Here is a 72,089-nt window from a genome sequence, read left to right as displayed (position 1 = left end):
CGTGTTACGAAATGAAACAATCAGGTGAAACAACAAAAAGCCGGAGAGACAGTTTTCTCGGGAGAAATACAAAACAATGAGCGTGAAGCTCAGAAAAGCGACGGTGACACAGAGCCGGTCTGTAAGCTCAGGGCATACTCGTAGATACTACGTTGGTGGTATAGGGAAAGAGTCCAACCGGGCCGGGCTGATAAAATTTCTTACAGATAGAAACATAAACTTTGAAACTGTCCGAATCATAGAAACCGGGCGAAAATCATTGGCTGCGAAGATAACTACTGTGAAATCATTAATGTTCGTGGGCATGAAATTTCGTGGTTTGCCGAAAAAAAACATTTTCGTGGGTACTTGAATTCGTGGATAATCGAAGATGCGATCATCCTAGGTCGTCTGCATAATATCCACGCGCTGGCCCGTGATTTCCGTCTTCTACGTCATTGGTTTATGACACTCGCTAATGTGGTACGACATGCCAATTAGTGCATATACCCAGGTCACTTATCGATTTAATTGGGAATAAAGGTAATAAAAGAAGATGTACCCTGATCATAAATGCAGCGGAAGCCATTGAATGCCAATTAAGAATTTTGCAAACTGTGAAAACACCGAAAAGGTGCGTATATTGTCACGTTCGGTGCATAGTAACCTTCAATGTACTAGTAATCGATTAATTATTCATTAAATAAAAAAATCGAGTACAGACACTCATCACACACATCTTGTAAACTTTGAGATTTTCATTAACAGCACACGTTTAAACACATGCTTATAACTGTCATTTGCTGCATAAAACACATTTAATTGATTTGGTTCATTATTTGTTAAAGGCAGTTATAATATATTAACAGAATAATAATCGTAAGTTATACAGTGAGACAGGTTTTAACATTGTATACTGCGACCTCTGTAAATCATATACTAGAGTATGTACGTAACAAGGCAATTGAATAAGTGGATAAAGGGTCTATATTTCGTGGGATCTTAAATTCGTGGATCACCCAACCCACGAAAACCACGAACATTAATGCCCCACGAACATTAATGATTTCACAGTATTTACAAAAATGATTGGGAGAAAGTTGAAGAAAAGACGTTCTGGCCGCGAAAGGTATATTGTAGGCGCTGGTACTCAGAGCTGGAGTGGGAAAACATGTTCTATACCACTGCTGACCGTGAACAGAATCAAAGCTATAACATTGATTGAGTTACATGATGAATACATACAAAAGTAAAATCAATTTGACTAACTATGCTATTTTCTTACTCTTATTAATTATGAACACAAATCAACTTGTAGTATACTCACATGGAATGTACGAGGAGTAATGTCATCTGCGGGAAGCTTGAGCTATATGTTAGACCAATATTCAGTAGACGTTGCAGTTATAACTGAACACAAACTACTCCAAAAATCAAATCTTTTCCTGAGGAAAACTTCGACGCTATCACCGTCTGTAACCCGGAACCTGATCCAAACGCGAAATGTGGCAAAGGAGGGACTAGCATACTCTTTAAAAAGTCTCTATCTTTCTTGACTAAACCTATAGTAATTCAAAACTGCTCAAACATAAGTGGCCTAAAACTATATTCAAAACATAATTTGACAGTTTTTATATTCGCTGTATACATGCCATCAGTAAACTATGAAATCGACAATTACATCGAATGTCTGGACTATATGCAAGGCTTGTTTGATGCGTACTCTTCAGAAGGCGTAATCTTGTTCTGTGGAGACCTAAATGCCGACGTCACTTCCGACAACAGTCAACGGGCAAATCTTTTGACACGATTTATGAAAAATAATAGCTTAATGGTCGTACCAACAAAAAGCACCGACTCTTTTACATTTCGACCAACACGAAAAACGCTTGACTACGTCGTCATCGGAACGTGGCAGTCAGATGTTATTCTTAACAACAGGGTGCTAAATGACGATTGCTGCACGGTTTCAGACCACCTTCCGCTCCTTACACAGCTGGACATCCCCTGCTCACACTTCGTCCAAGATGCCGAGAACTATATCACATGGAACAAATGTTCTGTAGCTAACTTCGAGAATTATGTTAACATCTTAGAAGCATATCTAAAAACTTTAAATACATATCGTCTATGTGCAGACGAAGATACCATTGAATTGTTGTATTCTCATATATTAAAAGTAATCTGTGCCGCTTCTCAAGCGTTACCGCAGGCACGGTTCTACGCACACACAAAACCGTATTGGAATAAAGTTGTAAAATCAGCGCACTCAGTACAGCACACGGCCAGAAAACGCTGGGTAGAAAATGGGTCTATAAGGCAAAGTGGACATCATTTATATGACTATTATAAAGCGGCAAAACATGTTTTTATTAACACTCAAAAACAGGCAAAGTCTCAATGTGACAATTACTTTTATGACGAACTTAAGCGTGTTTGCAACTTGTGATATACGTTTGTTTTGGAGACTTGTCCGCTCGAAGCAGAATCAGAATAAGACAAAAGAAACTATTAACGAAATTCAGTGGAATAATAAAACTTTTAGAGACCCCCAGGACATTTCAAATGCCTTTAGCGATTATTATAAAGATGTTTTTTCGCCTAAACAGTTTCCTAATTATGATACTATTTTCCATGCTAAACTAGCTGAGAAAATACAAACGTTTCTTAAATCCAATGACTACTTGTCGGATGACGTACTAACTTGTGACGTCACATGTAATGACGTTAATGGCATATTGAAAGAACTGAAACGAAGAAAAGCGCTAGGTCATGACAAAATTGTGAATGAGCACTTAATACATGGCGGATCAACTCTACAATATTATCTCAAAGTGTTATTTAATATGATGATAAAAGCCTCGTATATACCAAAAGATTGCAAATTGGGAATTATCATACCCATTCACAAACAGAACAAGATAAAAATTGCATGTAAAAGTTACCGTCCTATCACATCACTGCCTGTGATATACAAAGCTTTCGAAAAACTGGTGCATAAACGCCTTCAAACATGGTCAGTTAAACTTAAAAAACAATTTCCAAATGCACAACAGAATGGATATCAAAAAGGACTTGGATCGATAACAGCATCCTTTGCTCTTCAGGAAACTAAATTCACAAACCTAGAGTACGGCTCACCGTCATACGTAGCAACACTAGACACTTCCGGTGCTTTTGACAATGTATTGCACCAAGCCCTATTTGTTAAACTTCATGACTATGGAATTCGTGGTATAATGCTGAGAGTACTCATTAACTGTTATACAGACTTAAAGGGCACGGTATTAGTAAACGGTATACAGTCGACGCCATTTCCGGTCCGTCAAGGCGTCCGTCAGGGAGGGATACTTTCAACATGGCTGTATCTTCTCTTCATTGATGAACTCTTAAACAAGCTACAGGTTTCTCCCCATGGATCTTACATTGGAACCATAAACACTGGTAACCCGACACTTGCTGACGACCTCACATTGATATCATTGAACAAAGCTGCGCTACAAGCCCAAATAAACGTTGTTGTTGCTTACGCAAATTTATGGGGCTATCAGTTAAACGAAAGCATGTGTTCATACTTAATCTTCGGAAATAGTCAAACAGTAAACGATTCGTTGGTGGTAGGCCATACAACGCTTGTCCAATCAGAGTCAGCAACACACGTCGGCATAGAAATCCATAGATCTTGTAAATGTGCCATGGCCGTTGACGCCAGAATAAGAAAAGGACGATCATCTCTCTTTTCCTTGCTAACAATCAGAGAGTCAGTCTACGATGTCAATCCACTAATGCTTGCTGGCTTAGTGCAAAAAATCTCTACACCAACCATTCTATATGGCTCTGAATTATGGTCGTCACTCACTGAATCTGACATTACGAAGCTCGAACGTTACGTTCGTCTCGCGGCTAAGATGTGTCAAAACCTTAACACGAGGACACGAACTGATATGGCTCTCAGTCTGTTGGGATGGCTTTCTATTGTATCACAGATCGACCTACGAAAGCTCATGTTTTTCCACAAACTGTGCACTTTAAATGCATCACTACTTGTGAAGAAGGTGTTCGACTTGGCTTTATCCCAGACATCTTCAAAATCCTTAGCAAATATGGAACAGCACATACACACCTACAGATGTACAGCAAAGCTTCCTACAAAACTTGCTTGGAAACGGTCAATCAAAACAGCTATCACTGGCTTCTATAACGATATATGGAAATCCAGAGTCACCGGCGACCCGGAGTTTCAACTTTTTAGCAGTTTCCATACTCGTGTCTACCCGTCCTTAAGATGGTCAATTGCGAAATCACGAGAAGATATACATCATGCGATATCAACCATCCGTTCCTCACAAACACAAGACATCCCCAGGCCGGGATATGTACTCGATGTCTTGCGTGGTCAGCTGACGTCGACGTCCATCGTGTTTCTTCGTGTCCAAGGCTTTCCGCCGAGAGACAAGTGTTAATGAACAGACTCGAGACCCCATGTAATAGTGCAGAGTTTATCTACTACTGTACCAGCATGATTCGTCATGAACATGTTGCACCGAGTGATCATACAGACACACGTATCCGTGCAGTCTGTAGATATTTTCACAATGCATTGTGCAAACAGACTTAATAGACTTGCACTCACAAAGGACCTCTCACTGCTGATTATTCGCATAAAAAATAGTACTATGTTCGTCTTTCTATGTTTTTTGCTTGTTCATGAGTACTATCTTTAAAACTTATACGACAGCTCTAATATAATTGTAACATTTATTATGCCCCCGAAGGTAGGCATATTAAAATCGCACCGTCCGTCCGGCTCTGTAACTTTCCCTTGTATGGACAGATTTTAAAATAACTTGCCACATGTGTTCCACATACCAAGACGACGTGTCGCGTGCAAGACTCGTGTCCCTACCTCAAAGGTCAAGGTCACACTTAGTGTTTATTCACAATGGAGTGCTGCATATAAGGACATAGAGTATAGGTTGTCGTGTCCGGGCTGTAACTTTCTCTTGTATGGACAGATTTTAAAATCACTTGCCACATGTGTTCCACATACCAAGACGATGTGTCGCGTGCAAGACCCGTGTCCCTACCTCAAAGGTCAAGGTCACACTTAGTGTTTATTCACAATGGAGTGCTGCATATAAGGACATAGAGTATAGGTTGTCGTGTCCGGGCTGTAACTTTCCCTTGTATGGACAGATTTTAAAATCACTTGCCACATGTGTTCCACATACCAAGACGACGTGTCGCGTGCAAGACCCGTGTCCCTACCTCAAAGGTCAAGGTCACACTTAGTGTTTATTCACAATGGAGTGCTGCATAAAAGGACATAGAGTATAGGTTGTCGTGTCCGGGCTGTAACTTTCCCTTGTATGGACAGATTTTAAAATCACTTGCCACATGTGTTCCACATACCAAGACGACGTGTCGCGTGCAAGACCCGTGTCCCTACCTCTAAAGTCAAGGTCACACTTAGTGTTTATTCACAATGGAGTGCTGCATATAAGGACATAGAGTATAGGTTGTCGTGTCCGGGCTGTAACTTTCCCTTGTATGGACAGATTTTAAAATAACTTGCCACATGTGTTCCACATACCAAGACGACATGTCGCGTGCAAGACCCGTGTCCCTACCTCAAAGGTCAAGGTCACACTTAGTGTTTATTCACAATGGAGTGCTGCATATAAGGACATAGAGTATAGGTTGTCGTGTCCGGGCTGTAACTTTCCCTTGTATGGACAGATTTTAAAATAACTTGCCACATGTGTTCCACATACCAAGACGACGTGTCGCGTGCAAGACCCGTGTCCCTACCTCAAAGGTCAAGGTCACACTTAGTGTTTATTCACAATGGAGTGCTGCATAAAAGGACATAGAGTATAGGTTGTCGTGTCCGGGCTGTAACTTTCCCTTGTATGGACAGATTTTAAAATCACTTGCCACATGTGTTCCACATATGAAGACGACGTGTCTTGTGCAAGACCCATGTCCCTTCCTCTAAGGTGAAAGATAGTGTTTATTCACAAGGGAATTCTGAATATAAGGACATAACAGTGTAAGTCAAGTATGGGTGGTATTTTTTTATGTTCAGAGGCAATTTAAAATAATTTGCCATATGTATTTGACACGTGAATGCAAGATCAACTTTTCATGTACTGACCTTGTTCGTAGGTCAATGTCACATTCGGGGGCATTTGTCACATACTGTGACAGCTCTTGTTTTTGGTTATCCTTTTATTTTGCATGTCTCAGTGCGTTTTAAGGCTTTTGAACATTAAAACGGATGCAGTAACATCAAAGGTATTATTATAAAAGCATATTTTCCTGAGCACCTTCAATTACTTGTATTTCAATTTCGGCAAATTTTTTAACTAGGTGCCACGAAATGTTTTTGGATATTGATTCTTTTTTCTATTTCATTTTTTTATTCTTTTCTTAGAATAAAATAAAATGATAGAAATAAGCATTCAGTGTAATGTACATCGCATTAATGATAATAGCCACAAACTCAGAAAATATAAGCTCAGTTCTAAAGTATATGCTTTATCTTACAAAAATTTTACATTAACATCGTCATCCTTGTGTAATTACTTTGTGCCTTGTAACATGTAATATATATTGCTGTACATACTGTATATATGACCGTTTGTTTGTTAAATATGTTTAAATCACTTTCGAGTGGAAATAAAGAGAATAACAGATAGATAGATGGATAGATTAATTTCGGTAAGCCTCACTAAGGAATATATGATTCATGGTTTAACTAAAACAACATCTGTAAAATAATCATCCCCCCCCCCAAAAAAAACAAACTCACATGAACACCAAATACCAAAAATAACAAAAAAAGTGTAAACTCTTATTACCATTGTGGTTCTTAATGTGCTTGTCAGTGCATTCCTGACTCCTGTTACAAGAGTTACCTACATGGACATCTTTCAAAATGGACATTTGTAATATTATAAAAAATCTATTATTAGATGGGTTTATGTTTGTTTGCCATATGCATATTTGAACAGAATTACAATAGTTTAAGCCCGGAATTATAGTTATTCTGGTTTTCCCAGCCTAATCCTCTGGTACAAACAAAATTAAACCGTTGTTATATACACTTGTTACTTTTGAGACAATAGTCATTGGACTGTTACATGAATTTCAATAGCTTGATATTCACCTTTTATTTGTACCGGCATGGGAAAACCCAGTTAAGTTAATTCCGGGCTATATATATTGAGTGTTTATTCCATTACAGGGAAACATAAAAAATATCTAAATTACAAAAAAAGTGTCCCTGAATGCCCATTATTGGCTTCACCAATTTGGGCTGTATCGGATCAGCCAAGCATGGCTGCATTGGATCTATCAATCAAGGCTGAAAAGGCTTGGCCATTTTACAGGAATATGACTCATGATTGTATGGTCTGAATTGATGTACTAAAGTTTGTTTTATTTCCAAATGATGAATTAAATGACATATTCATAAAAATACTGACAAAAACAATGAAATTATCAAATGTGTCAGTATCTTGACATAAATTGCCATAAGGCCTGAAAAAAATAGGTTTGCTTAAGGTGGAACCCGACCCTGAGCAAATTCTTGAGTTAATGTCTGAAAATTGGTATACAAATAAAACAGCATATGCATAATTAGGGACTGTTTTTATATTTTCAATATTCATAATAGTTTTGAAACTATGAGTATTCAAAATATGTTGTCAATATTGAGAGGTCTGTCATATTTTTGCATACCAGCTACAATAACGGATATTTTCATCAATTCTTTGTTTACCGCTATGAAATTTCCACCTCAAGAGCGCCGTGTGAACACGTTCAGGGACATATATTGAGTCACATTCCTGTGGGCCATATCGTCTGCCAATCTAGGCCATAACAGCTTTCAAACTTGGCCATATGGTCTTTAATTCTGTGCTGAATGGCTGGCCGATTTTTTCTGTATTGTCTAGGCCATATCAGGGATGTGCTGTATCGTCCATATACTTAGTGATTGAGACACTCATCATGCACATTCTGTATTCAAATATAATGCAAGAAATGCTTTTGTAGGAACACATCTATGGAATATACAGGAATCCTCCTTCATCTATGATCCTGCCAGTGCCTCAGAGAAAGAAGTGAATCATGATGTCTTGTATAGAGAGGGACAGAATCAAAGGAGACAGATCACATTTACACCCAGACTGGTTGCTTCTGACTTAAAGGTATTGTCTCCTTTCTACTCATGAATAGATTTGTTATTATTTCTTGTAGTTGCAACTCTCAAGTCATTTTAGTTTCGCGTAAAATAACATTTCCCATCCACTACCTACATAAACTACTCCATTATAAAAATTCTCATAATTATTCCCGGCCAAATCAAAGATTTCGGGAGGGGCATATCGTATTGGCATTGTCTGTCCATCTCATTTTTTTCTGTCATATCTTGCTACTGATTGGTCAGATGATATTCAAACTTACTCAGAATGCCCAACTTCATAAAATCTTGACCTCTTGTAAATGTGTGTCACATGGGGTCAAAAACAAGGTCACTAGGTTAAATTTAGAAAATCTTTGGCACACACTACAGATATTATATTTGGTCCAATATTCATGAAACTTTATCAGAATGTTTTCCTTGATACACTCTTCGATGAAGTTGATACTAGGTCATGTGGTGTCAAAAAATAGGTCACTTGGTCAAATCTTAGATTTTTTTGTCTGGAATCATATCATAGGAACCATCTTGGTAGGGATTGGATAGATTAATTATGCCCCCCTGCAAAGAAGAGGGAATGTATTGCTTTGCACATGGTGGTCGGTCGGTCTGTCCATCAGTCTGTCAGTAGACCAAAGCTTGTCCGAGTGATAACTCGACAATTCCTGGACATACATGTATGGTCATCAAACTTGACATGAAGGTTGGGCCTGACCAGAAGATGACCCCCATTTATTTTAGGGGTCATCAGGTCAAGTTCACAGTGACCTTTAATGGTAAAAGGTTGTCAAAGCATGTCCTAGTGATAACTCAACAATGCCTGCACCCATGGCCCTCAAACTTAACCTGGAGGTTGGGCCGGACCAGTAGGTTACACCTATTGATTTTTTGGTGGTCATCGAGTCAAAGGTTAAGGTCACTGTGACCATGAAGCCCATAAAGCAGATGATAAACTTGTTAAAACTTTTTGTGTTTTTAACAAATTTCATCCGTTTCTTTTCAGGGTAGCTTGAAGACGTTGAAACAGCAGGGTGAATTGTATGATACTGGAACAGAGGGAGAGGAGATACTGTGGCCTGGCGATGTCACCATGCACACGGAGGAGGCTGCGGGGAAGAACGCGTTCCTGATGGGGCTAGATGGAGGTTGGAGTCAGACAGGCAGTTCTGACCGTCATATAAAAAATGAAAGTGGTAGGTCATTTTTAAGTTTAAGTAGTATTAGAAATTTATTAATGAAAATGTAAAATGGTACTTATCTATACTGAAAGGTTTGTAACTGACTATCAAACTTTATAATCTGTCCTTGTGCACTGGATGCGATTCTAGTGTTTGGCCTGGCTATTGTATCCATATACCGGTAGTTAGGCTTTGGTAAAAGAACATAAAGTATATGATGCCACCTAGAAACTATTTAAACAATTTCATTCATTAATATTTAAGTAATAGTGTGGAAATGACAATGGAAAAGAGATTAATATATATAATTTTATGATACACTCTAAGTATAAATATCTATCGATAGAAGAGTTTTCAAGACATATACAGTCATGTATATGACTAGTTGAAAAATCATGTCCATATTTTTTTATTGGAATACATGTATGTACCGGTATACTACTATTAAATATATTTACATAAAACCTCAATTTTTCAGATGATGATGATGATGATGACAAGGATGATATAGAAGCTCTGAAAGAGAAGAAGAAGTCTGAACACCACACACAAGTGAAACCTAGCCCAGTATTGGGTAAACATCTCAATAGCTTTGATGATCAGGTCACAGTCTGGTCAGATTTCCTTGGCTCCCACTTTCATCCAAAGTCTGTACATGTAGTTGAAGAATACAAGCACCAGGATGAACTTTCCGCATTTGACTTGTTTCCTCTTGGGGAAAGTGTCTTGAAGAACTATGAGACAAACTGTGACTGGGAAGATCGCCTGCACTTTTTCACAGAGGAGTGTGACAACTTGCAAGGCTTTCATGTACTTATGGACACTCATGATGGATTTGGTGGGCTTGGTACTGGACTACTGAAGTACATAGAGGATGAATTTCCGGGGAAGGGTGTTCTAACATTTGGTTTTACTCCCTCAGGACTTCCTGATGACACACCCGCGGCACGAGCAACAAGAATTATTAATTCAGCTCTTTCATACGAGGCGGCGAGCTCTCACAGTTCCCTGTTTGTACCAGCCTCACTTGCGAAAGGTTTGTGGAGAGTCTTGGAAGGACCACATATGTTCCCAAGCTTGAACTATAAGTCAATTCCGTATCACACTAGTGCTATTTTAGCATCAGCTATAGACACGATGTCTCTGCCATACAGGTTGGATACAGGGGCAATAAATCTGAGAGACATTACGCATTCATTCAATCTCCAAGGAAGAAAACTAGGAGCACTTAATACAAGCTTACCCCTCAGTATCTTTCAGGATGAAAGTTTGATCGATTTTCTTGCACAGTACACGGATGATCTGAACTCCTGCCCCTGGCAAACATTGACTCCACACTTAAAAGGAGTTAATCCCCCATTTGCGCAATCTGTGGTTCTGCGGGGAATAAAGCCCTCACAAGTACCCTCAACGTCTGATCTACAAAAGCTTCCCCACTTCCTAGCAGGCCTCACAAACAGAGAAGAAGTCATGAGAAATTTTCTTGGTGAGAAGTTCGCTGGCAGCCCCTTTGCAGTGAACTGTTTGAATTCCCCTATGAAGACATCTATACCATTCCCCCATATATTCAGTGATAAGCTAACAAAGACTGGATATGTTAGCCGAGCAAAACGTCCGGATGACTGTGGTGTAGAGAGTGTTCCAATGATGACATCACTCCAAAGTACACCTGAGCTTGGTACATTAATAGACAGTCTGTACCAGGCGGCCTCCAAGATTAACATGAAGAAACACCACAAGTACTTGGCGTGTGGTATGGAAGAGGACGACTATGCCGAGACACTGAGCTCCCTCATGGCACTCAGACAGTGTTACAGTGCCCATAATGAGGCTATCTGATGTCACCAGAGATCGGAACATTTCTGGACACCCTCTTCGGTGCCACATTCAAGATTAACATTAAGAAGCACTGCAGGGTCTTGGCATGTAGGCGGGAGGAGGATGACTTAACAGAGAAATTGATTTCCCTCATCTCACGTTCACATTGTGACAGTGCATATACTTTGGCTCTTTCATGTCACTAGAAAACTAAGGCCAAACATACATTGTTTATCCAAATATGGAAAAGACAACAGTCATTTTAAAAGTATAAGTTACCATGCTGATGTCTCTCATGTGAGTAGAGAACTATGGTAATGATTGTAATTTTGCAATGGTATTTCATGTAGCAACAGAATAATGATAATTGTGCAGTTTTTTTTTATCATTTTGATATTAATTTATACAACTTGTAAATACATCAAGCTTTAGTGTGTTTCCTGGGAATATAACAGTATGAGTGTCCCATGTTGACAGGCTGCATGAAAAAGTGCCCCTGGTGTCGGGCTGACACAAGACTAGCTTACCCCTTGTTAAATGTTAAAGAGTGTTGATTTTCTGGTAAAATATGTTGTATGGTGTTTTTCAAACACAAATTTGTTAAATGCTTTTTGTAGCAATTTTATTAAACTTAACAAAATACATAATTATTTTCAACATTTTTTAATAGAACAATAAGCAAAACACACACTGAATGCATGTAAAAATGGTAGCAAAAAGGCTCAACTTGAAAAATAGAAATGTGAATAAAATTAAAATGCACCAGATGGAATGAGATTATGACTGGGAAAAAAACACATTGTTTAATATATTTTAATTCAGATCAATGAAAAACTTAAATAAATGAACAATTTAATAAACATATGATATATAATAATGGGCCGATTGTTCAGAACTTTGTTAAAGTTAACAATTTGATTAACATCATGGTTGTTGACTGTGTAAGTCGAACTATTTTATGATGTGTTCAGCTGCTCATATATTTAAATAAACAAGTACAGCTAAAACTGTTGTCTCGAATCTTGTTAGGAATACTGCTGATAATAAGTGTGAAAGCAATTCATATTTGGAAGTTAATAACGATGACTTTAACAACGTTGTTAACTTTAATGAAGTTCTGGAGAATCGGCCCATTTGTCATTTTGTCTCTAATAAATGTACTTGCACATGGTTATGTAAAAATGGCCTTCAATAAAACCCTGATATTTAAGAATAGGTAAACATTTGTCTTTATACATATAGCACAAGTTGTAATATAAGACATAATTATTATTTACAAATAATAGCACTATTCTAATAGCCTGATCTCGTTTTAAAGCACTGTTCTGCAAAACATGACTGTTCATGCTAGTGACAATGGACACGCACAACCTGAGAACTCACTGTATTTCAACAAGAAATAGTGTTGTCGATATAAACCGTCCAGCGGTTTTGCAATAATTTAAATAAGCATAATAACATCAATGTATCATAGTAAGCTTTTAAAATCGACTTTTAGATGGAGGGCGCATTTTTAGCGGGTCCATTTTTGACCATAACATTTGCCAAGCCTTGGACGAAAAAAAACCCCGATTGCTACTGGTATTAATCCCATGATGATTACAGGCAAACCCATGTAATATGGTAAGAGGAGAAGTCCTACCAACACAAACTCGCACCACTACGAAGTCGCGCCATATACTGAGAAGTCACCCCGCATGGATTATATAGGTGGTTTGGGTAGATTCATAAAAGTAGCTTGTCATATGTACCTTGTATTAATTTACCATCATTAATTTTAATAAATAAAATACCTTTGAAAAAGATATCCAATATACATTGTAAAGTTTGACAGAAATAAAATGTACTATCTAATCAGTATGTGCGGCGACCTCTTGTAATATGTTATATTAACAAAAACTAACCAAATGAATTGTTAAAAATGGGTGTATATACTTTAAATTTCGAAGAAGTTAATCAAGTTACGCTCCTTCCACTAAAATCAGTTTCCGAATCTGACGTTGATTATGTACGGTTCACGTGTATAATGTGCAGATTCTGAAACAAAACAGATTCCACCGAAAGCGTAATGTTGGTGCCATGTATTTTTCGCACCATCTCTTGTTGACATCAGGTTTAAAAACAAAATTTAGAATTATACATGTATGGGCACACACTTTATTACATTAAGGCGATGACCGAGACGACTGACAGAGCACCACTCGGTCAGTAGTCGCTGTAGTCGTCCTCTGTCGAAAGTATCACAGCCACAACTATGACAGCTGGCAAGACGAAGATGCAGCATGCAAAACCGACTATCACAGAGATCAGCACACACGGCGTGCAGGTAGTCTGAAAAGAGAATAAAAATTGTATATTTTGAAAAATAATGATAATATTGAAAGTTCAAAACTTAAGAGTTTAAATATATTGCAAGAACAGTATTCACTGACGGGAGGCGGGAAGGGATGGGGGCATCCGGCGCCCTCCCCCCGCCCCCTCCCTACCACCAAAAAAAGGGTTTAAAGTAAACGTCATGGCAATTTCGTAGAAAAAAATATATGCGTAAATTACATAAAAATGCACCATTTCGGAAACAAAATAAGCAAAATTATTCATGAGGGAAGACCAAAAGAACCGAGCTGTATATTTGTATATGAAGTGATGGACCGAATTCGAAAGGGTAAACTTTCAAAGAAAAAAAATTCGTTCTTTTCAGATGCAGTAGAGTGGATCGGTAGAAGTGACAGTGAAATTGTATTCGTTGCTTTGCTCTATCAGGTTATTAAACAGTTTTAAACTTTAAAGGTATACATAAGTTCAAATATTTATATTGGATGTATGCAGAAGAGAATGAAGAAAATGAATCCTATGTTGACTTTGTCAAATTCGATCTATAACCATTACTAGTAATACATTTAAAAACGCTAATATTTACATCGGAGTTTACAGGTTCAACGATGAATTACAACATTTATGCCTTCGACATTATATTTTATATTTGACAGTCATGTCATGTTGGTATTATGTCTGCACAAATTTGATACTAATTAAGCAAAATATTTCGAAAAGGGAAAGAAAATTACAATCAGTCAGCAAGTGTAAAATGCATGAAAAATGCATTGTAAAACTGCTGTATCGTTTATAAGCCTATATATTTTTTTCATAACCTTTTCAGAAAAGTAGATTTTATTACTGTTTTCGAAAATGTTCAGAACTTGTTCATTTAAAAAAAATCAAACAAAACATTGTCGTTGTGAAAGTTTTCCTCTCAATGAAAGACATTTATTTAAAAGAACCATCTGGAACTCACTTACTCCAACTGAACGCTCACGTGACATTCAAAGTAAAAAATATGTAAAGAAAAAAGTGTTGTTTTTTTCCATTTCAGACAACTACTCGTGAGTCCTATTGTACCAACGTATTCACCAAAACATGCATAATGGTCGGCACATTTTGGCAGTCTGTGCAAAAAGAAAGGTATTGCCGGATTCTTCTACTTTATTTTTTAACAAAATATAGTACAGCCTATGACAGAAGTAGAAGGGTCTTAAGATTCGTTGTAGTCTGCTGAATAAGGAAAACTGGGGCAAAATTATGTTTAATTTTGACACAAGCATTATCAGAAAATAAGGTTTCGTATAGACTCAAATCCAAACACACTTAAATGGTAATATGTTTGATATTTCGTGATATGGTAAAGGATACAACTACCTTCAAGTTGGTAGAATGGGGTTTTGTGGTTATTATAAGGAGTTATTGCTTTCTCTTTTTTTCCTTGACACACAATATAAGTTGTTGTTTTAGGTCCCATCACTTTTCCTTAGTCGAACAGTCATATGCACCAAACTTCATCATCATCATTTAATATGTAATGTATAATTTTTCTTTGAACATAGGCAAGTTTGTAACTTGAGCGTCACCTTAATAATGTTTCAATTTCTACTCCTAATGTTATATGCATGATATTAAGCTAAATTTTTATGTGTGTTAGAGTTTTAGCAAACAAAAAATATCATGACGTGTTAAAACTTTAAGCGTTTAAATATTCTGAATATATAAGTACATGTACCCTTCTGGCGGGCTGTCCTATAACTGCCGGTTGTCCTCCGACGCCGTTAACGTAAGTGACGTTTCCGACAGTCTGGCCCGGCGCTCGGTATGGCGCCACTGTCGCTCCGTTGGTAAACATGCCATGCTGGGGCGTGTATGAAACGTTGTTGTACTGACCGGAAATCGCCGCATTATAGGACGGCGGCGGCGGCGGAAAACCACCTCCATCAAGTGTGTTATGCTGTGTGTTAAATGGGCCGCCTCCCACTCCATAATTTGTCGCGTAAGAGTTACCGGAAGAAAATCCACCATGTCCTGTATCAAAACGATAAAAACACTGTCTTTTAATCAGATACCATTGGCCTATGATGGTTTTTAAACTGTTAGAATAATGGAACCTGCGACAAGCATTTACTTACCGACCATAAAACATAAAACTTGTTTTATCAAATTAATGTGAGTTATTTTAATGATACAAGCAGCCAATACAATACAATAGTATTTTTCTTATTTTTCAAGCATTAAAGTTAAAAATTCTTACCTTGATCCATTTTATTATCCGCGTTTTATTTTAAAATACTAAAATGTACACAATAGTTTACCGATGAACATGTATATTCAATATCGGGATAGTTAAAAGTATTTTCTTACATTTTAAGCATTAAGGTTAAAAAATCTTACCTTGATCCATTGTATTAGCCGAGTTTTATTTCAAAATACTCCAATGTACACAATAGTTTACCGACGAACATGTATAGCCATATTCAATATTGGGACAGTTAAACTCTTTACAACGCTGTCTTTGATCGATGAAGAATCAATACTACAAACATCATATTCACCTATTTGAAATGTTTCCAATACTTTAATTCAAGCATTTCTATAAAATATGATCAGATGACGTAGTCGGTGGGATTTGGTGCATCCTAACATACATATAACTAAGACATTAATCGGAATCAAGTTTTTTTTCAAGAGCATATACTGAAGTCCATTTGTGCCATTTCATAACCGTAAACCATTTCATTGCAGCTGGACTATGTCAATGCGAAGGAGGCCGATAAACTATCAAAAACGTTCGCTAAAAGTAGAGATGTTGAGACGACGCATAAACGGTAAGCACGAGCAATCGTGCTGAAACAGCGGCCGGTATGCATTGACATGCGATGGTCTTGATTCTAAAACGATATTTAGATTTTAAAGTATATACATGATGTGTCATTTATTAACCAAAACGGAACAACATGTAGATGGCCACTACTGTGTCGGATCAGTTGGAAAAATGTCATGGTCAACAGCGTTATGAAACAAATGGCCGCACAATCACCTAAAAATTGCTTGACCAAGGACCATGAATCTTCTCTAGTAGCTTTTACTAAGCTAGTAAAGGAACTTATTCGTTCTGTCCTCAAAGGTCAAAGACAATCAGTTGGTTTTCCAAAAAAATAATATGAAAAATACAGTTTTCAAATGGACTTGGCATTTCAAGTGTTTGATGCAATAAATGATCGTGGCTTTTAGTCCGCTCAAATCCATGAATTTCAAATCGCGAATTGGTATAAATCTTGACATATCAACATAAAGCCACTACTGAAGAGGCGGGTTCATACCATTGGGACTCATCTACATTGGTTTTACATCAAAGTAGCTTAAAATTACGCTCAAAAAACGACAGGCAGTCGGCCCGAACATAAGATGACAAAACCAAACCCTTTGAAGTGCCGAAAACTTAAGTTGTTCGAAACCGTTTGGAGCGGTACAAACTGAATTTCTTCTCGTGGTTTATTTAGTCTGACTAGGTGGGTGCCCCTGTGGTTTATGTGTATGACTAGGCGGGTGCTCACATGGTTTATGTAGTCTCACTAGGCGGGTGCTCACATGGTTTATGTAGTCTGACTAGGCGGGTGCTCACGTGGGTTATGTTGTATGACTAGGCGGGTACTCGCGCTGTTTATGTAGTCTCACTAGGCTGGTGCTCACGCTGTTCACGTAGTCTGAGTAGGCGGGTGCTCACGTGGTTTATGTAGTCTGACTAGGCTGGTGCTCACGCTGTTTATGTAGTCTGACTAGGCGGGTGCTCACGTGGTTTATGTAGTCTGACTAGACGGGTGCTCACGTGGTTTATGTAGTCTGACTAGGCGAGTGCTCACGTGGTTTATGCAGTCTGACTAGGCGAGTGCTCACGTGGTTTATGCAGTCTGACTAGGTGGATGCTCACGTGGTTTATGCAGTCTGACTAGGCGAGTGCTCACGTGGTTTATGTAGTCTGACTAGGCGGGTGCTCACGTGGTTTATGTTGTATGACTAGGCGAGTGCTCACGTGGTTTATGTAGTCTGACTAGGCGGGTGCTCACGTGGTTTATGTAGTCTGACTAGGCTGGTGCTCACGTGGTTTATGTAGTCTGACTAGGCGGGTGCTCACGTGGTTTATGTAGTCTGACTAGGTGGGTGCTCACGTAGTTTATGTAGTCTGACTAGGCGTGTGCTCACGTGGTTTATGTAGTCTGACTAGGCGGGTGCGCATGTGGTTTACGTTGTCTGACTTGGCGTGTGCGCACGTAGTTTACGTGGTCTGACTTGCTCACGAAGTTTTACTCAGAGATGCGTTATGTTTTACACACATCTTGTATCTTCTCTCTGAAAAACACAGCATTTTATTAGGTTTTATCTAGTCCAAAGATCTAAACCCAGCAAACCCGTATCAATATTTCGGTTGAACAAAAGTTAACTGTGGGTATTTTGTATGAGATCATTATTGGTTTGCTCCAAGGTGACCGAATCGCTGAAGAAAATATTGGAATTTTCAACCAGGCGGTTAACGGAGAGGACAGTAACAGTGCTGGAGTTCAATTCTTGGAATATCCTAAACTGTGAGTATATACAAAAGTTTGTTTGTTCTAGATGCGATTTTATTAGTATTTTATTAGGAATAAATATCCGTTTGTGGTTGGCATACGTTCTGTTCAAAACTGCATTCTAGCACTTCAGCATGAATTTGATTTTTTTTCATCATCGGCAAAACTAAAATCTTAATTATTTCAGCTATGTATGTGTATTATTTATCAGCTTATCACCAAATTATCGGCTGGGCATCATGAGATTATCCTTTATTCGTGGATCTCAATATATATCAACATCTGCGAATCTTGTTTTTTTTGTCTTTTTTTACACTTCTGTATGCTTCTCATTCGTCAACTGTTTTACAAAAGCTGTCAACTTACCGGTAAAAGCATCGAAGTAAATGTAAATACGTACACACTCGGCAACGTAAGCTTTCAAAGTAAGTATACACATGTTCGCCGCCAACCTAAATTACATGCAAAGTAAAGTTTGATATTAGGAAGGCATTCGACGTTATTGTGTTAGGAACACCGTCAACTTGTAGCAAGGCATTCAAAGTAACTGTAATACATTCACAGTCAAGCTAGGCATTCAACGTAGCTGTAATACATTCGCCGCCAAGCTAGGCATTCAACGTCACTGTAATACATTTGCAGTCAAGCTAGGCATTCAACGTAACTGTAATACATTCGCCGCCAAGGTAGGCATTCAACGTAACTGTAATACATTCACCGTCAAGCTAGGCATTTAAAGTAACTGTAATACGTTCACCGTCAAGCTATGCATTCAAAGTAACTGTAATACATTCACCGTCGAGCTAGGCATTCAAAGTAACTGTAATACATTCACCGTCAAGCTAGGCATTCAAAGTAACTGTAATACATTCACCGTCAAGCTATGCGTTCAAAGTAACTGTAACTGTATTAGATTCGCTGTCAAGCTATGAATTCAAGGTAACAGTTACAGATTTGCTGTCAAGCTATGCATTCAAGGTAACTGTAACAGATTCGCTGTCAAGCTATGAATTCAAGGTAACAGTAACAGATTCGCTGTCAAGCTATGCATTCAAGGTAACAGTAACAGATTCGCTGTCAAGCTATGCATTCAAGGTAACAGAAACAGATTCGCTGTCAAGCTATGCATTCAAGGTAACAGAAACAGATTCGCTGTCAAGCTATGCATTCAAGGTAACAGTAACAGATTCGCTGTCAAGCTATGCATTCAAGGTAACAGTAACAGATTCGCTGTCAAGCTATGCATTCAAGGTAACAGTAACAGATTCGCTGTCAAGCTATGCATTCAAGGTAACAGTAACAGATTCGCTGTCAAGCTATGCATTCAAGGTAACAGTAACAGATTCGCTGTCAAGCTATGCATTCAAGGTAACAGAAACAGATTCGCTGTCAAGCTAGGCATTCAAGGTAACAGTAACAGATTCGCTGTCAAGCTAGGCATTCAAGGTAACAGAAACAGATTCGCTGTCAAGCTATGCATTCAAGGTAACAGAAACAGATTCGCTGTCAAGCTATGCATTCAAGGTAACAGTAACAGATTCGCTGTCAAGCTATGCATTCAAGGTAACAGTAACAGATTCGCTGTCAAGCTATGCATTCAAGGTAACAGTAACAGATTCGCTGTCAAGCTATGCATTCAAGGTAACAGTAACAGATTCGCTGTCAAGCTATGCATTCAAGGTAACAGAAACAGATTCGCTGTCAAGCTATGCATTCAAGGTAACAGTAACAGATTCGCTGTCAAGCTATGCATTCAAGGTAACAGTAACAGATTCGCTGTCAAGCTATGCATTCAAGGTAACAGAAACAGATTCGCTGTCAAGCTATGCATTCAAGGTAACAGAAACAGATTTGCTGTCAAGCTATGCATTCAACGTAACTGTTTCACATTTGCCCAAGAACAAGGCATTCGAAGTAACTGTTTCAGATTCGCCGTCAAGCTAGGCATTTAAAGTAACTGTTTTAGAATCGCTGTCAAGCTAGCTAGGCATTCAACGCATTTTTGTCAGATTCGCCGTCAAACAAATTCAAATTAATGGCAAACTACGTATATTTTAGGCAACTGAATAAGGTATGACGCTCGTCTAAGAATTAAATGCAACCGAATTAGGTACGACGCTCGTCTAAAAGGCAACTAAATTAGGTACGACGCTCGTCTAAAAGGCAACTAAATTAGGTACGACGCTCGTCTAAAAGGCAACTTAATAAGGTACGACGCTCGTCTTAAAGGCAACTAATTAGGTACGACGCCCGTCTAAAAGGCAACTGAATAAGGTACGACGCTCGTCTAAAAGGCAACTTATTTCGGTACGACGCTCGTCTAAAAGGCAACTTAATTCGGTACGACGCTCGTCTAAAAGGCAACTTAATTCGGTACGACGCTCGTCTAAAAGGCAACTTAATTCGGTACGACGCTCGTCTAAAAGGCAACTGAATCAGGTACGACGCTCGTCTTAAAGGCAACTTAATTAGGTACGACGGTCGTCTAAAAGGCAACTGAATCAGGTACGACACCCGTCTAAAAGGCAACTTAATTAGGTACGACGCACGTCTAAGAATTAAAGGCAACTAAATTAGGTACGACGCTCGTCTAAAAGGCAAATAAAGTAGGTACGACACTCGTCTAAAAGGCAAATAAATTAGGTACGACGCACGTCTAAGAATTAAAGGCAACTAAATTAGGTACGACGCTCGTCTAAAAGGCAAATAAAGTAGGTACGACCCTCGTCTAAAAGGCAAATAAATTAGGTACGACGCATGTCTAAGAATTAAAGGTAACTGAATTAGGTACGACCCTAGTCTAAAAGGCAACTGAATCAGGTACGACGCTCGTCTAAAAGGCAACTTAATTAGGTACGACGCTCGTCTAAAAGGCAACTTAATTAGGTACGACGCATGTCTAAGAATTAAAGGTAACTGAATTAGGTACGACCCTAGTCTAAAAGGCAACTAAATTAGGTGCGACGCTCGTCTAAGAATTAAAGATAACTGAATTAGGTACGACGCCCGTCTAAAAGGCAACTGAATCAGGTACGACGCTCGTCTAAAAGGCAACTTAATTAGGTACGACGCTCGTCTAAAAGGCAACTTAATTAGGTACGACGCTCGTCTAAAAGGCAACTTAATAAGGTACGACGCTCGTCTTAAAGGCAACTTAATTAGGTACGACGCTCGTCTAAAAGGCAACTGAATCAGGTACGACACCCGTCTAAAAGGCAACTTAATTAGGTACGACACTCGTCCAAAAGGCAACTAAATTAGGTACGACGCACGTCTAAGAATTAAAGGCAACTAAATTAGGTACGACGCTCGTCTAAAAGGCAAATAAAGTAGGTACGACACTCGTCTAAAAGGCAAATAAATTAGGTACGACGCATGTCTAAGAATTAAAGGTAACTGAATTAGGTACGACGCCCGTCTAAAAGGCAACTGAATCAGGTACGACGCTCGTCTAAAAGGCAACTTAATTAGGTACGACGCTCGTCTAAAAGGCAACTGAATCAGGTACGACACCCGTCTAAAAGGCAACTTAATTAGGTACGACACTCGTCCAAAAGGCAACTAAATTAGGTACGACGCACGTCTAAGAATTAAAGGCAACTAAATTAGGTACGACGCTCGTCTAAAAGGCAAATAAAGTAGGTACGACACTCGTCTAAAAGGCAAATAAATTAGGTACGACGCATGTCTAAGAATTAAAGGTAACTGAATTAGGTACGACGCCCGTCTAAAAGGCAACTGAATCAGGTACGACGCTCGTCTAAAAGGCAACTTAATTAGGTACGACGCTCGTCTAAAAGGCAACTGAATCAGGTACGACACCCGTCTAAAAGGCAACTTAATTAGGTACGACACTCGTCCAAAAGGCAACTAAATTAGGAACGACGCACGTCTAAGAATTAAAGGCAACTAAATTAGGTACGACGCTCGTCTAAAAGGCAAATAAAGTAGGTACGACACTAGTCTAAAAGGCAAATAAATTAGGTACGACGCATGTCTAAGAATTAAAGGTAACTGAATTAGGTACGACGCTCGTCTAAAAGGCAACTAAATTAGGTACGACGCTCGTCTAAAAGGCAAATAAAGTAGGTACGACACTCGTCTAAAAGGCAACTAAATTAGGTACGACGCATGTCTAAGAATTAAAGGTAAATGAATTAGGTACGACCCTAGTCTAAAAGGCAACTAAATTAGATGCGACGCTCGTCTAAGAATTAAAGGCAACTAAATTAGGTACAACGCACGTCTAAGAATTAAATGTAACTAAATTAGGTACGACCCTCGTCTAAAAGGTAACTAAATTAGGTACGACGCACGTCTAAGAATTAAAGGCAACTGAAGTAGGTACGACGCTAGTCTTAAAGGCAACTAAATTAGGTACGACGCTCGTCTAAAAATTAAAGGCAACTAAATTAGGTACGACGCACGTCCAAAAGGAACTAAATTAGGTACGACGCTAGTCTAAAAGGAAACTAAATTAGGTACGACGCTCGTATAAAAGGCGACTAAATTAGGTACTACGCTCGTATAAAAGGCGACTAAATTAGGTACGACGCTCGTATAAAAGGCGACTAAATTAGGTACTACGCTCGTATAAAAGGCGACTAAATTAGGTACGACGCTCGTATAAAAGGCGACTAAATTAGGTACTACGCTCGTCTAAAAGGCGACTAAATTAGGTACGATGTCTAAGGATTAAAGGCAACTACATTTGGTATAATGCACGCCTAATAATTAAAGGCAACCGAATAAGGTATCACGCACGTCTGAGAATTAAAGGCAACCGAATAAGGTAAGACGCACGTCTAAGAATTAAAGGCAACTGAATAAGGATTAAAGGTACTAGTAACTGAATTAGGTACGACGCTCGTCTTAAAGGCAACTGAATTAGGTACGACACACGCCTAAGAATTAAAGGCAACTGAATTGGGATTAAAGGCAACTGAATTAGGTACGACGCACGCCTAAGAATTAAAGGCAACTGAATTAGGATTAAAGGCAACTGAATTAGGTACGACGCACGCCTAAGAATTAAAGGCAACTGAATTGGGATTAATGGCAACTGAATTAGGTACGACGCACGCCTAAGAATTAAAGGCAACTGAATTGGGATTAAAGGCAACTGAATTAGGTACGACACACGCCTAAGAATTAAAGGCAACTGAATTAGGATTAAAGGCAACTGAATTAGGTACGACGCACGCCTAAGAATTAAAGGCAACTGAATTGGGATTAAAGGCAACTGAATTAGGTACGACACACGCCTAAGAATTAAAGGCAACTGAATTAGGATTAAAGGCAACTGAATTAGGTACGACGCACGCCTAAGAATTAAAGGCAACTGAATTAGGATTAAAGGCAACTGAATTAGGTACGACGCACGCCTAAGAATTAAAGGCAACTAAATTGGGATTAAAGGCAACTGAATTAGGTACGACGCACGCCTAAGAATTAAAGGCAACTGAATTGGGATTAAAGGCAACTGAATTAGGTACGACACACGCCTAAGAATTAAAGGCAACTGAATTAGGATTAAAGGCAACTGAATTAGGTACGACGCACGCCTAAGAATTAAAGGCAACTGAATTGGGATTAAAGGCAACTGAATTAGGTACGACACACGCCTAAGAATTAAAGGCAACTGAATTAGGATTAAAGGCAACTGAATTAGGTACGACGCACGCCTAAGAATTAAAGGCAACTGAATTAGGATTAAAGGCAACTGAATTAGGTACGACGCACGTCTAAGCAATAAAAAGTAGTGCTGAGTCTAGTCCTTTCTTTATTATCCACCATGTCATATTCATTGTATTCTTATTAAACGTAAGAAATATGCTTATGCCTGGATATATAACATGATCTCTGAAAAGATAATTGTTATACAGACGTTCTTTTTCTAGAAAGAAATAATACCAGTAGCTCATTGACCAGACGGGGAACAAATTACCAACAATTGGTCGCCCATATGCCCGTTAATTGCCAGACTAATAAACAATTAGTAAGGGAAACTGCCCATCGCAAACAATCACCTGGTCCAGTAAATTTCGATACCCGACTTATCCGGGATGAAACGGACTTTGAAGTTTGAAATCTCTATGGTAAAAACGAATCATAAACTCATTATCCCGATTAATTGATCAGATGAAATCATATAAACAATTTTTATCTCAATTATAAATTATGTGTGAAATACAATTTTAACAACAGAAATCACAAGATTTATAGTATAATAATTTATAATTAAAAAACAAAGCAATGCTGAAATCACTTTCAAACATTGATATTTGTGTATAAATTGTTCATATAACAAATGAAAGGCGAATTCTTTACGTCATTAGTAATGATTGAGCAACAGCTGCACGGCAATTGATGCGCGCTCGTTTTTTGTGTAAGACTCACAAAAAATGAACTAACTGCAGTTTTATTACCGTTGCGTTTAACAAAAATCTCATCATATATATAGGGCTTATTATAGGGTGCTTGATTTCTGCAATTTCGTGTTTTTGCCATTTGTGGCGAAAATGCTTCGCATTATTATACTTTTGCGTATTTTGCCTCGCATTGGCGTATTTCGCATTGTCATACTTCCGCCCTTTCGCCAAGAACTTGTGAAAACACGAAAAAGCATAAATCGGCCACAATCAACACCTGTTTAAGGACGTTACCATTCTACAGAGGTCCGCAAATTAGTTTACAGCCAAGGCCAGGGGCGTTGAAGAATTTAAGTAGGCGAAGTCAAAGTAGTCAAGCCCAATAATAAAAAAATGTTTTACTGCATTCTACTTATTATTGTTATTATTATTTATTTATTTATTATTATTATTATTATTATTATTATTATTATTATTATTATTATTATTATTATATTTTAAAAAATGATATGCTGAAAATCGCCCGGAAACGTAAATTATTGGAATGGAAAAGGTTCCGTAACTGAAAATACTTTATTATATGGTTTGTTAAAGTTGACAATGTAGTGTCGAATGGTTATTATTTTCATGAAATGAATAAATGCATCGCAATATCATTGTTCGAGATCATATTTTGTTTACTGACCCAGCCTCTGTTTAAATCTACCGATTCACCTGCTGAAAATAAATACATGCTGACTGCTGATTTAACAAAATAAAAGTACGGCAGATTTGAAAAAAATACTGTCATCCCATTAAAGAAAATATAACGTCGAACACAAAAAAGATTAGATAATACAGTATGCAATATCCATCCTGACCTTGGGTATTCCACAAACCGATACTGTAAAATATGATGATTGCTGCGTATCATGATTATTTTAACAGTCTCAGAGGAAAAACTGCCAAGTCCCCCATTGTTGCGTGGCCGTAGTTATATTTATAGCTCACTCACTTCACAGAATTGCTACTGCTGCGGAATTCAATCAGTTGGGAAAATATTGTGGGACGTAAATCATGGACCTCTATCACGCTGTTAATTATATTGTAAATTAATGAAATAACCAGATACAAATATCATATCCATACTAACTGGAAACAAAACTGAAGAGGCAATTGCCAGCATATGTCATCCTGTCAATATCAGTTCTGCGGGTAGCAATATTAGTTCTTATTGCAAGTTTTCATACAATATAATAATATGTAACTAGTTCCGTCAAAATTATATCCGGAGTAATTACTAATAACGGATGTGATATTTGAGCCTGCTCCATGAACGTTTTTCCATTTCCAAAAAATACAACCCATTATATACCATTCCGGCAAACAAACCTGTAACAAATGACATTTAAGAGTTCCGCAGTGAATAATCGTGCACTTCATATATTTCAGTGCCAAGATGAGGCAGGGATTATCATGCTGCATTGTGTGGAGAACACGCCTTGGTTAAGGACCAGCTCATTCAACAAGAATTCAACATTCTTAGTATAATTGCAAACTACAGCGGAACTTATTCTCAGACCACAAATAATCCTGTGAAACTAAGTGATCATGGCTAACGAAACGGAATCAATCGGGTTTCTGTCAGCAATATCGCAGGACCAGTTAATTGTGATAAGGTTTTTCACGATTTTTACGTCCATACTCGGCACTATAGGGAACGCGTTGACCATTCTCGCCATTGTTAAGGGCCGCCTATACACTAACGTCTCGTTCGTTTTCATACTGAACCTTAGTGTGACGAACTTGATCCACTGTGTGATATTACACCCCCTGCTGGCCGCTCAGGCGTATAGGGGCATCTGGACGTTCAACAAGGCGGCCTGCGTCGCCTTTGCGTACGGTCTCTTTTCGAACCTCGGCACGGAGCTGTGGGGTTACACGTGGATCACCGTAAACCGCTACTTCTGTGTCGTCCGCCACCATATCTACAAGCGTCTGTACGGGGACACCCGTCTCGTCGCCACGATGCTCGTGTTCTCTTGGCTCTTCTACCCTTTCGTGTTCCTGTTACCCCTCACATACGCATGGGGACACTTCATCTACGCTCCACGGAAACTGATCTGTTACCCATTCGCGGGATACAACTGTAGTGGATTTTGTTTATTTGTGTACACCATCGCCATTGTAAGCACCGTGCCCGTGATTATATATTGCTACGCCGCAATTATCAGAAAATACGTTAAAACGCGGATGAAAGTGGGACAAGGTCGAGGAAAGACGCCATCAAGTAGAACTGCTAACATGGACTTAATGGTCGCTAAGACTGACTCAGAACGCCAGAAAACGCTCAGTGAACTGCGAATGGCGTTCACTATCCTAGCCGTCATCGTCGTGTTCACAACGTGTCGGATGCCTTTCATGGTTTTGTATCTCGTTGATCCATCAATGTCCAAAGTGAACCCTTTCGTTCATACGTTGCTTATTTACATTGGATCATGTTCAAATTGGATAAACCCTATAATTTACGCTTTCAGTAATAAGAAATTATTTAATACTTTGCGCAAGATATTCATGTCTTGGAAGCGGACGTTTGTGCTTGATTCTAACACGTAATAAAGAATAGCTCTGCTGAGTGTGCGTGTTCTTTTTTGTTAATTAAATATGTCCTTTCGTTATTACTTTTTTAAGAGTAAAAATCATCGCTTCCATCTGTTAAGCCAAAAGATCCCGGTGAAGTATTTAAAAACAGATTTCTATGGCATTTTACCAATGAATTACGATTTCTGATTGTACGGGAATATCAACTTCTCAAGGGCTTCTTAAGGTTAAAGATCGTAAATTTCCAGGCGTTACCTCGTGTTTTTTTTGCGTTAACTGCGTTTCAAAATAAAATATCGGAAGGGCATATTTCGCATAGATTTTGTCCATAACTTCTGTAGCTTTGGCCCAAAACGGCTCGGTCAAAAACCAACGACGGGGACGTTATATAATACATTTTGGGTTATTAATGCGTCGTAATCATAAATAAAGAGTTTAACATTATAGTTATGGAAGCCAAAACATAAGCCAATGCTCGTTTGCTTTTCGGACCGTATCGATCAATGGGCAATACTTGAGCACGCAAGTTAATAAAATGAAATGTAATTGAAAGTGTTATTATACATTTTCAGCTATTATTACGAGGATAATTATTGATAATAAATGGATCATAATGAGGAACGGTTCTTATCAACCAGCACATTGCCTACGTCGCTAATTCGTATTTTAATCCTAGTTGTTTACTTTGATGAGCGTTCTGGGATTGTTAATGCATTTTTCCGTTTTGGATTTTTCTTTATTTGTCAATGAACCAGACTCCCCAATATGACTTTTTGATATCTATATCTATTTATTGACCAAACTTAGGCTCTGAACGAAAAAAAACAGTCAAAAGCGAATGCGTATTGATGAAGAGCAAACACATACATGCAGAATGAAAAAAGGTATTTAAACAAAATGCCAAGAAATCTGTTATCAAAACATTATAAACGGGTTATGTACCCGCTGAGCCCTAAAATCAATTGGAGTCATCTACTAGTCAGGAATTGTTGAGTTATCACTCGGACAAGCTTTGGTCTACCAACGGACTGACCGACCGACCGACCGACTGACCTACCGACCAACATGTGCAAAGCAATATACCCCTCTTCTTTGAAGGGGGGCATAATAAATAACTGCTAAACTAGCCTAATTATATGCCAGTATTGCACGGTGCTAATAAAACAATACAGTAAGCCTCCAAGTTGACTATAAGTGAACATAGAACCATTTACCATCTATGGCATTATTAAGGATTCTATGAAAAGATACAAATCGTAATTATATAAGAACAATATTATGACTAAACATTGGCCACAGAAGCTCTGGTCGATTTTAATTGAATGTTTAGACGTATCCTACCATTTTATCGTACTGACGTACCCCACATATATTTTTTTCACTTCTCATTTTTTCGAGAGCCAATTTAATCAACAACCTAAGTACATGTAGACATTTAAATACATCTCTGCATTTTGTATAAAATTTGTACAAGTTGTCCACTGGTTATCTTTCAGTAACCTATTGTATAAAACTGGTTATCGCTTTGGTTCGGTTCAAGTTAAAAATAGAAAAAAAAATCCAGCAAGAAAATGTACACATATTTTCAATCAAATATCAGCTTTTTTGCTGAATAAATATTAAAGAAACAAAGAACTAAAAATTGTTAAACTGTGAGTATATACAAAAGTTTGTTTGTTCTAGATGCGATTTTATTAGTATTTTATTAGGAATAAATATCCGTTTGTGGTTGGCATACGTTCTGTTCAAAACTGCATTCTAGCACTTCAGCATGAATTTGATTTTTTTTCATCATCGGCAAAACTAAAATCTTAATTATTTCAGCTATGTATGTGTATTATTTATCAGCTTATCACCAAATTATCGGCTGGGCATCATGAGATTATCCTTTATTCGTGGATCTCAATATATATCAACATCTGCGAATCTTGTTTTTTTTGTCTTTTTTTACACTTCTGTATGCTTCTCATTCGTCAACTGTTTTACAAAAGCTGTCAACTTACCGGTAAAAGCATCGAAGTAAATGTAAATACGTACACACTCGGCAACGTAAGCTTTCAAAGTAAGTATACACATGTTCGCCGCCAACCTAAATTACATGCAAAGTAAAGTTTGATATTAGGAAGGCATTCGACGTTATTGTGTTAGGAACACCGTCAACTTGTAGCAAGGCATTCAAAGTAACTGTAATACATTCACAGTCAAGCTAGGCATTCAACGTAGCTGTAATACATTCGCCGCCAAGCTAGGCATTCAACGTCACTGTAATACATTTGCAGTCAAGCTAGGCATTCAACGTAACTGTAATACATTCGCCGCCAAGGTAGGCATTCAACGTAACTGTAATACATTCACCGTCAAGCTAGGCATTTAAAGTAACTGTAATACGTTCACCGTCAAGCTATGCATTCAAAGTAACTGTAATACATTCACCGTCGAGCTAGGCATTCAAAGTAACTGTAATACATTCACCGTCAAGCTAGGCATTCAAAGTAACTGTAATACATTCACCGTCAAGCTATGCGTTCAAAGTAACTGTAACTGTATTAGATTCGCTGTCAAGCTATGAATTCAAGGTAACAGTTACAGATTTGCTGTCAAGCTATGCATTCAAGGTAACTGTAACAGATTCGCTGTCAAGCTATGAATTCAAGGTAACAGTAACAGATTCGCTGTCAAGCTATGCATTCAAGGTAACAGTAACAGATTCGCTGTCAAGCTATGCATTCAAGGTAACAGAAACAGATTCGCTGTCAAGCTATGCATTCAAGGTAACAGAAACAGATTCGCTGTCAAGCTATGCATTCAAGGTAACAGTAACAGATTCGCTGTCAAGCTATGCATTCAAGGTAACAGTAACAGATTCGCTGTCAAGCTATGCATTCAAGGTAACAGTAACAGATTCGCTGTCAAGCTATGCATTCAAGGTAACAGTAACAGATTCGCTGTCAAGCTATGCATTCAAGGTAACAGTAACAGATTCGCTGTCAAGCTATGCATTCAAGGTAACAGAAACAGATTCGCTGTCAAGCTAGGCATTCAAGGTAACAGTAACAGATTCGCTGTCAAGCTAGGCATTCAAGGTAACAGTAACAGATTCGCTGTCAAGCTAGGCATTCAAGGTAACAGAAACAGATTCGCTGTCAAGCTATGCATTCAAGGTAACAGAAACAGATTCGCTGTCAAGCTATGCATTCAAGGTAACAGTAACAGATTCGCTGTCAAGCTATGCATTCAAGGTAACAGTAACAGATTCGCTGTCAAGCTATGCATTCAAGGTAACAGTAACAGATTCGCTGTCAAGCTATGCATTCAAGGTAACAGTAACAGATTCGCTGTCAAGCTATGCATTCAAGGTAACAGAAACAGATTCGCTGTCAAGCTATGCATTCAAGGTAACAGTAACAGATTCGCTGTCAAGCTATGCATTCAAGGTAACAGTAACAGATTCGCTGTCAAGCTATGCATTCAAGGTAACAGAAACAGATTCGCTGTCAAGCTATGCATTCAAGGTAACAGAAACAGATTTGCTGTCAAGCTATGCATTCAACGTAACTGTTTCACATTTGCCCAAGAACAAGGCATTCGAAGTAACTGTTTCAGATTCGCCGTCAAGCTAGGCATTTAAAGTAACTGTTTTAGAATCGCTGTCAAGCTAGCTAGGCATTCAACGCATTTTTGTCAGATTCGCCGTCAAACAAATTCAAATTAATGGCAAACTACGTATATTTTAGGCAACTGAATAAGGTATGACGCTCGTCTAAGAATTAAATGCAACCGAATTAGGTACGACGCTCGTCTAAAAGGCAACTAAATTAGGTACGACGCTCGTCTAAAAGGCAACTAAATTAGGTACGACGCTCGTCTAAAAGGCAACTTAATAAGGTACGACGCTCGTCTTAAAGGCAACTAATTAGGTACGACGCCCGTCTAAAAGGCAACTGAATAAGGTACGACGCTCGTCTAAAAGGCAACTTATTTCGGTACGACGCTCGTCTAAAAGGCAACTTAATTCGGTACGACGCTCGTCTAAAAGGCAACTTAATTCGGTACGACGCTCGTCTAAAAGGCAACTTAATTCGGTACGACGCTCGTCTAAAAGGCAACTGAATCAGGTACGACGCTCGTCTTAAAGGCAACTTAATTAGGTACGACGGTCGTCTAAAAGGCAACTGAATCAGGTACGACACCCGTCTAAAAGGCAACTTAATTAGGTACGACGCACGTCTAAGAATTAAAGGCAACTAAATTAGGTACGACGCTCGTCTAAAAGGCAAATAAAGTAGGTACGACACTCGTCTAAAAGGCAAATAAATTAGGTACGACGCACGTCTAAGAATTAAAGGCAAATAAAGTAGGTACGACCCTCGTCTAAAAGGCAAATAAATTAGGTACGACGCATGTCTAAGAATTAAAGGTAACTGAATTAGGTACGACCCTAGTCTAAAAGGCAACTGAATCAGGTACGACGCTCGTCTAAAAGGCAACTTAATTAGGTACGACGCTCGTCTAAAAGGCAACTTAATTAGGTACGACGCATGTCTAAGAATTAAAGGTAACTGAATTAGGTACGACCCTAGTCTAAAAGGCAACTAAATTAGGTGCGACGCTCGTCTAAGAATTAAAGATAACTGAATTAGGTACGACGCCCGTCTAAAAGGCAACTGAATCAGGTACGACGCTCGTCTAAAAGGCAACTTAATTAGGTACGACGCTCGTCTAAAAGGCAACTTAATTAGGTACGACGCTCGTCTAAAAGGCAACTTAATAAGGTACGACGCTCGTCTTAAAGGCAACTTAATTAGGTACGACGCTCGTCTAAAAGGCAACTGAATCAGGTACGACACCCGTCTAAAAGGCAACTTAATTAGGTACGACACTCGTCCAAAAGGCAACTAAATTAGGTACGACGCACGTCTAAGAATTAAAGGCAACTAAATTAGGTACGACGCTCGTCTAAAAGGCAAATAAAGTAGGTACGACACTCGTCTAAAAGGCAAATAAATTAGGTACGACGCATGTCTAAGAATTAAAGGTAACTGAATTAGGTACGACGCCCGTCTAAAAGGCAACTGAATCAGGTACGACGCTCGTCTAAAAGGCAACTTAATTAGGTACGACGCTCGTCTAAAAGGCAACTGAATCAGGTACGACGCTCGTCTAAAAGGCAACTGAATCAGGTACGACGCTCGTCTAAATGGCAACTGAATTAGATACGACGCACGTCTAAGAATTAAAGGCAACTAAATTAGGTACGATGCTCGTCTAAAAGGCAAATAAAGTAGGTACGACACTCGTCTAAAAGGCAAATAAATTAGGTACGACGCATGTCTAAGAATTAAAGGTAACTGAATTAGGTACGACGCCCGTCTAAAAGGCAACTGAATCAGGTACGACGCTCGTCTAAAAGGCAACTTAATTAGGTACGACGCTCGTCTAAAAGGCAACTGAATCAGGTACGACACCCGTCTAAAAGGCAACTTAATTAGGTACGACACTCGTCCAAAAGGCAACTAAATTAGGAACGACGCACGTCTAAGAATTAAAGGCAACTAAATTAGGTACGACGCTCGTCTAAAAGGCAAATAAAGTAGGTACGACACTAGTCTAAAAGGCAAATAAATTAGGTACGACGCATGTCTAAGAATTAAAGGTAACTGAATTAGGTACGACGCTCGTCTAAAAGGCAACTAAATTAGGTACGACGCTCGTCTAAAAGGCAAATAAAGTAGGTACGACACTCGTCTAAAAGGCAACTAAATTAGGTACAATGCACGTCTAAGAATTAAATGTAACTAAATTAGGTACGACCCTAGTCTAAAAGGCAACTAAATTAGGTGCGACGCTCGTCTAAGAATTAAAGGCAACTAAATCAGGTACAACGCACGTCTAAGAATTAAATGTAACTAAATTAGGTACGACCCTCGTCTAAAAGGTAACTAAATTAGGTACGACGCACGTCTAAGAATTAAAGGCAACTGAAGTAGGTACGACGCTAGTCTTAAAGGCAACTAAATTAGGTACGACGCTCGTCTAAAAATTAAAGGCAACTAAATTAGGTACGACGCACGTCCAAAAGGAACTAAATTAGGTACGACGCTAGTCTAAAAGGAAACTAAATTAGGTACGACGCTCGTATAAAAGGCGACTAAATTAGGTACTACGCTCGTATAAAAGGCGACTAAATTAGGTACGACGCTCGTCTAAAAATTAAAGGCAACTAAATTAGGTACGACGCTAGTCTAAAAGGAACTAAATTAGGTACGACGCTCGTATAAAAGGCGACTAAATTAGGTACTACGCTCGTCTAAAAGGCGACTAAATTAGGTACGATGTCTAAGGATTAAAGGCAACTACATTTGGTATAATGCACGCCTAATAATTAAAGGCAACCGAATAAGGTATCACGCACGTCTGAGAATTAAAGGCAACCGAATAAGGTAAGACGCACGTCTAAGAATTAAAGGCAACTGAATAAGGATTAAAGGTACTAGTAACTGAATTAGGTACGACGCTCGTCTTAAAGGCAACTGAATTAGGTACGACACACGCCTAAGAATTAAAGGCAACTGAATTGGGATTAAAGGCAACTGAATTAGGTACGACGCACGCCTAAGAATTAAAGGCAACTGAATTAGGATTAAAGGCAACTGAATTAGGTACGACGCACGCCTAAGAATTAAAGGCAACTGAATTGGGATTAATGGCAACTGAATTAGGTACGACGCACGCCTAAGAATTAAAGGCAACTGAATTGGGATTAAAGGCAACTGAATTAGGTACGACACACGCCTAAGAATTAAAGGCAACTGAATTAGGATTAAAGGCAACTGAATTAGGTACGACGCACGCCTAAGAATTAAAGGCAACTGAATTGGGATTAAAGGCAACTGAATTAGGTACGACACACGCCTAAGAATTAAAGGCAACTGAATTAGGATTAAAGGCAACTGAATTAGGTACGACGCACGCCTAAGAATTAAAGGCAACTGAATTAGGATTAAAGGCAACTGAATTAGGTACGACGCACGCCTAAGAATTAAAGGCAACTAAATTGGGATTAAAGGCAACTGAATTAGGTACGACGCACGCCTAAGAATTAAAGGCAACTGAATTGGGATTAAAGGCAACTGAATTAGGTACGACACACGCCTAAGAATTAAAGGCAACTGAATTAGGATTAAAGGCAACTGAATTAGGTACGACGCACGCCTAAGAATTAAAGGCAACTGAATTGGGATTAAAGGCAACTGAATTAGGTACGACACACGCCTAAGAATTAAAGGCAACTGAATTAGGATTAAAGGCAACTGAATTAGGTACGACGCACGCCTAAGAATTAAAGGCAACTGAATTAGGATTAAAGGCAACTGAATTAGGTACGACGCACGTCTAAGCAATAAAAAGTAGTGCTGAGTCTAGTCCTTTCTTTATTATCCACCATGTCATATTCATTGTATTCTTATTAAACGTAAGAAATATGCTTATGCCTGGATATATAACATGATCTCTGAAAAGATAATTGTTATACAGACGTTCTTTTTCTAGAAAGAAATAATACCAGTAGCTCATTGACCAGACGGGGAACAAATTACCAACAATTGGTCGCCCATATGCCCGTTAATTGCCAGACTAATAAACAATTAGTAAGGGAAACTGCCCATCGCAAACAATCACCTGGTCCAGTAAATTTCGATACCCGACTTATCCGGGATGAAACGGACTTTGAAGTTTGAAATCTCTATGGTAAAAACGAATCATAAACTCATTATCCCGATTAATTGATCAGATGAAATCATATAAACAATTTTTATCTCAATTATAAATTATGTGTGAAATACAATTTTAACAACAGAAATCACAAGATTTATAGTATAATAATTTATAATTAAAAAACAAAGCAATGCTGAAATCACTTTCAAACATTGATATTTGTGTATAAATTGTTCATATAACAAATGAAAGGCGAATTCTTTACGTCATTAGTAATGATTGAGCAACAGCTGCACGGCAATTGATGCGCGCTCGTTTTTTGTGTAAGACTCACAAAAAATGAACTAACTGCAGTTTTATTACCGTTGCGTTTAACAAAAATCTCATCATATATATAGGGCTTATTATAGGGTGCTTGATTTCTGCAATTTCGTGTTTTTGCCATTTGTGGCGAAAATGCTTCGCATTATTATACTTTTGCGTATTTTGCCTCGCATTGGCGTATTTCGCATTGTCATACTTCCGCCCTTTCGCCAAGAACTTGTGAAAACACGAAAAAGCATAAATCGGCCACAATCAACACCTGTTTAAGGACGTTACCATTCTACAGAGGTCCGCAAATTAGTTTACAGCCCAGGCCAGGGGCGTTGAAGAATTTAAGTAGGCAAAGTCAAAGTAGTCAAGCCCAATAATAAAAAAATGTTTTACTGCATTCTACTTATTATTGTTATTATTATTTATTATTATTATTATTATTATTATTATTATTATTATTATTATTATATTTTAAAAAATGATATGCTGAAAATCGCCCGGAAACGTAAATTATTGGAATGGAAAAGGTTCCGTAACTGAAAATACTTTATTATATGGTTTGTTAAAGTTGACAATGTAGTGTCGAATGGTTATTATTTTCATGAAATGAATAAATGCATCGCAATATCATTGTTCGAGATCATATTTTGTTTACTGACCCAGCCTCTGTTTAAATCTACCGATTCACCTGCTGAAAATAAATACATGCTGACTGCTGATTTAACAAAATAAAAGTACGGCAGATTTGAAAAAAATACTGTCATCCCATTAAAGAAAATATAACGTCGAACACAAAAAAGATTAGATAATACAGTATGCAATATCCATCCTGACCTTGGGTATTCCACAAACCGATACTGTAAAATATGATGATTGCTGCGTATCATGATTATTTTAACAGTCTCAGAGGAAAAACTGCCAAGTCCCCCATTGTTGCGTGGCCGTAGTTATATTTATAGCTCACTCACTTCACAGAATTGCTACTGCTGCGGAATTCAATCAGTTGGGAAAATATTGTGGGACGTAAATCATGGACCTCTATCACGCTGTTAATTATATTGTAAATTAATGAAATAACCAGATACAAATATCATATCCATACTAACTGGAAACAAAACTGAAGAGGCAATTGCCAGCATATGTCATCCTGTCAATATCAGTTCTGCGGGTAGCAATATTAGTTCTTATTGCAAGTTTTCATACAATATAATAATATGTAACTAGTTCCGTCAAAATTATATCCGGAGTAATTACTAATAACGGATGTGATATTTGAGCCTGCTCCATGAACGTTTTTCCATTTCCAAAAAATACAACCCATTATATACCATTCCGGCAAACAAACCTGTAACAAATGACATTTAAGAGTTCCGCAGTGAATAATCGTGCACTTCATATATTTCAGTGCCAAGATGAGGCAGGGATTATCATGCTGCATTGTGTGGAGAACACGCCTTGGTTAAGGACCAGCTCATTCAACAAGAATTCAACATTCTTAGTATAATTGCAAACTACAGCGGAACTTATTCTCAGACCACAAATAATCCTGTGAAACTAAGTGATCATGGCTAACGAAACGGAATCAATCGGGTTTCTGTCAGCAATATCGCAGGACCAGTTAATTGTGATAAGGTTTTTCACGATTTTTACGTCCATACTCGGCACTATAGGGAACGCGTTGACCATTCTCGCCATTGTTAAGGGCCGCCTATACACTAACGTCTCGTTCGTTTTCATACTGAACCTTAGTGTGACGAACTTGATCCACTGTGTGATATTACACCCCCTGCTGGCCGCTCAGGCGTATAGGGGCATCTGGACGTTCAACAAGGCGGCCTGCGTCGCCTTTGCGTACGGTCTCTTTTCGAACCTCGGCACGGAGCTGTGGGGTTACACGTGGATCACCGTAAACCGCTACTTCTGTGTCGTCCGCCACCATATCTACAAGCGTCTGTACGGGGACACCCGTCTCGTCGCCACGATGCTCGTGTTCTCTTGGCTCTTCTACCCTTTCGTGTTCCTGTTACCCCTCACATACGCATGGGGACACTTCATCTACGCTCCACGGAAACTGATCTGTTACCCATTCGCGGGATACAACTGTAGTGGATTTTGTTTATTTGTGTACACCATCGCCATTGTAAGCACCGTGCCCGTGATTATATATTGCTACGCCGCAATTATCAGAAAATACGTTAAAACGCGGATGAAAGTGGGACAAGGTCGAGGAAAGACGCCATCAAGTAGAACTGCTAACATGGACTTAATGGTCGCTAAGACTGACTCAGAACGCCAGAAAACGCTCAGTGAACTGCGAATGGCGTTCACTATCCTAGCCGTCATCGTCGTGTTCACAACGTGTCGGATGCCTTTCATGGTTTTGTATCTCGTTGATCCATCAATGTCCAAAGTGAACCCTTTCGTTCATACGTTGCTTATTTACATTGGATCATGTTCAAATTGGATAAACCCTATAATTTACGCTTTCAGTAATAAGAAATTATTTAATACTTTGCGCAAGATATTCATGTCTTGGAAGCGGACGTTTGTGCTTGATTCTAACACGTAATAAAGAATAGCTCTGCTGAGTGTGCGTGTTCTTTTTTGTTAATTAAATATGTCCTTTCGTTATTACTTTTTTAAGAGTAAAAATCATCGCTTCCATCTGTTAAGCCAAAAGATCCCGGTGAAGTATTTAAAAACAGATTTCTATGGCATTTTACCAATGAATTACGATTTCTGATTGTACGGGAATATCAACTTCTCAAGGGCTTCTTAAGGTTAAAGATCGTAAATTTCCAGGCGTTACCTCGTGTTTTTTTTGCGTTAACTGCGTTTCAAAATAAAATATCGGAAGGGCATATTTCGCATAGATTTTGTCCATAACTTCTGTAGCTTTGGCCCAAAACGGCTCGGTCAAAAACCAACGACGGGGACGTTATATAATACATTTTGGGTTATTAATGCGTCGTAATCATAAATAAAGAGTTTAACATTATAGTTATGGAAGCCAAAACATAAGCCAATGCTCGTTTGCTTTTCGGACCGTATCGATCAATGGGCAATACTTGAGCACGCAAGTTAATAAAATGAAATGTAATTGAAAGTGTTATTATACATTTTCAGCTATTATTACGAGGATAATTATTGATAATAAATGGATCATAATGAGGAACGGTTCTTATCAACCAGCACATTGCCTACGTCGCTAATTCGTATTTTAATCCTAGTTGTTTACTTTGATGAGCGTTCTGGGATTGTTAATGCATTTTTCCGTTTTGGATTTTTCTTTATTTGTCAATGAACCAGACTCCCCAATATGACTTTTTGATATCTATATCTATTTATTGACCAAACTTAGGCTCTGAACGAAAAAAAACAGTCAAAAGCGAATGCGTATTGATGAAGAGCAAACACATACATGCAGAATGAAAAAAGGTATTTAAACAAAATGCCAAGAAATCTGTTATCAAAACATTATAAACGGGTTATGTACCCGCTGAGCCCTAAAATCAATTGGAGTCATCTACTAGTCAGGAATTGTTGAGTTATCACTCGGACAAGCTTTGGTCTACCAACGGACTGACCGACCGACCGACCGACTGACCTACCGACCAACATGTGCAAAGCAATATACCCCTCTTCTTTGAAGGGGGGCATAATAAATAACTGCTAAACTAGCCTAATTATATGCCAGTATTGCACGGTGCTAATAAAACAATACAGTAAGCCTCCAAGTTGACTATAAGTGAACATAGAACCATTTACCATCTATGGCATTATTAAGGATTCTATGAAAAGATACAAATCGTAATTATATAAGAACAATATTATGACTAAACATTGGCCACAGAAGCTCTGGTCGATTTTAATTGAATGTTTAGACGTATCCTACCATTTTATCGTACTGACGTACCCCACATATATTTTTTTCACTTCTCATTTTTTCGAGAGCCAATTTAATCAACAACCTAAGTACATGTAGACATTTAACTACATCTCTGCATTTTGTATAAAATTTGTACAAGTTGTCCACTGGTTATCTTTCAGTAACCTATTGTATAAAACTGGTTATCGCTTTGGTTCGGTTCAAGTTAAAAATAGAAAAAAAAATCCAGCAAGAAAATGTACACATATTTTCAATCAAATATCAGCTTTTTTGCTGAATAAATATTAAAGAAACAAAGAACTAAAAATTGTTCTTAAAATATATTTTCACGTTAATAACAACACAATACAAGCAATAAAATAAATTAAAAGAAGTGATCATATAACGTTTCGAAATTTTGCTAAAAGAACTCATTGCATGTCCATTTATCGCTTTAAAGTTAAAGGCATAATTGTAGTTCAATTGTAGTTTTAGTTATGATAAGGGATGGGTGTGACCGTGGGGGATGAATATATTCCTAGGGCATTCACTGCAATGACCCATCTGCACTAACCAGATAAATATTCCACTAGGATATCTTAAGCAAACATTCTTAAGCTTTGCTAAAATTAGAAGTTAATTGACCAGGCTCTAGTAACTAGCTTTTGAATAATTAGCCATATTTTTTAACCTTTTCACCCATGATTGCTAATTTATTCCGTGCCCAAGATACATGTGAAATAACAGATCAATAAGCCTTCACAAATTTGAGTGAGGTTAATTACTAATTAGATGGAGCTACATGTGTACATAAAGACTTTAAAGTAAGTCAATATAAATGAACCATATTTTTTTCAATGCAATACATGTAACAGTATAACTGAAGAAATCTTGATCCACAAATAACCTAGCTCTCTGAAAGCTTAATTAAGGAATGAATTGTGGGGTTGATGTCATTATCGGAGTAGGAACGCAATTGGGCTGGTCAAAGTGTGTGGAGTCCAAAGGACTTCATTACTTATATTTACACCAATAGTTCCTTATTTCATTCAGGAATTGTTAAAAACAATACTTCACTTCATTTAAGAAAACTATTCATTAATCCTTTTATACCCATTCAGTAAATAGAACGACCAGACTGTTACCGGAAACATTTTTTTCAAATGACGTCACAATAACGCGGGAAAAGATCAACCACTTGAAATCACTTTTAAACGTAAAATTTAAACACTTATTGCAACAATACATTTAAAATATAATAAATTTACACTTTCTAAGCTGTAATAATAGCATCATTTGAAAGGTAATGGCTGATTACAAATATGTAAAAGTTAATAAATGAAAGACTTTCTTGACCAAGTAATGACAGTTTGCAATTTGGTTCTTTAATTCAATGGAAATCTGATATGAAATTGCCTATGTTGCAATCTTTAAAGGGAAAAATAGCATGTTTGTAATATATTGTCCTGCACAACCTTTACATAATATTATTCTTTCTCTAAAACTCTTTCAAGGGTTACCAAATATTACCAGGTTACCAGGTATACAAACATGACATAGGTATATATATATCAGAAACTTTGAACATTTTATTTATTTTACAGATTACATGCTTATGAAGCTGCTTATGCCAAGATAACCATCATAGCAATATGACATTTGTCTTTAGAAATTACTGTTTAAGATGTTCAAATCAATTTTATGTTGATTAACATAAGTTCCCAATAATATCATAACATAAATCATGCAAACTACTTGTAGAATATCATTAATTTACATTGTACGCCACTTCATGACAAAGTCAATTGTTTGCCGAACCAACTGTACAAGATTACAGCGGTTCTTGAACCAACTCTAGATGGTAATGTAGGATTGTTTTGACGTTCTCCCACAATAACCTTTAATCCATTGTCTTCATTAGGGACCATTCGTGATTCCAACGCATTTTCCACTTGGCGCAAATTCAGAAGCCTTAATTAGTGACCAATTTTTGAGTCAACAAGGTTGAGTTCAAACACCACTGAGAGGGATTTACTTTAAAGCAAGGCCTGTTCTGTAATATACAGATATTGAGCAAGCCTGGCTACAAGTGTTGGGCTTGCCAGCTCATGCTGATGTTCACCACAGTGGCACTGGATTTTGAACTTTGAAAACCACCATCCTGCACTGAAGATTTCACATTTTTTCTTAAAAATCTATCATTACTTTTCAGTTAGAGATCTTCAAGTTTGGATGTAAGGGTTTCAGTTTCATGTTTCTGGACAGACCAATCCTGAGTCCTGTGTTTGGAGATTTAATGTTCACACCACCGAGGCTGGGTGATTTCAAACAAGCCCCAGATGGTACAGGAGAATTTATCACTGAACTGGTCAAAACTTGTCGACTTTTCACTTTTGAAATTGCTGGGGATTTGGTTCCAATTGCTGAGCCTGAAAAAAATCAACAGATTAAATATTATGCAAATATTATGGTAATAGGAATCAACTAATCTGCTCAAACTGCTGTGTATCAATAAAAAAATGCACCATAGATCAAGTTTATGGAATAGGCAAATAAATAAAGTGCAATTAATTAAGATGCAGACAATGATTCCATAGAAAATAACACTCAGCATTGAGCAGGTGAATGTTAATTGCAAAATATATTTGGTTTTACTTTTAAGTTTCACACAGTTTAAACAATATGTGACTTTGTCAGCGAAAAAGGTCCTTTAAAAAAAACAAAAACATTTTTAGCTGTTGTTTTTTCCTTTTCCAAATTAGGAAGGAGCACGAAATAGGTTAAATAGATAATTGATAGATGCAAAATTCTTCAAAAAGATAAATAAATATTATCAAGTTTTTTGCGTTGTTTTTTTTACTGGAAATTTGTGGAACTGTAGCTATTCCAGTACCCATTTATAAAGGCTAATATATTTTTTTTACTGCAAACAAATCCTATGCTTTTGCTTTTATTGATCATTAAAGTCAAAGAGATAAACATAATAATGCTATTTTTTTTTAATGTTTCTATCAAGAGTAAACCTACATTGTACCCCTTTAAAAACTGAAAAGCTCGTGCAAAGTATATCTTCTATAGTCTTTATCCAACGCATCATTACCTTTAACAATCTACCTACTCCACAATACCCATTTCACTGACATAACATTTTAGCACTACAGACTTTTTTTTTGAAAATAAATAGATGATTTATGAAATATTACCAGGAGGTTTCCAGTTCTGCTGTAGCTTGGCAGGCCGTGCTGGGGTGGGTGTTTTACTCACAGGGTCGGGCTTCCCGGCTATGGGGCTGCTTGTAGCCAGCGGGGCCCCACTAAGTCCAGATTTGCTCTTCAATAGGGCAGCCTTGGGTTTTGCTGAATGTGGTAATTTCAAAATTGTTATGTTTGTTTAAAACAGTACACTATTAATAAAATTTAGGGATGGCAACAAGTAGTAAAATTGGTACTCGAGTACTCTGACAATCTTCCGAGCGAGTACTCGGGTACTCGGATAACAAGAATTGGTTTTCGGGAAAGACAAGTTCGTGTAAACATGTATCGGTCATGTACATGTACATTGTGCGTTGGTCGTAATATTGGCCATTTCATTTTTAAATAAGAATAAGACTGTCATTATGTACCGGTACCTTAACAGAGAAATCAATAAAAAGAAAACAAATATTGTTCCATGCTTTTAATTTGTCGTTTTCATTTCATTTTATAGTATATATGTACTACAATATAATGGAATGTAAAACTAGGATCATATTCGAGGGTCGAGATGATTGCGACTGCACTCAATGATAAATAACATTCAGAATTACAATAAACGAAAATTATCTATAAATTATTCAGTTGTTTCTCTACGAATTACTATTTAAAATGACAGTTTTTCATATTGAAATATAGTTGTTTTCCTCATTAATATTCATTTTTCCATGATTAAGATATCCACCGATCAATTGTGATAATCAATGCAAAAAATACGCCCATTCAGGAATCATTGCACGAAACGGTCGTTACTAATTCGCTCATCAACGTACATTGTTTGGTGAAAACACACTAATTGGTAAACAATACAATTATGTAGGAGATGTTCCGCTATCAAAACTTCGCTGATTGACATCAGTGCTATTTGCTAATTAGGGCCATTTGACAGTTTGCAACTTTCACAACAACTGTCAAATAAATTATTAGGGTCAATTGTGTACACAGCGGGGATTAGAGGGGCCGTAAATTGTCGATCTGATACTTACGTCTGTTAAATGTGAATTTGGTGAAATTTATAAAAATAATAATATTTTTCGAGTAATCAAGTAGTGATTTGATACTCGGGTACTCGGATGATCGATCGAGTACTCGGGTACTCATTGCAATCCCTAATAATATCATATATATGTATTTATAAATAGAGATAGCACCAGACCACATTATAACTTTTAACCAATGAAATGATTGTAGGTACACTCAACACTTAAGGCCAAAGCCCATACCAAATCAATTCTATGTTTTGTGAGAGGTTCCAGTTTCAAAACTACCTTATAAGCAGGAAAAACAAACAAGCACCTTATAAAAAAATATAAACTAAAAAAATACTTATTCACTCTTCAACAAATGAAGAGGAAATCATCCATTTGCTGGTCAATACATTTTAACAAACAAGCTACTCTCCGTATATGATAGATCTCTACTCAGATCATTGTTGTTTTTATTTCTTTGCAAAGATTTTGGTTATCAAGTTGTTTTCTGATTAAAGGCTAAAAACCGACCCGGTGAGAGAACCAATTTGGCATTGCTAAACTACATTTATGATAACAAGAAAATCACTAAAGGTAATGATTGTTCTCCATTTGCCCCTGTTCATCATGGGTCCAAATTCTTCAATTATTTTAATGCCAGTTATGAGACCTGCTACATATACATACTGTGTTTAATCTGTTGACCCTTTCATCACCATTTTTTATTTTCGGATTATGTTTTTCAAACAATTTGTTAATGGGCCATATCTCCATCAAACATTGGGGGGTTGTTACCAAAGTCTAATAGTGTTAATCCTCTGTACCAAAAAATAATTTAATTCATTCAACCCATTATTAAGTTATCATCTTGACACATTTCCTGCAAATTATTAGTTAACAAGAGCACCGCGAAACGGAGCATTATACGCCCGAAGAAGATTCGGCTTCAGGACCTTTTAATGTAGTGATGATTTGTATAAAGTTATTTGAAAATCGCTTTATTAGTTACCAAGTTATGGCCCGGACACGGAATTGCTAACGGACGAGTAACAAAGATGTGGCCCGGACAAAGAATTGCTAAAGCCCCCCATGGTGATTCTAGTCTTTGAGGTATGGACCTGGAAATTGCGCGCGACACATCCTTTTAATGTAGTGATGATTTGTATAAAGTTATTTAAAAATCGCTTTATTAGTTACCAAGTTATGGCCCGGACACGGAATTGCTAACGGACGAGTTACAAAGATGTGGCCTGGACACAGAATTGCTAACGCCCCCCATTGGTGATTCTAGCCTTTGAGTTATGGCCTGGACATGGAATTGCTAACGTCCCCCCCCCCCATGGTGATTCTAGACTTTGAGGTATGGACCTGGAAATTCCATGTGACACATCCTTTTAATGTAGTGATGATTTGTATAAAGTTATTTGAAAATCACTTTATTAGTAACAAAGATGTGGCCCGGACACAGAATTGCTAACGCCCCCCCATGGTGATTCTAGTCTTTGAGGTATGGACCTGGAAATTGCGCGCGACGCATCCTTTTCATGTAATGATGCTTTGAATAAACTTATTTGAAAATGACTTTATTAGTGACCAAGTTATGGCCCGGACACGGAATTGCTAACGCGCATCCCCATGGTGATTCTAGTCTTGGAGGTATGGACCTGGAAATTGCGCCCGACAAATCCTTTTAATGTAGTGATGATTTGTATAAAGTTATTTGAAAATCGCTTTATTAGTTACCAAGTTATGGCCCGGAAACAGAATTGCTAACGCCCCCCCATGGTGATTCTAGTCTATGAGGTATGGACCTGGAAATTGCGCGCGACACATCCTTTTAAGGTAATGATGCTTTGTATAAAGTTATTTGAAAATGACTTTATTAGTGACAAAGTTGTAACGCCCCCCCCCCATGGTGATTCTAGTCTTTGAGGTATGGACCTGGAAATTGCGCGCGACACATCCTTTTAATGTATTGATGCTTTGTATAAAGTTATTTGAAAAGACTAGACTTTGAGGTATGGACCTGGAAATTCCATGTGACACATCCTTTTAATGTAGTGATGATTTGTATAAAGTTATTTGAAAATCACTTTATTAGTAACAAAGATGTGGCCCGGACACAGAATTGCTAACGCCCCCCCATGGTGATTCTAGTCTTTGAGGTATGGACCTGGAAATTGCGCGCGACGCATCCTTTTCATGTAATGATGCTTTGAATAAACTTATTTGAAAATGACTTTATTAGTGACCAAGTTATGGCCCGGACACGGAATTGCTAACGCGCATCCCCATGGTGATTCTAGTCTTGGAGGTATGGACCTGGAAATTGCGCCCGACAAATCCTTTTAATGTAGTGATGATTTGTATAAAGTTATTTGAAAATCGCTTTATTAGTTACCAAGTTATGGCCCGGAAACAGAATTGCTAACGCCCCCCCATGGTGATTCTAGTCTATGAGGTATGGACCTGGAAATTGCGCGCGACACATCCTTTTAAGGTAATGATGCTTTGTATAAAGTTATTTGAAAATGACTTTATTAGTGACAAAGTTGTAACGCCCCCCCCCATGGTGATTCTAGTCTTTGAGGTATGGACCTGGAAATTGCGCGCGACACATCCTTTTAATGTAATGATGCTTTGTATAAAGTTATTTGAAAATGACTTTATTAGTGACAAAGTTGTGGCCCGGACACGGAATTGCTAACGCACCCCCATGGTGATTCTAGTCTTTGAGGTATGGACATGGAAATTGCGCGCGACACATCCTTTTAATGTAGTGATGATTTGTATAAAGTTATTTGAAAATCGCTTTATTAGTTACCAAGTTATGGTCCGGACACGGAATTGCTAACGGACGGACAGACGGACAGACAGACGATGGAGGCCATAACATAATACGACCCTTCGGGCGTATAAAAAGGAGCCATTACTCATTCAAAAATTGGTACCAGAGTTGACCTGTAATTTATAGTTAAGTTTTGAAAATGTGTTTGGTAAATCATTTTAATCTGCCAGAGTTATTATTCCTAACCATACTTTTGGTAAATTCTGTGTTGAAAAGAGACAATAACTGCATGAAAAACTGCTAATTTGTAACCAAGGTAGAGCTTAACTGGTATTTTATTTAAGTCTGTCAACCCTTTCATGAGTTATCATTCTGAAACCATATGAGGAATAAATACAACATGTGTTTCAGCCAATGAAACGGCTCATTGGCACATATTAAGTATAAAGCTTTATAGTAAAGAATTGCATTTATTATCTACCAGGTTTTGTGTTGCATTATTGATGTTATTTGATTTGCATTTAGTCAGAAAATAGCCCTGCGAGGTAGTGTTGTAATTTATGTATATCTGACGTGAAATAAATTTTCTTGTATCTTGTATTGCAACATTCAGCAGACTCTTCAAGCACCGCCTACTAAGAACCAGTATAAGCGTCGCCATATTTAAAGTTCTTTACCTGTCCATTATACTTCCTGCCCTCTCAAAACTCGTTGACTTTGCATATTGTAAATACATTCAGAAGATATTCATTTGGGTGTTCATTTAAGCCCCTGAAATCAAGATATTAAGTGTTTTGTTTAGGTAATACTCTTGACCAACCAACAAGCTCATTCTGATATACCCAACCCCCGTGCCCAAAACCAAACTGTGTTTTGAGGGAGCATAACATCTATGTTCCTGATGACACCCACATGACAATATTGTTACTTTTTCTCTCCTTAAAACAGACATTTTAAGATTGCAAGATGAATGACTTCCATAATGCTTATGCCAAGCTTTGACAAACATCAAGGCAGGACATTGTTGCAATCAATCAGGCATTAGAGAAATGTAAATCATACTCTTGAAATCTATACTGTATTGTTTTAAAGCCATTACAGATGGATGGTATTAGAGGAAGAGCCAATCATTATCTTTTGAAAGCTTTAATGTATTGTTTTAAGGACATTTACAGATAAATGAAGATAGAACACATAAAGACAATATTGAATAGATATAACAGAAGCAGAATCAATCAACAGGTTGCGGATATACAGATCCGGAAGCACATTAAACTTTCCCATCACTATTTGAAGCAGTACTCCAGAGGATAAACCTCATAATGGTTATGCAATCAATTTGGAGTTGATGTAGATTGCCAACATTAATTGCAGCACAAATTAATGAGCCAGCAGGATGAAAAAGTTGATACCTAATCATGCTTCCCACTAATATCATCATAAATATCTGGTAAAACATTGCAACTCAGCAATTCCATTTACTAAAAGCAATCAACAGAAATAAATGACACAGAATGTGTGACAATATGATGGCAGACTCCCAGAAGTGCTTAAACTGGAGGTGGTGCTTGCAACTTGTACTTGAAGCATGCTACAATGATAGTATGTGCGCATTCCTAAGTATGCTGCTATGATAGAGCATGTTGCATTAATGAAACACAGATAGCTGCCGCTTCAAATTTGGAAAACTAAATTGATTTTCAGTAGAATAAGTAGAAGCTGGGCGGTTACTTTACTATTTGAGACGGTTCAACCAAAACTTATTGAGAACCCTGTAATTGCACTACTTAACAATAAAAATATGTATTTTATGATCATGTCTAGCTTTGATCAGTTATAAGCTTTACAATTAAGAAAAAATACTATTAGTAAATAAACATGTTCTTCTTTCCATTTTTAGCTTAAAGCTGCACTCTCACAGATTGACTGTGAAAAGATGTCTTTGAATGATGCAATTTTGCATGAATGTTTGAACACCAGTGATATAAGAAGGCTGACTAAACATAAGATCATAGTTTTTCATATTTATGGCTGAAAATTTATGTTTTGATAATTGATGGCTAACGCTTTAAGAAAATTGAAATTTTCAGCCATTTTTCAAACGATTGAGGTCTGTTCTATTGTAAGTTATCTTATATGACTGAATGGAAGGCATTGATGCCCAAATCAGCTGATTCTGAGACAAAAAAAATAATCCAAAGTGTTGAAACTGTGAGAGTGCAGCTTAAAAAGAACATACAGTAATAATTTATTCCAAATTAATCTTGGATGTAGATGATTGAATTCCTACAATGAACATTCATAATTTCATCCCTATTTAATGGGGTAAAACAATGTTGAAAGTATATTTTGACCATCGAGTCCATTGGCATTTATTTAATTAATTATTTCTTTGAGGTTATTTTTTTTCACAGTTTTTTTAATAGTCACAATGGTTATAAAAAACTTATTGTTTAAATATCTTTAAGTCATTATTTTTACACATAATGTTCTTTTTTGAAAGTCACACAAATCACATTGAAGATCTTATTAATGTATGAGTATATTATGGTCTTAGCTGACAGGGAATTCATGTAAAAAACGAACAACAGAAAAAATAATTGTGTCCATTAAACATCAGAGATTTACTGGTAATACACAGATACACAAAACAGACAAGCTTAATCCGCAAACAAACATTCTCTACTGGATATTAACTTAATATGTTTTTCATCTGTGATCATATTTAATTTGATATCCTAGGATTTAAGTTGTATTTGATTAACATAATCCTACCAGTAGTGGCCTTTGGTTCCTTTTTCTGGTTGGGAGGTTTTGCCGCCGCTTTCTTGCTCTGTGGCTTTGCAGCCTTTTTTTTCTTACTGGAGCCAAAGTCACTATCACTGTCACTGGCGTTGAAATCATCATCACTTCCATTATCATCATCACCTCCATCATCATCATCACTGGATGGCACCTCCTCCCCTACTGCAAAGTCACTGTCTGCAAAACATATACAGGACTCATCTTAACATTCATTTTACAGGGTTCATTAGTTATCTTAATAAGCAAATGTCTGCAAGGGCATATAACACAGAAGCACCACAGAGCAGTTGCCAACACTTGTCTGTTTTTGCTATCAAACAAGAGGCATATTTTAACAATTATTTCAACCAGAGTTATGGGCCTTGCTTTACATGTGCATATTGTCTCTGGCAACACATATGCCAAGTAACTTTTGAATATCTTTTGCATGATTTTTTCATTTGGCCAAGGTTAAAGTTTTTTTAATTCACCTCCCACTAGTTTTTGACATTTTCATTGGATAAGAGAAGTCACATGGTGACCCACTATTTTTCTATAGTGGGTCAGTAACGTCAATAGTCGACAAAAATGGCCGACATTCATCAATTCTTCCTTCAAAATCACTTTTGGGTCAGTAATAGACCATATAACTATTTGTATTGTGCAGCCACCGACAACAACAAGGCTATCACAAAAACTATCACAACGTTTCTTCCACATTCAAAACACAGACGATGTCAAAGGATGAGCTTGTTGTTAAGTCTTTAACATTAGGCATGCAGTTCATAATCTGATGAGACTACAAGCAAAGATATAGCACTTAGGCTTGATCAAGCAAATCTTAATTTCGATGACTGGAACATTAATATCAGAACAGTATAGTATAACATGTGGCTCCACCTTCAGCAATATACCGGTAAAGGGAAGCAGAGAAAGAACAAATATTTTAAATGATAAGGATTATAAGCTTGTTACATAAAACATGTAATATGACCACAGTTTTAGAGATTAACCTGTAATTTTTATTTAAAATTGTAGCACTCTGATGTAGCCTTTCCAATATCACATACAAATTTATGAAACCAAAAGAAGGCATGCACGAGTGTATAAAAGTAACATAAAAGCAGAAGCATGATAAAAATAAATCTTAACTCATCTCATGCATGAAAATACCAACAACTGATCGGTGATTAATGAAATGACAGTTTGCAAAAAAGTTAGCCAGCTCACTAGGAAATGTAACATTCAAGATGACACAATGACATGTTCACTGTATAGCCCAGAGACCGGCCTTCGCCTGCACAGATGCATTAAAGGCAATGCCATATGTCCAAACCTACAGACAGGTTCGCAAGAAAATGTTCATGTGAGTGGCTTAGGCATCCAAACAAGCAAGCTTGAAGAAATGCAGGTGATGGAAGAACCTAAACTCAAACTCAAGGATACAATCAACATAGACTGGCTTGCTATGGAGGATGCTATGACTACTGTACACAGATGCTAGGCTGCATGTTGATGTACCTTCAATCCAATGATGGCAAGAACACTGTGGGGGACTGTATTGCCAATGAACTACTGAAAGACATGCTACATTACAAATTTCCTGTCTTTTCCTGCCTTTACAGCAATGCTCAGCACCATTCTTCAGACAATCAGCAAGCTCTCCAAGAAACTTCAGACAGATGACCTGAACTTGAGACAGCTTGTTTGAGGTAGAAAGTGCTCAAGGGACACATGTAAATGGTTAAAAAAAGATAGAGTTCTCAGACAATGTTGTTATGACGTATTATAAAGGCAAACCTCTGACACATGCAAATGAGTGGATTATATAGACACTGTGACTAAGTGTATGACTGAAAGACTAGGAGAACAGCCTCCTGTGCTTAAGCATTTCAGTTGCATGAGCCACTGAGCAATGCAACCTTGGGTGAAGAGGACACAGACAAACTGATAAAGTGATACTATTATTTAAAATCAATTTAACAAACATGAATTTTGAGTGATAAACCTTTCAAAACTAACTAAATAATGCATTTATGGAAAATATCCATTATTGATTACAAGAACCGTAACCGTGTATTTATTAGCTGAGAATGCACAAATTATAAATGACTGGTGGGTCCTAAAAGATTTACGGAGATCAGGTAGAAATACCATGTTTAATGCAGATTTCTTTCAAATTATACACAGGGCCCTTTATAAGATCCGTTGTTTTCAATTTATTCATCCTTTTTGGTATATTAAAACAATTGTATTAATTGTGTTACTGATTATTTGGGAACAAGAGTGCATCTTTAAGAATTCTGACTGAAAATTACAATGTGAGTAATGACACACTGAAACTTGAGTAATATGGTGTAAAAACAATTGTCTGCATCTAACATCAGTCTGTCCTACAGGGATTTGTGCAAAATGGTGTTTCTGAATTTATCTGATGACTACCCGGGACAAGTAAATTGTTTCGCATCACACTGTGCATTCCTGTGAGCAGTGTGACATGTGAAAGAGGGTTCAGCCTCCAGAACAATATCAAAGTAAAAAGCTGAACAACTCTCACTCCAGACGCCCTATAGATCCTAATGCGACTCACCAAGGGACCCAGTGTTGAGGGATTACCATACGACAAAGCTGTGCAACACTAAAAGGCTGTAAAGAAATATGGGCTTGGAAGCCTATATGCTGCTGCGAAGGCAAACAAGTGTAAAGGCATTACAATGTATCTTGTGTGTTTTTTGCTCATTTAGATTTATTTTAGTGATATAAAATGTGATATAAAATGATTGTATTTTCTTGTCAATTGTGGTAGTTCTGATACCAATGTAACTAATGTGAAATATTATTATGATTTAGAAGTGTATCATTAAATATACGTATACTCTAGTGTTTTTGCATATATATGTTTATTCATGTGACATAAATGACTTTTCTTTGTGTTTGTGCTGATGCCATGTTTCTATGGAATTTCATATATTCAGGTCTTTGTTGTACAATAATGTGAATTTAAGATGCCAGCTGACCTCTTATTTTTAGATACCTGCAGACCCCTTATTTTTAGATGTCTAAATATATATATATATATCTGAAATATGTTTTTTTTGCATTTTTTTAAGATTGCATTACAGGAATTTTCATGTTGGGATTCAGTTCGAATAAAGAACAGAAATACAAACTGCAATACTTTTTCTATGATGTTTTTTTGTCATTTTCTTGACATACCAGTAATCAGTAAGCACATTTCTTTCAAATGATTAAATGGGATCACCAGGCTGCTAAATTTAACACAGCTCAATGGAATGACAATATTGTTTGTACATTAGCTTCCTTAAATGGCAATGAAGAAATATATTTTACTTTTATTTTAACTGGTTCATATTACAGTTTACTGTGTATGAATTATCTAGCTATATAATTATTCTTTAGCACAAACCAACTTCCTTTTCAAAAGAAGTAAACAACCAACTAACCGCCATCATCTTTGCACTTGGTCTTTTTAACTTTTGGAGTTAATGGGCTTTTAAGGAATTTCCTCAAATCCACTTCAAAATCTAAAAGCAACACAATTCACAAATTAGAATTATATATACACATCGTTATTCTGCAAACAATAAATATCGAACAATATGCTTTTCCGTGTTGTAACTAGTGCAATACAGGGGTATTCCACTCTGTTGACATCATGTCATAACAATTTATTGCGTGATGTTAAAGTGACGTCTGAAAATAAAATAAAATGGGCCATTAAAATGTTATATATTGTGTTAAAATGTCCCTTGGAAGTGATTTCAACCAGTTATGTATATAATAAAAGAGTTAACAATTCCAAGATAAAGTGGAAAATGCATTAATGCACATCCCAAGGAAAACAAGAGCTGTCACAGAGACAGCGCGCTCGACTATTCCGCCGCTTTTCAATGAAAGGATTGAAAAGTTTTGGCGAAACATGCATGGATCACTGTTAGATTATATTTCAATGCAATACATGGTGTGCTGAGATATAAACATAAATGTGGTTCCATGCAAAATATTAACGAGAATTTCTAAGTCTAATAATAAAGGGCCATTATTTGCAAAATACAGTTATCTAACTTGGTTATTCAATCAAGTTGGGTGGATGAATACCATTGTATAAAGTCTTGATGCAATACATCATATAGTTGCTGAGATATTATCCTATGTGTGCTTACATGCAAGACCTTAACCAGAATTTCTAAGTTGCATAATAAAGGGGCAAAAATTATATATTATAAAAGATAGAGTTATCTTACTTGATTAAATAAGGTTAAATAGATGGGAGCCTGTGTGTAAATTTTCAATGCAATACATGATGTATTCGCTGAGGTATTGACTTAAAAGTGGTTACATGCAAAACCTTAACGAGAATTTCTATGTTGAATAAAAAAGGGGCCATTATTTTTATTTAATGCAAACTGGAGTTATCTTACTTGGTTATTTAAATAGATGGTTGAGTACCATTGTATAAAGTCTCAATGCAATCCATCAAGTAATTGCTGAGATATTAACCTATGTGTGCTTACATGCAAAACCTTAACCAGAATTTCTAAGTCAAATAATAAAGGCCCATAATTTGCATTATATTCAAAAAAGTGTTATCTGGGAATACATATCTAATGTTTCAATGCAATACATGATATGTTTGCTGGGATATTGACTTAAATGTGGTAACATGCAAAACCTTAACCAGAATTTCTAAGTCGAATAATAAAGGGCAATTATTTTGCATTAAATGCAAACTAGAGTTATCTAACTTGGTTAATTAAGTAGGTTGGATGGTTAATACCATTGTATAAAGTCTCAATACAATACCTCAAGTAGCTGCGGAGATATTAACCTTTGTGTGCTTACATGCAAAACCTTAACCACGCAAAACCTTAACCAGAATTTCTAAGTCAAATAATAAAAGGCAATTATTTGCATTAAATGAAAACTAGAGTTATCTAACTTGGAAAATTTAGTAGGTTGGATGGTTGAGTACCATTGTATCAAGTATCAATACAATACCTCAAGTAGTTGCTGAGATATTAACCTATGTGTGCTTACACGCAAAACCTTAACCAGAATTTCTAAGTCGAATAATAAAGGCCTATTATTTGCATTATATTCAAATAATTGTTATCTAACTTCATTAATTTAGTATGTAAGATAGTTGGAAATACATATCCAAAGTTTCAATGCAATAACTGATGTATTTACTGAGATAATGACTTAAAGGTGCTTACATGCAAAACCTTAACCAAGGTTTGACGCCAACGCCGACGCCACCGCCGACGCCAGGGTGAGTAGTATAGCTCTCCTTATTCTTCAAATAGTCGAGCTAAAAACCCGTATCATGCTGTCAAAGCAGGCCCACAACTCCTAGTCTGTCTATGTCCCATAACAAGAAAGTACATGTATATAAGGTAAAAAACCCCAGTAAAGTCCAGCTTCATATAACATATAAAATAGTTTATTTAAGTATTTAAACTCATTAAGGTAATGCTTTCTACAGATCTAAATTAATTTTTCATCAGAAAAAATCTTTTTTTTTCATTACATTTTTCCTTAACCTACCCTGCCCATGTTCGGATTCTGAATCTGAGTCAACATATTTCTTGGGTTTTGCCATCCTCCTCCTGGCCTGAGTTTTCTCAACAACATCCTCCTCTATCACAACTATGTCCCCATCTTCTGTTTGGTCTCGCAAAACAGGAATGGATCCCACACTCACCGGCTTGCAATCTGTTTTAAATAGGAAGCATGGTTTGAAAAACTATGACATGAATGAGTTCGAAATAAGAACTGATAAATAGGTGTGAAATAACAAATCGGGACTGTATTTTTCACTTCGGAAAAGTGATTATTTCGGACTAGCGATTTTGGATTAAAGATTAAAAATTTAGTTAAACAAAGGAGTGAAATCAAGACCGAAAAATAATTTCAAAATAACCATAATTTCGGATAAAAGGTGTTCGGAATAGCGTTGTTCAACTGTATAACAGTTGTTTTGCTTGACAAAAGAGCTATTACAAATGGAAGAAATTCTATGTACCTGACAGACAAACATGTACATGAAAATTACAAACAGATGATTGACATTGGGGCCTCCTACTCAAGTATTGGAATGGCCTAGCAAGTTGAACCTATAGCAACAGTGTCCACCTGGAACTGGGAGGATTCGGAAAACTATTTATGACAATTTCAATGTTTGTTCTATTAGTGCAGTGGTGAGCGCACTTGCTTCTACAAACCCGGTTCGATTCCTGGCCTTGGGGCAAGTCAGTATGGTTTGTGTTCACCAAGCCAGACAAGTTGGTTTCCTCCAGGTATTCTGGTTTCCCGCACAACACAAGACCACATCCTCATGTAAAATTGTGCAAACTAGAGTGATTAATATAATGTTCTAATAACTTGTTTCACAATTGCTGTAAAATAAATAAGTTTAAACTAATGACAATTTCCTCACCTATGACAGGCAGGACCGGTGATGGGGCCTCCCTCTCAAGTATGGGTGGGGCCTCAGGTGGTGTTCCCATTGTAACAACCTCTTCCTGAGACTGGGAGCCATCAGATTGACTCATGGACAACTGCAGGGCCTCCTGGAGTTCACGTTCAAACACTTTCTCTTGCACAGACTTTCTGTAATGTGAAGGTAAAACAGTAAGATCAGAGAAAATTAAGATAAAGATTCTCATCCCATCAGCACCTGTTCTCAGAAAAAATTATAAAATTTGGATGAAAAGCCAAAAAATATACGCTAGCCAAATCAATTATTATCTTAAAGGGACTAGACACCAGATCATACAATTGCATGAAAAAAAAGAAGAAAATTGTCAAAAAACTTACCGGCACATAAAATTCATACTGTTGAAAATTACTAACAGATGATCACATGGCTTATGACACATGCATCTTTCCCAGTTTTTGTGTATTTTTTTATTCAAAATTTACTGGGGTTTGTCTTTCACGTAAATCCCAGTTAATTTAAAAATAGTGTCAGTATATGTTTCTGAACTAATCACGTGACTTTCACATGCCAAATATACACACTATGGGCTGGGAAACCATTACATGCCTTTTTAAACATGAAACTCAGCTAAGACAGCAAAGAAATATTCTTTAATCATGTGAAATGAAGTATTTTCGGCTATCATACTAGCATGTATTGACAATTTTAGGCTTGTTTTGTGGAAATAATGTATTTGCTGATTTTGGGACCATCTGGTGTCTTCCCCTTTTAAGTGTTTTATATATTGTAGCAAATGAAAACTTGTAAAGTTATATGCAACATATAATGTTATGCAATAATGTATGAAAACCCACTTGCTTTGCTTTGGTACCATGGCATGAACAATTCCAACTGCTTCACATACAAGTTCTACTACCAGGTTAAGAATAAATTCTTGACAAATAGATCTCCCAAACTTTTAACATTTGAAAACTCTTGCCTTATAGCATGAATGCATGTAATATATCAAAATTAATGCATTAAAGTAAGAAAGTTTAATTTCAGGATTTATGACTTTCATAATAATTAACATGTACCTAGATTTAGTCTCTTTCACTTTGGATTGTTTATCAGGTTTCTGCATCTTGTTCTCCTTGTTACTGGACAGTTTGGCTTTCTTTGGTACTGGTGGTGTGCAGTCAGCAAAATCGTCTGCAAATGTGTTTAGCATTAGAATATATATACTGTATATTTCAACATGTAATAAGGAAATTCAGCATATCAGAGGATAGTATCGTTATATTGATAAGTATGATCATTGCTTTACTGTTTACTATAGTTGTATAAAAAATACTAAACAGGACTTTTTCTATAGTACCCACAGGTCCGACTATCGGACCCGTTCCCAAAGCAAAATATAAGATATATTTCCCAATCTTCAGAAAAAAATCCCAATCCATTTTTTTTTTTTTTTTTTTTTTTTTTTTTTTTTTTTTTTTTTTTTAGAAATTCTTTTTACCTGTACTGGTTCATTTACAACATCCTAATAAATTATGTGATGTGAAGTTTTTTTGGTAATTGAACTCCGAAATCATTGATTTTCATCACATTCAGAGATATGAAATATTATCTGTCATGATTTATTGCAATAGATATTTACACCCCAAGGATTGATATTTCAGCCATTGTGGGTCCTTTATAGGGAAAATAAACTAATATTAAATCATTTCCCAATTCACAGGAGACTGGACAGCTTTTTCTTTTCACTGTAAAATTTCCCAATTTCCGCATTTTCACGACGCAAAATTTCCCAAAATGTCTAGGGTCTTTTTCCCAAAATGGGCAGAAAAAGCCCTGCTAAAATAATATGTTCAACTGTTCATATACAGCACAGACCCCCCCCCCCCCCCCCACCCTACTTATCAGATTTGAACTAGAGTACACTTTTTCTTTTTGACTTTTAATAAATTATATGACTTTCTCTAAATATTTAGCACACTAGCTACATTCATACCATCATCATCACTGCAACCTCCACCAAACTTTCCATAATCCACTGCTTTTCTTGCTCTAAAAGAAAAAAACCCCAATTCATTGCATAATAGATAAATTATGTAAATTATCACAACATTAAAAATGTTTAAAACCTTTTGTCTCCTTAGTTTTACATGATCATACTCACTGAAATCCATTTTTAACCAATGGGATGCAAGTATTTTTCAAATTATTTGACTTTAAAATTCTGTTTTATGTTGATCAACATTTTGCGTGCTATCCCTATTGGCGGTTCAAAATAAAGTATAATGTTAAATTGAGTTTTGACATAATGCATGAATCACAAAACAAAACAAAACAAAAAGACATTTTCTTGAAGATGACAACTCTAGTCAAGGAGTACAAGTCACCATCTTTTTTGGCCTCATAACTGATAATTAATTAAACAATAAAGAGGGTGTTGTCAGTCTTTAAGATTTGTATTGTTATTTTTCAGTTATGGCAGTAGTTTTTTCAAACTTTTTTCAGTTTTTGACTGAAATGATTTATTTCAAAGTGGGTCATTTTCATACATGCCATATTTCTGAGAGGCTTCCCAGGGGATTTTGGTCTGAATTCCAGGGGATTTTGATATTACACCAGGGAATTTTTCCGCGGCGAAATTTTGCACAATATATACAATTATGATACATATTATATATAAGAATAAATACAGAAATGCACTCTAATTATATATCCCGGAACAACGGGTTTTCGACCGCCTAAGGATTATTTACAGTTTAATCATAAATAAGTTATAATAAAAAATAAATGTTTGTGTGTACCATTTAAAGCAATCATTCATCTTTCAAAAAACAAAAAAATAAAATCTGTTTCAATCGTCTGTTGTTTACATTTTGGATCCAAAATGGCGGCTGTCACATGTTGTATTTGACCTAGATACAACATGCTTTCGACCATGACCTTTAACTATACTTCGCAACAAAAGTTTGTGCACAATATTTTTTATTTTAATTTGTATAACATGTTTAGACTGTTTAATGTATTTTATTTTAAGAAAAAGTAATTAAATATTTACATATTTGCCATACAGACACTTTTTAGTTACCTATCACCACAAGAGAGGCAAAGGAATGCATAATCCCTTCTAATGGCTTTCACATGGGTACAAAATGATAAATTCACCCATCATGAACCCTGTTATCACTGGTCCAACTCTGAATGAGCCTCATATGACCTGCCTAGGCTGCAATATGTATAAGTTTATGGTAACTGAGCGCCCAAATGCAATTCAATATAGTAACCTGTAGATAAATTTCATTAATTTTAGAATAAGCAACATACCATATTTTGATGCGCTTTTAATGTTGTGCACTATACTAAGAAAACGATAGGGCATAGGTTTTAGGCTTTGGTAGATATGTAAGATCTGGCAAACCAAAACAACACGATTTTAAATAAGTATTTTACATGTGAAATCATTTTAAACAAAGGTTTTAATTTGGCATTAATTAAAAATGACAAATTGGTGTTGTTTCAAGTATAACTGAAGTTTTTTTAACACTTCCATTCTCATTCTTTTTCAAATGAAGTTTTCTGACAGTTCTACTGTTATGGTTAACAATTGGAGCTTATTTTTACCGGAAGTGACGCAAAATAGAAGTGTTTTACACATTTTCAGGAGGCGGTCGAAAATAGGTTGTGGTCGAAAATAGGTTGTTCCGGGATACTATAAATTTTGGACATGTCATCATGGTCTTAAGTGGAATTTCACACTCATAATATTATGGATGCTTTCATATTGCATTATTGGGTCATACACAATAGAATGTTTAGGAAACGGCTAAACGCTAAAACGCTAAAATCAAGATCAATAACTGAATAAGAATGGGAACGGTTTTCTTTACTTAACATGGGCTAGAGTTTAAAGCAGGTGAAAATTTGCGCGTGTAAGAACACTTACCTGATAGATTTCCTTTCTGACATGTTAATTCGTATTAATAGTGGAAACGGTCGAAATAATTAACAAAATATCATCTTATATTTACAAATTTCCCACCATTGCAATAGCTCCGTACATTTAAGAATTTTTAGTTTCGAATTTAGTATGATCTAACCATTTTAACATTATTTCGATTCAAATGACACAAATTATTATGTAATTTACATTGAGTGTGTTTTAAATGGTGATTCGTAAAAAAGTATATAAGTTATCACAAAAAGAAACCATTACCTGTGGTTTCGAATAAAGGGAAGCTACTCATATTAATAAAGTTCGCGGGTAGACGATTTGTTTCTATTTCATGTTAAATTGTAAGTCGAGGTTTCACTTTTATTGAAAGAAGTATGATTTATAAATATATATGACGGTTTCTAAAATAATATTATTTTTATCTTAATCATTATTGTGTTTATGTGATGACGATACTGTTGGTTTTTTTTAAAGCTTTTTATTTGGGTTTGAACCCCAACTTCACTTTTACCATGTTTTTCTCACTTTTTTTAATGCGTCCATGGCCCATATAATTGTTAAAATAGCAACAAAATATCTTAAATTGTGAATATACCAAAGCAGTGGCAAAGGAATTGAGGCGGCACTTGCAGCAACCGCGACTCCTATATTTCTGTATGATTTTTTTATGATTTTTCAGAATAAAGGTTACTACTACTTTTATGGTGTAATACTGTTGTGACTGTGATACAATTAAATGTTCACTTGTTACGGTCATCTGGTGTAAGTCACCTTGGTGACAGAATATTGTAATCTGTTACACCTCCAGACTTCAAAAGTTAATTACCAGCAGTCTTAGATTATTCAGTCTTCCCGAAATTGTAACAATTCTGCCTGTCCATCAGATAGGCACTTTGGAAGTTTTTGCCTGTCTGAAAATATATTTGCCTGTCCGAACAAATATGTCATAGTATACATAAAGAGTAAAAAAAATGTCAGCTGTTTTTAATGCTTTCCTGATTAAGTTCACAAAAAGCAACGACATATACACACTACATTGACCTGTTGTTTAGTAAAAATAAACACACTTGGTCTCGCAAACAAATATTTAAACACCGCCACCATTAAGGTGCTTTCTGTTTTTCGGTCGTCCGGTAATTCCACCAACCGCTGCCATTTTGACTGCAGACAAAGTAAATTGAGTGCCGACGATTTTGATTGTACTTTGTTGCAAACCAAGAACCAATCAATGCCTTTACTGATGAATCGTATTTACTCGTTTATCCCTGGGAATCAACATCATGATAGCATATCGAAAATTCGAAATGGCCGACTTTTGGCGATGGTTTCTGTATCAAATCGAATCGGCAAGTTTAAAACCGATTTTGAAGCATCGGAGTGAATCGTTGCACCTCTATTTAATACCTTTTCTTCGCAAAAGGAAATAAATGATAATGAATAGTAATAGCTTGTGTAAAGAATGAGAGAAATAAGTTTATTTGTTTGATGAAATGTATTTTTTATTAATTTTTCTTGGCAAATTGATATATAAGGTTATAGGAGCGGGATATGATATACATTCAAATGGGTCAACACTGGAGCTTGAAGAAGAAATATGGAGAATCGAACTAGGACCAGGCAATTTGTTTGCCATTTAGCAAAATAGCCGCCATTCATCTATATTTGCAGATGAAACATGGGCCTAGGCGTTAATATGTTCCAAGTTTCATGCTTTTCCCATTTTTTGAAGTTTTAAAATAATTATTTGTCCGGATTATTAGAATTTCATGACATGCTCATGATACACTATCACATTTTGTTTCAATTTTTAGATTCTAATCCAGCAACATGGCATTTAATGGAAAGGGGTTCAATTTTGGCACACCAACAACCTCCACCTCGACATCTGGGGCAGGTATGTACATGTATTATATCTATACAAGCATGTACATTTTATTGCATGTGTGTTCAGTGAGTTTTTTCTGGCCTCCGGAAGTATTATCTAAATGTGTCTACTGTCAGACTGGTAATTTTCATATAAAGTTCAAATAGGAGAAAGATTGACTGTTCAGGAAATTTATGCTGATCTTCTCAAAGTCTTTGGGCTTGAACATTGATGTTCTTAATCCTATGTAGGTATGTTTGGAGGTCAGCCTGCCAGTGCGGGTGGTTTCAGTTTTGGCTCGCCAGCACCTCTTGCATCTACACAACCCACACAAGCGGCAGGATTCTCTCTAGGTAAATGATGCTCATTTCCTTTTAAAGATTCGTGCTGATGAATGCATGTTAGTTGCTATGAAAATCCAATGATATTTTATTAAATCCAAAATGTATTGATCTATAAAACTCATCAATTTGATTATTCAGTACATTCAGAGAAGGGCTTCTAATAGCCAACAATTTGCTGCATTTGACCACACCTGACCAATTTCATAACCAAAAAATAGCTAAAAATCAGTTATAAAAAGCTTCGGTCCAAAATGGTCGATGGGCCCAGACCTATTGAGTTTCAAAATTTTAGCAGCCCAGGTTCAAAGTAATGGTTTTAATTAATTTTTGGTTCATACCTGTAAATTGGATACTGTCTTGGAATCACTTAATTTACAATTTTTATCATTTGATTTATAGTGACAAGTCTTATCATTGACAATCATTATAGTGCTCTAGATAATATTTGCTGGTTTGTTTCAGGCACCCAAGCTGCCTCCAGTGGTTTTGGAGCATCCCTGGGGGGAGGTACAACTGCTACCCAGTCTGCTTCCGCAGGATTCAGTTTTGGGGCTACTTCCACTCCTGCTGCCCCAGCTGGTAACTTGCTTACTCTTGATCTTATTGTATTGGTTTATTACTTTCTTTGTGGTAAGGAATGAAGAAATTAAGTGTGAGGCACAGGTCTGGTGTAGCCTCCTAGATGATGTCTGAGGTTAGTTTCAATATAATGATTCATATTACCGTACCTTGAATTGTGAAGACAGCTATTGGAAGACTTAAATCTCTTTTGCATTAGTCCCTTTTCTTTGTAGAAAACAGTACTGATGTCCTTTTGAGATGCCAAGAGAACTAACCCCTGTTGGATTAGTTTAATTTTGGTGTTACTCCAGAGATGTTGATTAGAACACCTGGTCCAATCAGTCTATTGGCCATTTATTTTTACACTCCAATCAAAATACTTGGATTCCTGTCTTAAACTTTTAAAAGTTAAATCTAAGGTGTTATTGAATACGGCACCTGGTCTCTCTCTTGCAGGGTTAGTTTTAGTATCAATTACATTAGTTGGTCTCCTGCAGGTGGTGGGTTTAGTTTTGGTGCAACTCCAGCTGTGTAATCAACAACACCTGATCCCTTTTGCAGGTGGTGGGTTTAGTTTTGGTACAGCTCCAGCTGTGTAATCAACTACACCTGGTCCCTTTTGCAGGTGGTGGGTTTATTTTTGGTACTAGTCCAGCTGTGTAATCATCGACACCTGGTCACTTTTGCAGGAAGTGGCTTTAGTTGTGGTGCAACTCCAGCTGTGTTACCAACAACACCTGGTCCCTTTTGCAGGTGGTGGGTTTAGTTTTGGTACAACTCCAGTAGTGTCATCTAAAACACCTGATCTCTCTCTCGGAGGTGCAAAAGCAATAGCCCCGACAGGCATTTGGTGGATTCCCCATATGTAAAGTACTGAACAGTTTATGCATTATATTCTTTAGTGAAAAATCACAAAAAGCCCCAGTAGAGGACTACAGGTATTACAAACCAAGTTTGAACAAAAATGTAAGGATATATGAAATTTCAAGCATGTGGATACTTATTTCAGGGTTTGGTTTTGGTGGAGCAGTGAACTCTACACCTGGCACACAGGCCACCACAACTGCACCACCGCCGTTTTCCCTGGGTGGGGCTAAGACCTCAGCACCTACAGGTGAGGGTTTGTTGTGCTTTGTAGTGTTGTGCTTCTTTGGCAAATCATCAGTTTGATTTTACTGTAAATTATTGTAATGTGTGTCTTGTCCATGTGTTTAAACATTTTGATATTTTTTATAGAAAATGTATTAACAGCTTTTCAAGGCTTAAACGAAAATTGGTTTAATGGCTTTTGTATTAAAAATCATAGTCAATGGTAAATGTTGAATAATTACTGAATAGTGTGTGGGTGTGTTTTCTGTAGGATTTAGTCTGGCAGGGCAAGCTGGTACGCCCACTGGAACTGCAGGGTTTGGTTTAGCAGGGCAAGCTACTACTGCTGCTGGGACTGCAGGTTTTGGTCTAGCAGGGCAAGCTAGTACTGCCGCTGGGACGCCTGGTGGATTCAGCTTCGGGGCAGCTCCTACAGGTATTTCAACTCTTACAGCAATAACTTTCTACATATTTAAATAGGCAGCGTTATCTCAGAATTTTCAGGGCCTGTTATTAAGGAAACTTTTAGTTTTTAAAATTTGCAAACATGAAATTTCCATTCTTGTCTGATAAAAGTGACTGTATTCCAAGAAATCTCATAATGCCATATAATTCACAAGTTGTGGGAAGTCATGTATTCAAATATTTGTACATGGTAGACCATTTTGTGTTTATAATGTGTAGTTGGTGTAATAACTTGTTTCTCTCAATACTAAAGTCTTGATTTCCAGTATGAGATGACCATTCAGAGTGCAGGCCTCCTGACTGGCCTGTTAGCTGCTTAAAATTTCCACATTTATCTGATGTTTTCATTGTGTAATCTCTATTCCGTATCAATTTCTAGGGACTCTATCTGCCCCAGGTACAACAACCCAGAGTTCAGGTCTCCTCTCTGGTCTGTTGTCTGCTCCCGCTTCTACTGCCCCTGCCACAACCTCCACGGGATTCCCACTGGGTATGCATAGAACTTGTGTATATTCATAACAATCCCATTTGTTATATAGTACATGTTACACATGTTTATTCAACTTTTGTAGGTCAAGTTAACATTTCCGAGAACAGGACTTTTAAATCATAGTTGTAACTACCTACACGCATTCATTTTTTTATCATTAAAAAAAATCAAAGAATTGAAAAAAGGAATTGCAAATATTTGATGTATAAAAATGAATTTATTGAAAAATAAATTTTGGAAGATTTGGCATGCCATTATTAATTAATGTAAGTAAGTTTAAGTAAATGAAGAATTCTCCTTTTTCTTTTATTAATTTGCTTTTGTACCTTCTTATGTATGTATACAATTTTAACCTCGAATATCCTTGGTCAAATGATGTGACGTCTGTAATCTTGTGTGTTTTCTGCAGGAGGGGGGACCACTCTTGGAGGATTAGGGGGAACCACTCTTGGAGGATTAGGGGGAACTACTGTAGGAGGGACCACTCTTGGAGGTTTAGGGGGGACTTCTCTTGGAGGGTTTGGGGCAAAGACCACAAGCACTGGCCTGACATTGGGAGCACCAGCTACATCCACAAAAATGCCATCCACAGGTATGGGCGGGCAGCTGATCCTTTTTGAAGTTATGAATGAGTAGTTTTTGCAATATTGAAGAGTTTTTCGTCATCTGTTGATACATTGACTCTTGTATCAGAATGGTAACATTAGGGGGAGCTTAACCGTGCTATAACTATCGTGTGGATAAATTGCACTATTCAGTTTAACAAATGCTAGTTATTGAACATTGTCCTTTACAACATGGTATTTAACAGTTACATCACCGCTTCTGATTGTTATTATACGACTGGTGCCCTCATGTATAATTTCAATAACTCTGGTTGTGGGTGCAGTAACTGTTACCAAATTCTTCTTTGAAATATCTTTAGCTAAAAACAAAAAATATTTAGTACAGATAACATTTAACAGTTATAGTCTTATATATAAGAACATTTGAATTAGATCAATAGTTGTGATAAAACATGTAGTTGCAACAATTGTGCCCACAGCCACAACAACATTGAATACGGGGTTTGGTTTGACCGCCCCATCCGCAACAAGTGCCGGGGGATTCGGATTTGGGGCCTCCACCACCAAGGCAACCACAGCTGCACCAGGCTTTGGCTTTGGGCTCTCTAGCACAACAGCTGCAACCAGGTATAATCCTTGTGTTTATGATTATCTGTAATCATGGTTGATTCTTTTCGACTTGTATTCTCTTAAGAAAGAGCGATCAGATCATGTTAAGAAAAATGTTGCTTACTACCTCTTTTCTGGCTAAAATTTAAGATTGAGCTTTGAGTCTGACATGCTTAATACTGGGTTGAGTTGTCTAGGCATAGCTTTATTTGTGAGTACCACATTAAGGCCATCTTTATCTAAGCAATGACCTGAATCAAACTAGCTCCTTTCAGTTTAAAAGAAGAATCAGTTAACCAATAGCAAAAAAGCAGCCATTTGTATAAATCTTGGATAAATTGTCCACAGGTTATCTTTTGGTTGGTTTTCATATTTACATGAATTAATTGGTGAATAGTAATTATTGGATAAATATTAACCATTCAATAAACCTTTTGGCTAACTTTGACGAAACCAAAGAATTAACCAGTTTTATACAATAATCTGCTCCAGCTCCAGAAAGTCGAAAAAATAAGTGCTATCTATAAATCAGCTAAATTCTAGCCACAGGGACCTATGTGGTGCTTTATGCTTACTTTATGTACCCTTGCTTAGGATAAGGTAAAGAGTTTATTAGAAAACAGCTTAAGGGACGCACCCCTGTTAATAGCTACAATTGAACAAACTGTAAACTAATCTGTTCTTGGGACTTAGTTCTGCAGCTGGCGCTACAACAACCAGTGCCGTTCCCAGTCGCCAGATGAATTACAAGCAGCTGGAGGATCAGATAAACAAGTGGATGACAGAGTTAGAAGAGCAGGAACGCATGTTTCTCACTCAGGCCACACAGGTCAATGCCTGGGACAGGCTGCTTGTGGACAACGGGGAAAAGGTGGGTGGGGACATTAAGTGTGTTGTGATAAGAGAATCAACCAGTTTGCTTTTTGACATCATTTTTTTTAGGTTATGTTTTTTCCCCTTAAATTTTACATTTATAGATATTTAATTTAACTTGTTTGAACATTACCAGCTCTTTGAATAAATCTGTGTACTTGCTCATCCAGCTGTCAGAATGAAATTAGAATTCATCAAGCCTCAGTAGCTGGAACAAAGCGAGATGCTAGTTGCCATTGAGCATTGAAATACCATGTTTCGTAAATATTTGGAGAAATGCTTGCTTTAGTACAGATAACACAGCTGAATGAAGTCTTGTACAGTGTTATAGTTAACGTAGCCAAGAATACATCAAGGTTATGCATTGCGAGCTAGGTGAGCTGCTAGCAGTCATGGAAAATGGGAATATTATGCAAATCATTGACGGTACTTGTATTATTCCCACAGATCACGCTGCTCAATGGAGACTTGGAGCGAGTAAAGGTGGACCAGGGTAAGCTGGAACAGGAGCTTGAGTTTATCAAGGCCCAACAGCATGAACTTGAGGAGCTGTTGAATCCGATGGAGAAATCCCTTGAGGCTCTCCCCACATCTAGTTTACACCCACATGCAGACTTGGAGAGGGAAAACACGTAAGACTTGCAACTTAAAATTACAGTCAAACCTGTATTAAGTGGCCACCTTTGGGAAAATTTAAAAGTGGCTGCTTACTACAGGTGGCCATTTAGTCCAGGTTGGACTTTTCTGACACTTTGGCTTTGTTCAAACAGAGGTTGATTCTTAACCACCACCTCACCCCACAATCAGTATCATCAGTACCATTAAAGAAGGTTGAATACAAATGAAAGCTAAAACATAGCATAAACAAAAAAACACCAAAAATTAGTCCACAAAACTACATGTGCATTTTTAAGTTCAATTTTTAAAGTAATCATTCATTTTCGTTTGCTTAACTCCTGTCTCTAATTTAAAGTGCATTTACATTGAGACGACATTATCATGTCAAGCATGTCACTCTGTGAGTAAAAAACCATGAATACACAAGTTCATTTCCTGTAATTTTCCTCTGTCTTTTAGTGTTTGGATTTCAATTGTTTGCATAAGCAAGAAACTGATTTGAGTCCGTCCACATTTTTTTATTGCAATACAGCCGTTTTCTAATAATTTAATACACTCGACACGTTCTTTTAGAGTTCTTCTAGAGTCAAACACTCTAAAAAATTAAAAAGAATATCACGAACAATGCTATGTATCTGTTTGTAGAAGTATAAAGCTGAGCACTTTGAAAATTTATATGGAAATGAATACACATTGTAACTCTTTTCACACCATCAAGTGACAGTGCAAACTGTAAATTCATAATTATCATATCCGGCGTTCTTTGTCTGTATTTGACAGTTATCTTCGTAATTATTAAAATATCTTCATTAAGTGTGTAAATTCTGATCGAAATATTCGCCGACGTGTTGTAAAACATGATCTCTCGATAAGTAAACACGCATGGTAATCATGTTATGTTATAGGCATTTTCATTGGACGACGTAAATATCTGAAGCTGTCGTTCTTTTCCATTAACTTCAGTATCAATTAAAGCTGTGTATTGGCAAAAATTACTTGCGGAAGTGTCAGTGACAAGGGACTAGTGGCCGCTAATTAGTGTTTTTATGGCTTCACGGAGACAAATATTAGTGGCCGCGGCCGTGTTAGACAGTTGGCCGTTTAATGCACATACTTTATATAGTAAAAACGTATGAAGGGAATTCGAAGTGGCCCGATAAGGCAGGTGACCCTTTAAAGCAGGTGACTGTTCAACCAGGTTTGACTGTAATTGCATTCATTCCATATATATTTTGTACAAAATGTTAAAAACCCAGGAACTGCTTTTCAAACAAGTTTTCTCAAACAGTTCATTTCAATACACTGATCCATTTGAGCCATTACAGAAAACAAACCCTTCATATCCTGTGTAGGTACCAGCTAGCTGACAACATTGATGCCCAGCTGAAGCGTATGGTTCAGGACCTGAAGGAAATCATCGACCACCTGAACACCTCTGCCAGTACACAGGATAACAATGACCCGGTAATAATTCTGACATGTATAAAGATGTGTTTTGTTCCTTAAGTTCACTATGGCTCTTATTCCAGTTTTGAAAGGGCTAGACCCATCACCAGATTATAAAATTGCAAGAAAAAATGAAAATTGTCAAAAACTTATATACAATTGATATCGTTGTGTACATTGCATTGTAACTTTCTTACTGATGTATGACATCGCTTATGACACATGTATTTTTCACAGTTTTTGTGTATCTTTCCAATTCAAAATTTACTGGGGTTGTCTACCATGTACATTACAGTTAATTTAAAAATAGTGTCGGTATATGTATCTGTACTAATCATGTGACTTTCATATGCTAAATATAAACAGGGGGACCATTATGTGATTATTTTAAACAGGTTAACTCAGCTGAGACAGCTACAAAATATTATTTTAATTATGAAAAGTGATGTATTATTGGCCTCATACTAGCTCATATTGACAGTTCTTGACTTGTCTTGTATTGGTGCTTCAATTGGAGATGACTAATCAATATCATATTATAATTCATATATGAATGATGCTTTTGTTTTTATTTGTAAATGTATTCTTTTCAATATTAAGTATTAATACAAAGGACCTCATATATGTCTCAAGGCGTTCATGGGGCATCCTCGGTTATAACATACTATCCTTGAGTTACCAACTAAAGTCATTTCGTTTAAATATCCTGGCAATATTATTATTTTTATGCCCCCGAAGGTGGGCATATTAAAATCGCACCGTCCGTCCGTTCGTGTGTCCGGCTCAATAACTCGTGTCCGGGCTGTAACTTTTCCTTGTATGGACAGATTTTAAAATTACTTGCCACATGTGTTCTACATACCAAGGCGACGTGTCACGTGCAAGACCTGTGTCCCTACCTCTAAGGTCTAGGTCACACTTAGTGTTTATTGACAATGGAGTGCTGCATATAAAGACATAGTGTATAGGTTGTCGTGTCCAGGCTGTAACTTTCCCTTGTATGGACAGACTTTAAAATAACTTGCCACATGTGTTCCACATTCCAAGGCGACGTGTCACATACAAGACCCGTGTTCCTACCTCAAAGGTCAAGGTCACACTTAGTGTTTATTCACAATGGAGTGCTGCATATAAGGACATAGAGTATAAGTTGTCGTGTCCAGGCTGTAACTTTCCCTTGTATGGACAGATTTTAAAATAACTTGCCACATGTGTCCCACATACCAAGACGACATGTCACGTGCAAGACCCATGTCCCTACCTCTAAGTTCAAGGTCACACTTAGTGTTTATTCACAATGGAATGCTGCTTATAAGGACATAAAAGTGTAGGTTGTCAAGTGTGGGTGGTATTTTTTTATGTGTTGAGGCAATTTAAAATAACCATATGTATTTGACACGTAAACGCAAGATCAACTTTTCATGTACTGACCTTGTTCATAGGTCGATGTCACATTCGGGGGCATTCGTCACATACTGTGACAGCTCTTGTTTTTTTCTTGTGATATATTTTCAAGAACACTGTAGCTATCGATTTTTTCTTTATTTTAAGTATACATTAAAGTTACTGTATTTTGTGTTTTCAATGTGCATAATGAGTGTTTTAATCTGAATAAACATCAATCAAATGGTTTAAACTGTTCATGAAATTATTTCAGAAAATGGTACATACCAGTTCATAAACATGGAGTATCTTGAGTTACTTTGAAGACAACCTTTGATTTATTTTCAGGTTCTCCAGATTACCAAGATCTTGAATGCCCACATGGACTCACTACAGTGGATTGATACAAACTCAGGTAAAACCAACAAGAACAATTTAAATTATTACTTGTATTGTCAACGTCGTCAGCTAGCAAACCATTTAACTTAAGCCAAGACTTTAAAGATATTTAAATGAAACTTGGTACACATGTTGCTATTGACAATTCCCACATGTACAGCAGGATCTACACCAATGTACGCAATATTTTAAACAACAAAAGAAAGAATTTTAAGTTAATTAAAATATTTTGTCTTGTACATGACATATTCTCTAACTGGTTATCTCTATTTTAAGCTATGTTGAGTCGACGTGTGGAAGAGGTATCACGACAGATGGAGAGCCAAAGGAAGGATCAAGAGAGAAACTTCCGTCTTGTGTACGACTGACAGTCTCCAAAACGAGAATGACCGTGCTTGAATGAGACAAAAAGTGTGTCATAATTGTAATGCTTGTCAGTGAAAAATTTCAGTGACTTACGACTGGCATTATCTGTGTTAGTGCTACTATGATGCATCAAGTACTCATATAAAACTTATATAAGATCTGTGTGTATTTCATCAGTCACTTCTGATAGATAAGACCATTTATGTCGTACCATTCTTCTCATTTGATATAATATAAAATTCTAAATTTAATACAATTGTGTATAAGGTGAAAATTGTTTAACAGTATGTAAGGGAAGTGGGAAATTAAAAGTTGTTTTTGCTAATAATGGGAAATGAAGATTTTGTACGGTGTTGTAAATATTTTGAATATTTGTAATAAACTGTGACACCTGCAGCTTTCCCAACTTTTTTTACCCAAAGTGGCCTCTTAAAGATTGTTTCCTTTCTTTATCTGCAGTGCTGGTTACTCTTCCGTAAATGCAGAACCCTTGTGAGGATGTAGACATTTTGAGTTGTAGACACAAATTAAAAATTATTAGAAATAGTAATGAAAATACTGTACAAATACAGGGTACAGTTGTATGGTAGGTTAAAATTTAAACAAGTAACAGGGTGAGAAAAATGTTAAGCCAGACTTGGGCTTGAACCCGAGACCCCTCGCTATCCGGGCGAGTGTTCTACTGACTGAGCTACCAGACTGCTTACACACATTCTCAACACCTGATAAAATAAAGATACCGTGACATACTCCCCTACCAAAGTGGTATTTGTCCCCGAATTAACAGGATTAAGAACAAGGTTAACATGATCTCAACGAAACCACGGGTAGGATATTTAGTAAATAAACAGCCACGGTCCCTCGTTGGGCGCCCAATGTAACAGGGTGAGAAAAATGTGCAGCCAGACCAGGATTCGAACCCAGGACCCGTAGTCTGATAAGCCTGAATAACTACGAATGATGATGGCATGAGTGACCAAGATCGCTTGATACTGGATTTATTCTCCTGTCAATGCAAATTTGGTCAAGACAACGAAGGTGAAATGAATGAAGCCTTTCAGCCTTACATCAAATGAATCGCCCTTCTATGGACAGCCTCAATTTGTCAATTAGTTTTGGTGTGAGAAGGACAGAATTCAAAGCAATATTCAAATTAGGGGCAAACAAGTGTCTGATAGTCTACAGACCTACGCAACTTAGACTTGACCTTGACGTATACAAAAGTGATGCAATCATTTACTAGAATCACGACAGAGGGGCCAAGAGCACATCTTGGTGTATGGTCTTATAGAAAAGGAAGTACCTTCAACACTGGTAAAGAACATCAGCGAGAAATTGCATGATATATTTAACTAATATTGTCGCTAAATATTTCAACGGGCCTTGCTTCATCCTGTTATCATGGACATAAGATTTTTGAGAAATTTGGGGCATGGAGTGCTATTACATTGTATTAAAATAACTTGTATACTGGAGTACTTTTACTTTTAAATTTAAGGTTTATTGACCAAGGGGTGAAAACCATCTTGGAAACTTTGCAATATATATGAGATTATAAAAATATTTCATGGCCGAGAGTGTAAGATAGGTTCATTCCGACCGAGCGTAGGGTGTTTTGTGGAAACGAGGTTTACCGAGTTTCCGTAAAACACCCTGCGCAAGGGTCGGGATGAACCTATCTTACACAAGCGGCTATGGTAGATGCTTTTTCTCCCACCTCAGTTAAACAAAATTAAGTAAAAATGTATATTTTGCTGGAACTCTTTTGTGCTTAGTGAAAAAAATTGCGTATGGATATGCGATAATTTGCGGTTGTCATGGATATGCGCGCAGTGATTCAGGTTATGTTAATAGTCAAACCGGTCTTTAAAAAGTTCTAAGGAGAGTGAAGCATTATT

The 72,089-nt window shown here is 37.1% G+C and overlaps 6 protein-coding genes across 15 annotated transcripts in view; 4 read left to right on the top strand and 2 right to left on the bottom strand.

The window, feature by feature from the left end:
- The window catches only part of LOC128229976 (protein misato homolog 1-like), a 16,584-nt gene extending 4,187 nt beyond the window's left edge, over positions 1–12,397 (top strand). Inside the window, exons 2-4 of one of the 2 annotated variants that reach the window (XM_052941919.1) lie at positions 8,041–8,195; positions 9,192–9,378; positions 9,845–12,397. In XM_052941919.1, the coding sequence (XP_052797879.1) occupies positions 8,041–8,195; positions 9,192–9,378; positions 9,845–11,205 (1,703 nt within the window). In that variant the 3' untranslated portion in view covers positions 11,206–12,397. Of the gene's footprint in view, positions 1–8,040; positions 8,196–9,191; positions 9,382–9,844 lie in introns of both variants that reach the window. The other variant, XM_052941918.1, reaches the window with a different exon arrangement.
- Positions 12,369–16,034, bottom strand: LOC128229977 (uncharacterized). Of its 2 annotated transcripts, none has more exons than XM_052941920.1 (3): positions 15,898–16,034; positions 15,236–15,531; positions 12,369–13,515 (listed from the first exon to the last, which is right to left on the bottom strand). In XM_052941920.1, the coding sequence occupies exons 1-3, from the start codon at positions 15,905–15,907 to the stop codon at positions 13,390–13,392; spliced, it is 432 nt and encodes a 143-aa protein (XP_052797880.1). In that variant the 5' UTR covers positions 15,908–16,034; the 3' UTR covers positions 12,369–13,389. The 2 variants fall into 2 exon arrangements, with proteins under 2 accessions (XP_052797880.1, XP_052797881.1); XM_052941921.1 differs by lacking the exon at positions 15,898–16,034 and adding an exon at positions 15,758–15,889.
- Positions 16,035–18,041: 2,007 nt separating this feature from the next.
- Positions 18,042–27,050, top strand: LOC128232824 (protein trapped in endoderm-1-like). 2 transcript variants are annotated; one of them, XM_052946576.1, is made up of 2 exons: positions 18,042–18,086; positions 25,874–27,050. In XM_052946576.1, exon 2 carries the CDS (start codon positions 26,033–26,035, stop codon positions 27,035–27,037), a length of 1,005 nt encoding a protein of 334 aa, XP_052802536.1. In that variant the 5' UTR covers positions 18,042–18,086; positions 25,874–26,032; the 3' UTR covers positions 27,038–27,050. The 2 variants fall into 2 exon arrangements, with proteins under 2 accessions (XP_052802536.1, XP_052802537.1); XM_052946577.1 differs by lacking the exon at positions 18,042–18,086 and adding an exon at positions 25,507–25,636.
- A 9,038-nt stretch (positions 27,051–36,088) lies between these two features.
- Positions 36,089–37,632, top strand: LOC128232823 (protein trapped in endoderm-1-like). The gene is made up of 2 exons (XM_052946574.1): positions 36,089–36,218; positions 36,456–37,632. Exon 2 carries the CDS (start codon positions 36,615–36,617, stop codon positions 37,617–37,619), a length of 1,005 nt encoding a protein of 334 aa, XP_052802534.1. The 5' UTR covers positions 36,089–36,218; positions 36,456–36,614; the 3' UTR covers positions 37,620–37,632.
- Positions 37,633–39,246: 1,614 nt separating this feature from the next.
- Positions 39,247–59,218, bottom strand: LOC128231524 (RAD51-associated protein 1-like). Of its 4 annotated transcripts, none has more exons than XM_052944480.1 (9): positions 59,110–59,218; positions 57,166–57,221; positions 56,249–56,363; positions 55,170–55,342; positions 54,278–54,445; positions 52,174–52,254; positions 48,701–48,907; positions 42,122–42,274; positions 39,247–41,347 (listed from the first exon to the last, which is right to left on the bottom strand). In XM_052944480.1, the coding sequence occupies exons 1-9, from the start codon at positions 59,130–59,132 to the stop codon at positions 41,127–41,129; spliced, it is 1,197 nt and encodes a 398-aa protein (XP_052800440.1). In that variant the 5' UTR covers positions 59,133–59,218; the 3' UTR covers positions 39,247–41,126. The 4 variants fall into 4 exon arrangements, with proteins under 4 accessions (XP_052800440.1, XP_052800443.1, XP_052800442.1 ...); XM_052944483.1 differs by lacking the exon at positions 59,110–59,218 and adding an exon at positions 58,491–58,557; XM_052944482.1 differs by lacking the exon at positions 59,110–59,218 and adding an exon at positions 57,971–58,067.
- Positions 58,132–70,587, top strand: LOC128231523 (nuclear pore glycoprotein p62-like). 4 transcript variants are annotated; one of them, XM_052944478.1, is made up of 14 exons: positions 58,132–58,603; positions 60,923–61,012; positions 61,234–61,335; positions 61,789–61,905; positions 62,897–63,001; positions 63,248–63,412; positions 63,821–63,931; positions 64,341–64,523; positions 64,977–65,124; positions 65,800–65,977; positions 66,427–66,611; positions 67,950–68,061; positions 69,775–69,841; positions 70,102–70,587. In XM_052944478.1, the coding sequence occupies exons 2-14, from the start codon at positions 60,946–60,948 to the stop codon at positions 70,191–70,193; spliced, it is 1,632 nt and encodes a 543-aa protein (XP_052800438.1). In that variant the 5' UTR covers positions 58,132–58,603; positions 60,923–60,945; the 3' UTR covers positions 70,194–70,587. The 4 variants fall into 4 exon arrangements, with proteins under 4 accessions (XP_052800438.1, XP_052800437.1, XP_052800439.1 ...); XM_052944477.1 differs by having other exon boundaries at positions 58,132–58,607; positions 60,930–61,012; XM_052944479.1 differs by having other exon boundaries at positions 58,132–58,639; positions 60,930–61,012.
- The last annotated feature ends 1,502 nt before the right edge of the window (positions 70,588–72,089 follow it).

This window comes from Mya arenaria, chromosome 4, assembly GCF_026914265.1.
Source record: "Mya arenaria isolate MELC-2E11 chromosome 4, ASM2691426v1".
Lineage (NCBI taxonomy): Eukaryota > Metazoa > Mollusca > Bivalvia > Myida > Myidae > Mya > Mya arenaria.
This window is presented reverse-complemented; position numbering and strand designations above follow the sequence as displayed.

Coding starts and splice junctions, on each gene's coding strand:
- LOC128229977 (XM_052941920.1), bottom strand. Junction 13,516..15,235: donor TAGGACAGCCCGCCAGAAGG/GTACATGTACTT, acceptor TTCTCTTTTCAG/ACTACCTGCACGCCGTGTGT.
- LOC128232824 (XM_052946576.1), top strand. CDS start 26,033: ATGGCTAACGAAACGGAATCAATCGGGTTTCTGTCAGCAATATCGCAG.
- LOC128232823 (XM_052946574.1), top strand. CDS start 36,615: ATGGCTAACGAAACGGAATCAATCGGGTTTCTGTCAGCAATATCGCAG.
- LOC128231524 (XM_052944480.1), bottom strand. CDS start 59,132: ATGTCAGAAAGGAAATCTATCAG. Junction 55,343..56,248: donor GTGAAAGAGACTAAATCTAG/GTACATGTTAAT, acceptor TTCACATTACAG/AAAGTCTGTGCAAGAGAAAG. Junction 52,255..54,277: donor AGAATCCGAACATGGGCAGG/GTAGGTTAAGGA, acceptor TGTTGCTTTTAG/ATTTTGAAGTGGATTTGAGG.
- LOC128231523 (XM_052944478.1), top strand. CDS start 60,946: ATGGCATTTAATGGAAAGGGGTTCAATTTTGGCACACCAACAACCTCC. Junction 64,524..64,976: donor CACAAAAATGCCATCCACAG/GTATGGGCGGGC, acceptor TTGTGCCCACAG/CCACAACAACATTGAATACG. Junction 65,978..66,426: donor TTGTGGACAACGGGGAAAAG/GTGGGTGGGGAC, acceptor TTATTCCCACAG/ATCACGCTGCTCAATGGAGA.